We start from the raw sequence: 70,355 nt of genomic DNA, 5'->3' as shown, positions 1-70,355 counted from the left end.
GGGGGGCTTTGATATCTAATCACTTCAATGAATTCAATGTCATTTTCATCCAATTGACAACTTAGAAGATTATCTTTCATGATTCAATGAAGGGCATATTCTTATTAATCACCTTATCTGAGAGATGGGATACTTTCAAGATTGCCATTAGTAACTCCACACCTATAGGTGGTCTTATGAGTGCTAATGTTGAGAGAAGTTTTCTCATTGAGGAGGTGAATGGGTCAAAGAGCTCTAATGCACTTATGGTGAGCGAAATGTCAAATTCTAGGAGAAACTCTCGTGAGAGAGCAACTCATGTAGAAAAAAGGATGTAGAATGTACTTTTATAGTAATAAATTACAGATAAAAATGGATTGCTTCAAATGGAAGAACAAGAAAAAAAGGCAATAAGGAAAATGAGGATGACAGTAAAGAGAAAAGCAAGGTGAAGATTGAGAAAATTAATGCATGTGTAGTAGCAATGATAGTGATGTTTTGTTTGTATGCCATGGATAATGGCATGCCTCAGAACTAGCTTACGGATTCTAGAGCATCATTTCATGTTACTCCACACAAGGAGTAATTCTCTATTTATGATGTTGGAAATAGATGATACGTCCATCTCAGCAGAAACAACTATGTATGCAATATTATTGACATTGGGGACATAATTTTTCATTGCCAAATGGTTCTTCTTTTGTTTTGTAGAATGCATGGCATATTCCCAACTTGACAAAAAGTTTGATTGATAGAAGATAGCTTGATGATTGTAGTTAAAGAGTGATCATGTGTGGAAGCTTTATAAGGGATTGCTTGTTGGGTCCAAAGGTCCAAAGTCTAGTACTTTATATCCTTTGTATGTTTTTGGTGTTAAAGATCATGTTGTCACTATCACTGGATAGCCATCTTTTTCTTTATAACATCACCACTTGGGACATATGTTAGCCACTGGAATGAAATATTTGAACCATTTTAGCTATCTTCCTTATCTAAATTTTTTTTATATTGGCTTTTATGATCATTGTCTCTTTAGAAGCAAACAAAAATGTCACATAAGAGAGATAGTGGGAGTAGAAGATCTGAATGTCTTGATTTTGGTTCATAGTGCTTTGTGTGGGCCAATATTTATGATAAAATTGGGTGAAGCTTTGCACTTTGTCACCATTACAGATGATGCCACAAGGAAGGTTTAGGCTTATTCTATTCACAAGAAGAGTGATGTGTTAGATGCATTTTAAAAGTTCTTAGCATTTGTGGAGAATCAACTAGGAAAGAAGCTTAAGTGCTTGAGGATTAGTAATGGTGGAGAGTACACCTGGAACACCTTTACAAACCTTTGTGCAAGCCATGGTAACAAGAGAGAGTTGACAACTCCTATGAATCCTACTCAAAATGGTGAGACTGAGAAGATGAGTAGGATCATTCACGAAAGGGTGCATCATATGCTCTCTAATGCTAGTCTCATTAACAAATTTTGGGTTGAAACTGTGAATATAGTAGTACATTCGATCAATAGGTCTCTTAACAGGACATTGGTTGGATGGCAAGATACCATAGGAGTTATGGTTCAGTAATAAGAGACCTAGTTATGATCGCTTCCATGTTTTTATCTGTGATACATTTGTGCATATACATAGGGATAATCAAAATAAGCTTGATCCTAAGTCTAAGAAATACATTGTCCTTGGCTATGGAGAGTCACTGAAATAGACTAGTGCTTGTGGGATCCTAAATCAAAGAAGATAGTATGCAGCCATGATGTCGTTGTTAATGAGGATAAGATGTATAAATAGGCTATCAAATTTACTGAGGTCTGTACAGTGGTTTTTCATGAGGACTCATGGACAACTAGCACATGACTAGATTATATGACTTGTTTCACATTATGAAAATCTTGGATAGTCTACTAATGCTAAGGTGGAAGTGCCACAAGATGATGGACATTCTCATGTCTTACAAGATAAATAGGTAAGATAGCTAGAGACTCTTGTTGAGCCAATTTTATGTAGGCCTATGAAGGTTTCTAGACCACCAGATAGATACAATCCATCTCTAGACTATGTCATAGTTACAGATTGTGGAGAGCCTTCTTGTTATGTAGATGCTATGACTAGGGATGATATTCATAAGTAAAAGAGGGTTATGTAGTCAGAGATAGGTTGTTTGGAAAAGAATGTTACATGGGAGTTATTTCTTTTGCATGTAAGGGTAAACATGCACTACCATGCAAGTGGATCTACAAGTTGAACGTATCTCCATCTAATACATTACCTAAGTACAAGACAAGATTGGTGGCCAAAGGATTTAAGATCCTTGAGGGGGGTTGAGTGGAGTCCCCCTTGCAAGGTAGACTCAAGTAGTTCAAGATTATGAATGTCTGGTTATTCTAACAAGTTCTAGGTAGCAATAGTATTGATTATGCTTGATGGGCTACTAAATGCGTGCTATCAATGTTCATTTAGGTAGGTATATTGCACCTCATATCATAGCAAAAAATTAAACTTGATATGAATCTAGATATAGTTACAAACTATTGAAATTAAACAAAAGTCTACTAAGAATAAATTATTTATGAAACTAATGCTTAATGAATTTGGATCAAAGTGATGAAGCATGGCAAAGATTCTTAGTATTTCGGGCTATATTCACATCAATCATTCACTCTCTGAACTTCAACAAGAGAGATCAATTCATGATTATTTTGGATTAAATTTATAACCCATCTTCACTATACAATGGAAGAGACGAGTGTAAAAGACATTGGACATGTGAAGGCATATGCTACATCATCAATATTGATCGTCTTGCTTACATCCGAACAAATCTAAAGTGAATTCAGTGGTGGTTGGAGTCTTAAGGTTATTACTTGTTTAATTTTTGAAGAATATAAATCAAACCCTACCTCCTCCACATAAATGGTGCCAAATTCAACAACATTGATATGTCTATGTGCAAGTGATCCCGATTATTTCAACTAATAGAATCCTAGAATTTTTTGTTGAGCCTCCTTGCTATCATATTATTAATATGTCAAAATTCCATGGGTGAATCTTCATAGTAGAACCCCTAACATGATGTAATGCCTCTAGCTATACGGAAAAATAAATTGAATAAGAGATGGTCTTCTCTCTCCAACATGTATAAAACCTATAGTCCTTAAAGGAAAATTTAAGTTAAAAAGTGGATAAGACTTATGACATGTATTAAACTATCTATATATATATTGAAAAGTAGGATATCCCCTAACATGTATCAAACTGCAAGAGAAAAAATCTCTTCTCAAGCATATTAAACCTCCAAAATTCCATGGGAAAGGAAAGGACATGGAAACAAATGTGAAATCTTAAATTGAGTTTATGGAAGACTATTTCTGAGTTGTAGGGGTAGTATCCCTAACCAAGCCATGATGACCAAACTAAAACTAACATGTGAAGTGTGTCTTTAGTGAAAGTAATGATGTAGAAATATTGGAGTCTCAAAAATTGATGCTACATATGGTAGCTCATAGATGAAGCTATGTGTGGGAGGTATCTTTCACCTTCCTATTGCGCCTTGAAGATGAACGAGTTCTTCAAGCTTTGCCAACTAAGGTTGAGTCTATAAGCATATTACACCCAATTTGTAACCCTCCATAAGTATGCTCAAGCTATGGATATTTCCCAAATGGTGGCCAAGGTTTACCAAGGGTTAAATCCTCCCTTGGACACTCAATTGGAATCCATGCAACCCAAGGATCTTCAAGATGCTCTCCTTAGATCCAATGCTTTGATCGATTCAAATATATGGCACCATCTTGAGGACAACTATCTCCCTACGTCCAAGCAAGACCCTAATGATCCAAAGAGCAATAGGTAAGAGGTGCCACAAGCGTGGAGAGTTAGGACACGTCGATACCCTACCCATCGATGTCAAGCGAGCTAAGGCACATCTAAATTGACTACCCTGAACTAAATTGAGAAGCTGAGAAACCAACAAAGAAGTAAAGTCATACAAGTTCAGCATTTGGTATGCTACAAGAATCAAATAATGATGAAGACGTAGTGGCCATTATACCCTTTGAAGATGAGTAGAAGCCCTAGAAATATGCAACAAGCCTTACACTTGTAATGGCTCCTACTCTTCTAGTGAATTGAATCAATATGTTGTAAGAAACCTATCTTTGAATTCATAGTATCGCTTTGAATTTGAGTGCATGTAGCACAGTGAAGGCATGGTGGGTCCTAACCCATAGGTCCTACTATCATTAACCTACCAAAGAGAAACAATAACCCCAATTCTCTTAAGATGAGTACATCTCGATTCCTTTGGGGAGAGGATGTAATGACCTTAACACACGCGTTTTTAATGTTTTTTAAAAAAATGAGAAAAAAAGAAGGCCACCGCCTACAAAAATGCACCGTCGAACATCATTGCTATCATGCTCATTATTGATGTCATCAAGCATTTCTTCATCTCCATCCTCTTCCTTGTCATCACACTCACAAAGAATGCGCCATCTTGCAAAGCTACACAAGGATCAATTCGATGGAGGAAAGCTCGCATGTGGCCTCTAAGCAAAGGTTGCTAAGCAATGGGGTAGACCAAATGCTATATAAAGCCCTAAGCATAAGTGTGTGTGTGTGTGTGTGTGTGTGTGTGTGTGTGTGTGTGTGTGTGTGTGTGTGTGTGTGTGTGTGTGTGTGTGTGTGTGTGTGTGTGTGTGTGTGTGTGTGTGTGTGTGTGTGTGTGTGTGTGTGTGTGTGTGTGTGTGTGTGTGTGTGTGTGTGTGTGTGTGTGTGTGTGTGTGTGTGTGTGTGTGTGTGTGTGTGTGTGTGGAGAGAGAGAGAGATTGTATGAAGAGAGAAAGATAGTTAGAAGAAAGGGAATTAGAGAGAGATAGAGAGAAGAGAGATAGTGGAAAGAGAGGGGAATAAATCAAAAGATAATGATTGTTTTATCCTTTTCTTTTGACCTAGATACTTCATTGCTTTGCTAGACTCTAAAGTATCTTGTTTGCCTCACCAAGCTTTACCTCAAAGACATACAAGTTTGAAGGTACTACAAGGGTCCAAGAAGGGATAGAGCAAAGAATGTGTTAGAAAAAATTTCTTTGCTACAATAGTCCCAAAGCGGTGGAGAGTTGAAACGGGACAAGAAGTTGTAGGTGTGAATGAAGTCCCATCCGCCCCAAATCCTACTCAGGTACCTTGGATAGATTAAAAGGGATTTGGATTAAGTAAAATGATTGATTGATTGAATAATTAGTTTATACATAGTTACTACTCGCAACAACGAAGGGTAAATAATAGTTTTTGTCCATCCTTGACTATCCTTAAATATGAAGAGGGCTTGAGAAGTATTGTACCATAAATACCAGGGAGGCTATCATGTATCTCTATATATGATTACACTCTAAGGAGAAATAAGATGTGGATTGTACCTTCTCTTGTGAGATATTCAAAGGAAAATGTTTTAATCTCGATGAAATCTTTTAAGATATGCTTGTTGCTTGGAAAAGAGATTGTTTCCTAGTTAGAAATAGGCTAATTGTCTTGTTTGTAGATTTTAGAAAGAGATATTGTTCCCACATGGGCAATTCTTGGATATGCCCTAAGTCTCTCCCAAGGTTAGTGGTGGAGCCCTTTACTAAGGGACTAGAATTGCTTGCACCAAGTGCTAAGACCAGCCTTACATGCGAGAGGTCTCTCCATAGGGAGGACATTAAGCAAGGAGGTGATAAGGGTGCCAAGGGGGCTCTAGCTATAAATTCCTTGGGCATTGAGGACTAACCTAACCCATATGAGCTTGGGATGGTCTTCTCAAAAGGCCTTGATATTAGATAAGGGTGGATTGGTGGATTGGGCCCATCCATGGATATCTAGGTACTTTGGATATAGATCTCAACATAAGGGACAAAATGGTTGCATGGCATTGCACCTTGGAGAAGGTGCGGATGAATATACTTCTTGTGACTGCTTTCAAATTGTTTGAAATTGTATTTATATCCATGCCTAATTTACCTAAATGAACATTGTTTTAAAGAGTTAACTAATGAAGTTGATTTCTATATGTTTAATTGAAATGTGCTAGATTAATTAGAGAACTAAAGAATACCCTTTGAGGTAAGTGGGTGGTTATCCTCGACGGGTCATACGAATGGCCATGTGGTTTTCACTAGTTGAGAGGTTTCCATCACAGCTCAAACGTTAGATTAGGCAAGTTAAGGAAGGGCTAAACATTGACTATCCTATCATGTTGTCATTAGAGCCCACCAATGCCATTTTAGGGGGGCCAATGTTGAAACTTTACCCTATGGCTACAGGGATTGACGTGCATTGCTCCCATCATTTTTCACTCTCTTTGAACCAAGTGTGGCTATGGTTCACTTCACCTTGAGGGATGATAACAATGCAATCACCTCAGAAGTTGACAGTAGATGGCTAATAGGAGACTACAACATTTAAATTAGGTTGTCATTTTCAAGTCGGCCTCCTTATGGCACTGAAGCGAAGCTTCCCCTATGAGGTAGACTCAACTAGTTCAAGATTACGAATGTCAGGTTATTCTAATGAGTTTCTAGTAGGGCAATGGTCTTGATTACTTCTTGATGGGCTATGAAAATGTGTGCTATTGATATTCATTTAGGTAGGCACATTACATGTGTTCTATGGATGTAGAGGGAGTGCCTATGTATGCACTTGAGTTGTTCTAGTGGGAACATGGACTTAAGAAATTATTAATTTGCATTAAGATCATACTCATCTAGTTGGGAGAGTGAATGAGACAAGAAAAAGCTATTATTTTGTTTCTTTTCTTTTTTCAATGGATTAAATTATTACTCTTTCTACTAACTCAAACACGTGAATACATGCGAATAGTGCAAAGTAGTCTTCTTTAAAGTTTCAGTTATTTGAGTAGCCTTAAACTAGGAGATTAAATGGAAGTGCCCCTCGTCGTCGCGAACTTCCAACAACAAGGAAAGTCTTAAGCTATTGTAGTAGCAAGGGAAAGGTTTAAAGGGAGAAGGAATAGGATACATTTCAACAAAGAGAAACAAGCCAAGTGGCTAAAGCTTGGGAGTAATAATATGAAGAGCTTGAGCTCAAATCCCACTTGGAATATTGAAATTTTCTATACCACATTTGCTCATAATCCCATGCTCCCCCTTCACGCACCAACAATGCCACTTTTGATGTACGCTTAACAAGCACACCATGGGCCATTGCTCCTCCATTGTCAAAGGATTGCACCATGGAGCATATAAGGCTAAAAGATTTATGGAACTCTCTTCCATGTGATATTCATCCCATTACCCTTGATCACTGTAGTATACTTAGACTCTTGATAAAGATACACAGTGTTGTGAGGGCTCCTACTACTTGGCCATGTCAACATATTAGAACTAGGATTTCACCCATCTTCAAATGCCTGCACACAGTAAATCAAGATTGCTTTTACCTTATCGAGGCCTATTATTATGTAGGTTTGAGGCAATGGTGGGTGTCACCTAAAATAATAAACTACATCATTAAATCCTTGCGCCCTTCCTTAAATATTAAGATAGAAGAAGATATTGACAAATAACATGTCCCTAGGAAGAGACTATCTAAGCAAGAGTACCATGAGATCACAAAAGATGGTAATACTCTCAAAGAGCTAGATCAGTAGCTATAGTTTGAATAAATCTGGAAAGATATATAAAAATTCTCTTAATTCTAGTGTAATTTGGTTTTCAACTTTTGCAAGTGGCATATAAGAACTTCCTTTTGAGTTGTAATTTGGTTTGTGATTCTAGTGTTGTATATAGTTGGCATTGTCTATGGTACATCAACTAACTTAGAAATTATTTGTTGCATTATTAAGTGTCAAGAAAAAACATGTACAACATAGGATTGATATGTTGTGAAGTTATGATTACAAGGATACTTCCCACTTGGTATTGCACAATGGTGGTAGGTTAGTGTGCGCAAGCCTCATGTGGCTAACATTCTAGTTAGTAAGCAAGGTCCTCTTGATTTTGGCTTGCACTCTCATTATCTACTCCTATATTGTCTCTTGATCCTTACATTGGGACCCATCTGATCTCTAGCACCTGATAGCTTCTTTGTATGGCCAAGATACATGAATGTGTATCTGTCCTATTTGGCTTCTATATGCAATGGTCCAACTCCAAATATTTTCAGATTAGACTCTGTGTTGAGATAGCTTGATACGTGGATGTGCACCTATCATATTTGGCTTCTGTATGCAATGGCTTAACTCCAAATATTTTCAAATTAGCTCTATGTTGAGATAGCTTGATAAGTCTAGTCAAAGCATACACTAGCAAACTAACTAATATGAGTGGCCCAGACAAAGTCCTTACAAACTTCTTCTACCCCATGCGGCCACCATCTAATACCAACCATACTACTAGCATCATCTACAATCCATTCTCTAGATCTAGGGACAAGCACCCATCCCAAGGGGAGATCGTGAACAAAGCCACCAAGGCAATAAAGTCCAGCACCCATGTCAAAGAGCCAAGACAAAGGCTACTACTATGAACAAGTCCACACCATTATCATGTGCTTTTAAGGGCACTATAGCTACAATAGCAATGATTCATCAATGACTCATGAGGCTATCTGATATACACCTCCTTACTTTGTAAAAGTTAAAAAGTTACTCTTACCAAGTCTTAAGACAATAAATTTTCCAAAGACACATCGCCATATGAAAATTATATTGTGAGCTGCAAATAGGTCACTAATGGTCCTAACTTGATACTCTAGCATCAATGCATTTTGCTAATACATTATGGAAGCATAATTTGGCCAACCAACAAAGTTATAAAAGGTAGAAATATCCCCAACCCATTGTAAAGTTGAATGGTAATAATCTTAACCAATGTAATGCTTGTTCACAAGTAGACTTAGTTTGATCCACACCCTCAACTTCAATCCAAGTAAGTTACTTTTCATATTACAAAAAAAGCCACTAAGCTAATTATTTGTGTGTCACATCTTTAGCCTTGGTACTTGTGCTTACTCAAGCAAAATGAGAATATCCACACCGTCGAGAGAGAACAGGGCATGCTAATTTTACATATCTTTGTTTTCTTTGCTATTGCAGCATTCTTGTTCTCGTGCTTAGTGACTCTTCTGGTTTTTTATTTATTTACTTCATGTGTGCAGGTGAGTTTTTGTTCACCGCTCATCTTAAAGGCTGGTTTCATTGTAGAATCTGTCTAGGAGCCTTGGATTTTAAGTCATGCCTTCGTGGCTGCACCTTGGAACCCTCGGCCACCGATCAAACCATACCATTACCTTGAGATATCTATAACTTGGTTATAAGTTAAAATTTACTCTTACTTTATCATTACCATGAGATAACTATAACTCCAATGAAGTAATGGCCATTGCAAGATGAGGCTCCTTTCCAGTTGCTAAGACATCCTTCAAAGTCTTTCCTAATGTCTGCAGTATCTCTTCACTTTCCACTCATGAGCTTCCAGACATAATAGAAGCTTCACCTAAGCTACGAAAACAGCACTCTTGTAAAGCCTACAGGGTTAAAATTGGTCTGGAACTCTTACCCTATGTTCCATACGAGGCTAAATGCTTAATGTCAAGTGGCTTGTTATTAGGTGCCCAAAATGACCCAAATGGTTCAGACTTAAGACTAGCATTCATTTGGGTTGTGGCTTAATTTCATAGTAGATGGTACTTCCTAGTTCCAAGAGAAACCCGTCCCATTTCCAAAGATCCCCAAGCGGTGGGCCTGAGTTGTTGTGAACAGAACATAAAAGATCAACATACAGTGTCAACTGTTCAGACCATACATTATTTTGTGTATTTAAAGCAGAACAGAGGAAAGATACTGTACTTGGACAGATTTTTAAGTTTAAGATCTCAACAGACATCAAGGGAGCTCATCTTGGGTATCATCTTGGGCAAGAAAAGGCATTCTTAGGCTGAAAGAGGAACCTTCCCACCCAAGAGAACAAAAACATAAATGATCAATATATAATTGATCTTCTTGTGAAAAGAAGACTTCTTAGGCTGAAAGAATACATGTTGAACCAAAAAAAAGTAATATAACAAGTGGTTATTTGAAATAAGTAGGTGGGTACAGAACTTCCCAAATAATAATGGCAACACACCCTCTCAAGAATACTAATCTCAAAAACCCCACAACAGTCATAAATGCAGATAACAGACTGCCACGTAAAAAATTGTTCTATTGGCATCCAACCGATGCACTATCACATGGATCCTTGTACAAAACCTGTAGATCACCTCTGGCTTTCTGATAAAATTTTGGTTATTTACATTGACAGCTACAAGATGTAGCAAGCAGCCCCTTCTTTTAACCTCTCAGACAAAAGAATGTGTGCAACATAATATTACACTTACACCAAAAAGGCTGTGTCTGAATATTGGAAGCTAGCTTGACTGATCTTGGCCACATTTTTGTCAGGCCAACATTTCCATTTGAGTAATGGAAGCCAGGTTTTCAAGCCAATTTTACTGCTACTTGTTCAGATGTCACACCTGGCTTCTAGAATAGAGAAGCTTGGAGTCTCCCGCATTTTGAGAGGAGATTTTCATGTCATGTATCTAAATAAATAGTAAACATAAGAAAGGTTGGTAAAAATATCTCAAGTTTCAACAATGCCAAAATGCCAACCTCAAATCCTTACCTCCTTTTGTAGAAGCATGTCTGGTTTCATTGGCTGCTTTTTCAGCTGCAGACAACCGGTCTTTGAACATTTGCCATTCCAAATGGCAACGTTGCCTCACCTGCAAACATAGATTCCGGATGTCAGTGTATGCTGATAAAAGGAACAAACCAACTGAAACATGAACTGTAGCTTACCCCTTCCCATGGAGCCCTTCCATTCCTTGCCTCACCCTGAAACAGAGGAGAATAAAATGTCATTCCTTCTGAACACATTGTGCCATTCATACATCAACACAGCCTTTCTTGGCTTCCAATACAAGTACTTCCCCCAAGGGAGATTGAAATTATTCAGATTTAAATGGTAAGATGTTCCAATAGCATCTTTGGGATACCTGATTACCCAAAGATGGGACAACCTTGTGGACAATGTACTGTGAATCAACAACTCCAATTTTCTCGTGAGCAGGCTGCAAAAAGGATAACAGCATTACCTAATATTTTAAGCTACCTTGAATGTGTTCATTACAAAAAATAACTCTAGTCCTCTTGACCATTACCACTTATACACATACTGCAACACTATTTCTGAACAACAAGTAGGCATAAATATCAGTGGAAGACAAATATAACATTACCAAGAGGTACTATATGTTGCTGGATTATCTCATTGCATTTTTAGCTTGGGTTTTTGTTTTCACAGAATAATAAGAATGTCATGATTCTCTAAACAGAAAAACATAGCAGCCAAAACATTTGGCAACTGAATATCAGAAATCTCACCTCAACACATTTTCCAAGAGCAAAATCCAGACCCCAGCCATGGACAAGATCATTCTGCAGACAAAGACAATTTCAATGATCATCCAAATTTCTATAAAATCAAACTCAATAACAAACCATGAGAACATCTAGTCTGTTTAGACTTACAGACCTGAATCATATGCCACACACAACGCCAAGCATTCCTTGTGAAAACAGGTGCCATAATTTCCACAAACCTGCATTCAACTTTCGCATACTGGATAAGGAATAGAGTTCTACTGTCATTCCAATATACAAAGTAGCCAGCATGTACTCACTGGAAGTGTCTTCTTCCTTAGGAAACACAAAATCCAGACTCTTAAATAGGATTATGATTGAAGAACTATAGTCTTACCCAGCACAAGGTGGCTTAAAGCGATCATGACACCAACCAGGCCTTTCCTCTGCAGATCTGAGCAATATAGCTGTGTTATAGCAATCCCTGGAACAGCCACAAAATCCTAGGGCCGGCACAAAGTTTATCACAAAAGAAAGCATGCTTAGTTCATGAATCTTTACTTGTGGACTTCTGAATTGCCTAGACGTTTTGTCATTTGCCAAGTTAGACCCTTGTTGGGTTCCAAGCCAGGTTGAGAAATCTCCAGCCCATGCTTTTTCACCAATCTTATGTACCTAACACAAGTCAAAACCATATCTCCTTGATCAGTACCCAAAAGACATAAGCAAAAATAACTTTCAGATTTTCGAGACGTGCATCAAACAGCCATGTTAACATTGTAACGTTAAACAAACACTAAAACGATTTGAGTTTCAACATCTACTGGATCTGGACAAGTACTGTTCAACAAGCCCCTTCACTTACAAGGTCTCACACAAGTACAAAGAGGCCGCCACAGAGGGTGCAAGAGCCAGAAATCAAATAATCTGTGTTTTAAAGAGTCATGTCCTTGGATAGCCCGAGCACTTGGTACCTCCTTTAAGTAATGGTCATTCTGATCAACAAAAACTAGCCTTCCATATCTGGAATGTTTAACTGCTGGCTTCTAACAAACAGTCCAAACCCTTTGTATCAAATGAAGCCTCAACCATGGCCAATATGTACACTGGACAGTCCTTTAACTAATGGCCTTCTAATCAACAAAAACTAGCCTTCCATACCTGTAATATTACAATAAATCATATGGTAACAATTTGGAAGAAGATATTGTCATACATTGCTATAATTTCAGTACTTACTCCTCAGCATTGAAGTGCTGCACATCCAAATCTTCATCCCAGATAAACACATATTCATAGGGTGCTACAACATCAGGATGCAGAAAACGCTTCGCAAACCACCTAGAATCATCAACAATCAAGCATCAGTGTTTGCAAAAGCAAATAAATAATGTAAAGAAGGCAAGATGGTCAAGGAAGCTAGGACTTTTATGATGTTGAAAGAGCAAAAGCAGTTCATGACTAATGTATCAACAGAGATGCCTTGCACACCACTCAATTTTTATAAGGTATAAACTTTGCAAGATTATTTGAGCGTTTTTCTCTCACACAAGCAGACATATTAAACAGAATGGCCATACATGTTAAATAGCTATTAGAGTTCACAGCAAAAGAACACACGTATACAATTAGAAGCAAGTGAATATCATTGGTGGAAAAAAGCCACAGTTCAGAGATTTGAAGTAGGTGGCTTTTTCATTAATCATTCTTTACAGGGCCTCTGTAACATAAATAAGTGAGGATGTTTTGGAACTATCTATTTTATCTATTCAAGAACACAATCATCATTGTCTAGCTAATGAAAAGAAGTATTTTACTTACTCTGACATTTTCTATCAGGAACAAACATCATAATTTGCAACCACAGATTGCATAGAATGATCCTCGTTCAAATGATGATTGAATCAATTTCAGTAACTAATCAGACCGACTCAAAAGATTGGAAACTTCACAAAGATATTACTGACTGCCATGCCCTTTGTTTGCTGTGTTGTTTTACCACCATTACTCAGATCAGTAACCTAAGGCACTCTAGACATGTCCAGACTAAGCACTGAACTTTCTCTCCTACAACATGTGGACTGCTACACTCTAGACATGTCCAGACTAAGCACTGATCTTTCTCTCCTACAATATGTGGACTGCTACACCCATTTTGTGGAGTCACATAATGCTTAAACACATGGATATCCTTTACCCTAACAGCATGTTCTTTGACTACGCATATCTGAGGCAATCCCATGTTCGATGAGCTAATCACTAAGTTCATGGAGAGCCAAACTTCATCATCTATGCCTAAAGACAAGACCAAGATTAAGGTCTAACAAGAAGAAGAACAAGGAAGAGAAAAAGGAGGATGAGGAAGACAAAAAAAAGAGAATAGAAAGGGAAGATACAGGTGATGGCAGCAGCAGCAACAGCAGTGGAGGAGGAGGAGGAGGAGGAGGAGGAGGAGGAGGAGATATTGTGTTTGAAGACAAAGGGGAAACGCAGAGTGACATTGTCCTAAAAGTGTGTGTTCAATGTTTCCAAAAGTGGAAGATTAGAGTCTGAACAGAACACCTCAATCCCAAGATTATAGGTCTGGGGTTGCTCTCAAAACTGACATCTTCAGCCCCGTTAAAAAACTGTTGTGCACAAAGAGTGTTGTAAAACGCTGAAAACCCTTGAAAACGCCTAAAAAGTTAGAACCATCAAGAGCTCCAAGATCCATCCAAAGGTCAGAATCTCCTTGTTTTCCTGAATTAGCCGTCCTCTGCCAAAGAGCCTAGGTCCTCTTCTCCAAACCTGAATGAGTTTACTTGGTACCATCACTAGCATCCGAGACTTTCTGCACTGCTTTAATTCTCTAGGCAGAGCTGCAGACTGATTTTTTCCCTTGGATAGGCTGATTCAGTCTTTATTTTCATTAGGCAAGGCTGATCCACACATTGTTGCAAGGCTATCCCAAGCTTCAATTACAGATGAGGCCAATTTGATCCAATTGCAGCCATTCTAGGCTGATTGTTTGCAACAGACTGGCCAGCATTGTCCAAATGCTGAGATATGCGTTCTCAAGCTCTAGAAATATATTCTAAAACTCCTTGCAAGGAACAGGGAATCTCACAAGTGTCTTACAATGGCAACATAGAGATAGACCTGACCAAAGGAGCTTGGTGCCCCTTTTAGTATTTATCTAGATTACTAATGTATGTTCAAAGTTGGTTGCAAATGGTTGTACTTAGCGATTTCTCGTGGCACAATTGATCCACACGTGCACAATGATCCTGTCACCTTCAATGTTGACCTCCAACCAATTGTACAGTGTTCAAAAGTGCAAATCAACACTTCAGTCTACTAAATCCTAAGAGTGACAGCCAACATTTGAACCCAATTTTATAGAGCATGTGTCTAGACAGCTATCCTACATAGTTCCCACGCAATCCCACATTGCTCCTCTCACAAACAAAGGGATTTTTCACAATGAAATTCTCAAAATGAAACTATGAGAACGTCAATTTCTCCGCAACAAAGTTGCTCAGAAAGTGCACTAAGCTTGAGATCTTAGTTCCCACAAAGTTACCCAAAAAGTGTACTAGACCTGAGATATCAAGGGAGAAGAGAGATCTCAGCCCATAGTGCTGTAATAACTTGTTTTTCTGATATTTACTTTAAAAATAGCAACATGCCTTACAATAAATGGAGTTACAAAACTGCCCAATGGATCCCCCATACCGAGATAAAAATATTGGTTGTTTTCCACACTCCATTCATGCTATCAGCTCATATTCCATGGCTGAAACTTACAATTTTTGTATCAAAGGAAAGAACAACACCATCTCCAAACTCGGGCTACTCAAATGAGCGAGAAGAACCCCAAATAGCCAAGATCACATTTCCAAATGAGTAGCCAATTGCTCCTTTATCAAATCTCTTTTTTAATGAGGGCTAATTAATGAGTTAATCATTTATCATAAGTGAGCTACTCATTGCACTAAACTTAAGCTCAAGGCGTGCTTTATAACTCAAGTACCCTAAGTGAGGTGCTTACTAGGCAAAACTTTCAAAAACTTTCAGTATGTTGAAAGTTTCACATTGCATCTTGTTACTTTTGCCTTGTATTTGCTATATACATCTACACTACATGCCCAATGTCAAATCCTTCACTGTCTGTGTAATCATCACCATGCAAACTAAAGCTCGTTCTAATTAGAAATATTCATAAAGTTAAATTAAATTATTAAGTTCATTTCTCATTATGGTGACATTGGATCAATAACCCCCAAGCCTCCCTCTAAGGGATGCCGGATGATGGTCTGCCAAGTCATCCTTGGATCCATCCACCACAAGAAATTTCATATTAAGCAACATGTGATAGCAAGAAGCACCAAGATCAATCTATATACTAGGCCATTGCTAAGAGGACCTACTTGAACACTAGAGCTCTACCTACAAGAGAAAAGCAGGTTTCTCCAATAGATCAGTTTTTTGCCAAGATGGTGTCCAAACTCTAGATGGAGTCCAACTCTAGTACAAATTGTTAGACTACCACAATGTCAAGTCCTGCATGGAACTTGAGGTAACTGACTGTATGTGCCTTGCTCGCCCACCCAATCATTGTTGGAGTTGGGATCTATAAGCAAACTAACCAACTTACATCAGTTGATTTCACACCTGCTACTCTACAAGAACACCTCAAGTGTTAGTATCACTCTTTCCAGTATCAGTTCACCATCCTCAAGATAAAGGGCCAAGTAATCTGCATACGTTAATCTAGTAGTTCTACCTCCATCGCACTAGCAACCTGAGGCCCCTCAGGCCATTGCCTCTCACTCAAAGAAAGTAGGACATTGCCCCAGCCAAGAGAGAGGAGAGAAAGGGAGAAAGTGGGCAAACCTATCTCACTGATTGCTCCAAATGAAACTCTGCACATTTCCTCCCTTGTACATCATTGAACCTCTACTTGACTGGACTATCTAGGACCATCTGGTCACCCACTGCAGCCCTATTATTGTGATTATTCCACCTCCAAACCTTTTTTTGCACATGGCACTCGGCTAGTACAAACACTGCATCATCTTGCATATTGGACCATCTCACATCTTCACCTATTGTATATTTTGACCTCAGCATCCAAAGCTTTGAGAGATTGTAGAAGCATTACTTCCACAAGAGAAGACAGTAGCCACAAGGAAGAACAATCATAGTGATACAAGTCACCAAATGTGAGGGCATACTTCACTAGAGGTGATCATGCTTGGGTTGGCCACGTATCAAATGATGTGTTTCAACATATTCGTGAGGCTTCTAAGCTTGAACTTGTGCGTGAAAACTTAGGATGATTTCAAGAAGTCGAGAAATGTGTGCCTGTGCATGTATGCATTGATGACCTCGAGTCTGGCCTTGGCATAAAAATGGAAGCCAGCTCAGTGGAAGTAAGTCATTGGCACAAGTGCCAAAAGATGATCTCATAGCTGATTTCAACTGGTGGGTGAGTGTAACTACATGTCTAAAATAAACTTTCAAATCTTACCTGAAGATGAATGAGAAGACACCAAACAAGTGTTAAGGCCAATACCTTTCCCAAAAAGCAGGACGAGGAAGGCATCACTCTCAGTAAGTGAGGAACAAGCTGAATGTTGGTTCTTTAATCATGACAACCACTGAACAGGCCATGGATTTTGTGGAGATCAGTCCCCCAGGGATCCAATATATGTTAATACTGCATTGAGAGCTTCTCAGTCCTCAGCAGTTTGTCAGCAACCTATGGGTAACTGCAACCTCCAGCACCACGTCCAGAGTTTCTTAAGTTGGAAATTTCTCAGATCATAGTATATAACTTCGTACTAGTCCAAATGTAACTTCCATTAGTAGCAAATTTGTTGCATTTGGCCAGCCAACAGCACAGTCCCAGTTTGCAATTGTATAAAGTTTGTGCAGTCATGTCATTTGTAGTGCACTAGCAGCAAGTAATCCAGTACATCCACACATGTTGGTAATTACACTTTTTAAATCTTTGTTCAGATTATGCAAGACATGCATAAATGAAACAAAGACAACAAATACAATCAGCTGCTAGATCCAAGATTTGTCACATTAGATACCTTAATAGTAGTTGAATAAGCGTCAGAGATTCTGTACTGGACAAATACAGAGAGCAGCAAATGTACAAGAGGCCTTCAAAGTTGTAGGGGATTAGAACCTACTCTGAGAACTCAATAATCCACCTTAAAGTGGCCAATTTTATACCCCATTAAGTTAGAATAGTTTGTCTCCATGTCTAGTTAGTGAATCGTTCTAGCCTCAACTTTGAATCATTTATGGCCTTTGTATCTCAGTATTTCAGCAGTCAATTGCCCATCCCAAATGCCATCAATACGTCATCCTACACTATCCAGTATCATAAGACTGTCCAGCGACCTTGATGTGAATTTGTTCACATAACACTAAGTTTCAATTACTAGCAGAAGGAATGTAAATATGTCTGATATTTACCACTTGGTTTGTTTTCTAGCACTGACATGGATCACTTCCTTAGACCACTCAAATTGGTCCCATTCGCTGGTCCGTCCATCATAATGGAATAATACAATCGTCCAATTCTTGGAAAACTTCAAAATCATATGAGTCAAACAATGAAAAATTAGGGATTGAAGCAGCCTAGATAAAGGATAGAAATCTGCAGAGTAAAAAATTTGTGCTTGAAAATACGAAGCAAGCTGCAGGATACCTTGGAAATAGCCGCATTGACAATATCTCTTTGTTCGAAACCTACTGTGAATGTTACTAGATATTTCTGCCTGAATGGAAGGTCCTGCAGAAGACAACCAGGCAGCTCATAACAAGTAATTCAGAAACTGAACACAACAGTCCTATTATGAATTTATATATCTTGCTATATGAGATCTTGTGTTTTCTTGCTCTATGACATCTTATATTTTCCTTCTACAGAGCTACTTTTCCCCCCTGCATTACAACCTCAGTACAAGTCAAAAGGTTGTAGCTTCACAGTTGGGGAAAAAAAGAGTTCCTCTGGTAAGAACAGTTCACTTTTATCTTGAAATAACTAGATACTAAAAGTTCTTAATAAAATGCTGTGAAGTTGTCAATCGTATGATACACTGAGAAGAGCAAAGTAACACAATGCTGCATACCTCATATGGATTACCCCAAAGCCTTCGCTGGTATAAATCAGTTGTTGGCTCAACAATACCGGGAGGTAGAGCTTCTGCACCATGATAAGGACTCCCATAGTTGACCTGGGAACCATGATAAAAGCTTTCACCTGTGACCTGCAAAATTAAGCAACACTTTACAGAGGAAGTCCTTATAATACCAGCTGCATAGTGAACTTTCAACCAAGCAAACCTGTCACCACTAAAATGATTCCACTTGGTTGCAGGTAGTTATGATTATCCTTGTGGGTGGCTTACTGCTCACTTAAAGGGTCTAAATGTCACAGGACTTGGAGGTGAGTAGACTAAATACACCAGAAATCAATCATCAATTAGACTTGGCTCCTTGAGACATGTACAAGATTTTCCCCATCCAAGCATTTTCTTTGCTGCTTGTTCCATTCATTTTTTAATAAAACTAGAATTATCAGTGGTACTCAGGTGCATTTATGGACAGCAAGGTGTTATTGGATGCCACTGATATTTCAGTCATGGTTTATGCTCAGTTTATTTCAGCCAAAGCTTTACTATGTTGTTTGGCCAGAACACTTTTGGTTTAGAAATAATGGATGCATCCAATGTGTTCACGACAGCAGTTATGATTCCTTTTTGGTCAGTTATGACTTAGTTATGTTGGCTAGAAATTTCAGCATATGCTTGACAGTAACATAGTATAAACAGCAATGGCTGATGTTTGTTGACTATGATACCTATGCTTTTTTCAGTTCAATGTTCATTTGCTTTTGTCACATTGCAGTGCAATCAAGAACAATTGCAAGGATGTCAAGGGGGAGGTCGTAAAGTGCAAGTCAATTAAGTCACAGTGATGGTCTTAAGTAACACTACTGAATAGTGGGTGACATTAACAAAAGTTGTACAAACTTATGTTGGCCACATTTTGAAGGGTACCTTTGATGGCAACTCTAATGGTGCCAATTGCTTCAAAAGGGGGTAAAATTCAATGCAATTGACAAGCCTCCTCTTCTATCACTACCTCTCACTAAGGCAGAGAAGGAAACCTACTGCCCCTATCCTGTCATGCTACGCAATTGGCTGTTGCTTCTCTCAAAGCTCATCCGATGGTGGCTCCTTCCTCCCTTAGCATCTAAATGCTGGAATGACCTTCAGCTAGCCCCCAACCAACCTTCTCTGAGCATGCATGGGTAATTTTGACAAAATGGCAGCCTCTTTTGGCACTTGGGAGCCTTCTAATTGTAATTTCCATCTTTAATTAATTAATTTTCAGAATTTAAATTTTGAAAATTAATTAATTATCCATTTGACCCTACCCAAGAACCAACTATGCCCATTCACAATTAATGTGCTAACCCCCATGAGACATTTAATGGTCCCAACATTAATTGGCCTTGGACTAACATTAATCTATTAATCAATGCCTAGTCACACAATGCCACCCCTGGACATTTAATGGCCTAGACCCCAAACTAACACCAAGTACCCTTTTAGTTGATTCTCTCTCTCATCCTTTGACATTTCCTCAACAATTCTCAACATATTCCATCCATTGGTGAAGAACAAGTAAAGAAATTGCCGCTGAAACCCTAATTTGCAGCAGCCATTAGGGTTTCCACAATCACCTTCAAATCCATGCTCAATTATTAAAGACCCAAGTACTTAGAGTAGTAGTGAAAGGCATTAATTTGCAGCTAATTAGAGGGGTAGCCCATTCTCCAATTACTATGGCCCGCATGCAAGAGATTGAAGAACCAAACTGAACCCGGTTTGTTGTACAATCAAGGGGCAAATTGTGCCCAAGCAGTGCTAGGCATTTATAACAGGCATTTGTACTGAAGATTAAAGGAGATCAGCCTGTATCTCAATGTACATCAACCTTATTTCCCACATGCCCAAAACGGTTTTTTTTTTAATGGGTAGCTTAAACATTAATGTCTGACATTTTTTGTTTTGTGTTTTTAGTGTTTCAAATCAATCATTTTAAATGTTATCGTTTCTACCCTTTGAATGTCTCATTTTAATCATTTGAATGTTATCATTTTTATTATTTTAATGTTATCATTTTTATTCTTTTAATGTTATCATTTTGAATGTTTCGCTTTTACTCTTTGAGTCGACAAAGCTTCATGGCATGAACCAATACACAGGTGCATGATCTATTTTAACATCTAGAAGATCGTGGCAAATTGTGATCATTTCTCTCTACTACCATAGTTGCTAGGAGTTTCGGAAATGGTGAAGTGAAACAAAAATGCGCTTTGAATCACAAAACAGAGTTTTCGAAATAGCAAAAAAAGGAAAACAGTTCTCAAATATATAAGATTAGAACTTAGAAGAGAATCGAGATTTGACAAGTTTAAAGTATACACGAATCATGATTCAATTTAAGACAATAAACTGTAACTTGTCAAAGAGAGTACTCGTGAGTCGTAACTCAATAAATAGTGCATGAAAAAGAAATACAACTATGATGTATGGTGTATCACAGTATCTCATGAGTCGTGAGTAATCCAAATGCCACTGAACCATAAGCATAAATCTACATAATCAACTAATAGCAAGTCTACAAAGTACAAGTCTATGAATCATCATATCATGATTTGTCATCTAATCACTCATGAGAGTCACTCAACATCATCCAAAGCCATCTCTATCTCGGCCTCCTTAGGGCTACTAGCAAGAGCACCAATACTACTACTAGAGGAAGAGGAGGTATCATCATCATCATCTGCTACTAGAGTTGTAGAGGTAGAAGCAACTCCACATCGAAGTCAAGATCCTCTCGCTCTACCTGATGTACGCCTCAACCGTGTCCAATGCGCAAGTAAAGACATCTCCTCATGTAGCATATTGTAGATGTCTATCTCCTCCTCTGGAATGATAGGAATGTCCCTCACCTTCTCTATGTCAATCTTATTTATATTTACCTGCTTTGGCTCAACTATGTAACTTAAATTCTCAATCAAGCGCAACTTACAATGGCAAAAAACCAATCTCTCAAGCTGAGCAATCTTCAACTTATTTCTCTTTTTGGGTTGAAACAATACCCACGTGCTCCAATTTCTCTCAATAGGACTACTATCACAATCCTACGAGAGAACATGGATAGCCATCCTTTTTTGCCAAATTCCAATAAAAGAATAAGAAGAAAATTAGCACACTTATTTACATTATAACATGTATGACGTATCATGTCACATGCTTACTGTTTAAACTTGTTACTTTACTCACCAATGTCGGAGCACAATTTCCGTACTTCTCCCACTAAGACACAGACTAGAGCTTTGTCTCACGTAACTCTGTTGTGGGGCATGCAAATGAGAGAGTGTGATTACAAAACTTGAGAAGACCATCCTCAAGTCGCGCAATGATGGAAACATCTCCATCAGCCCACTTACTAAAATAATATTGCAGCCCCTCTTCAAGCTCCTCACTTACATCCATCACACAAAATAGTGCAACCATACTTCTACCAAGCAGTCTTCAAATGCTGCATCTCTAGCTCTACAGCTTGTTTCTCTCTAACAAGCTCACGTGTGCGCAAAGCCTCATAGGAGGGGCCCTCCCACTGACATCCAATCTGACTGATGGCCCTAATGGTCCTTTTCCACCTATTTGTACGTGCAACATGAAAAGGAATGGCGCACTATATAAATAATCTCATGATCTCACGAGTAGCCTCTACCTTTGCTTGCTTTTGAAGGGTGGTTGTAATACTTGCCCTTTCTAATTATCCTCTTGTAGCTCTTGCTGCCCCAATGGTAGGTGCAACTGTTGACGAGCTACTACCACCTTGCACATTCCCAAGATGTGGCAAAGGGATCCATGAAGCAACTGGGCCCTCAATAGAAGCACATACACTTGCCTGAGTGGCCTCTGCATCTATATCCATAGAGACGTTGGCACTAGCAAAAGCATTGCCACCAACATCCACGCATACTCTACCCTTGTTTGGGGCGCTACCACCTATAGGAGGAGGTGGAACCATAGGGCGTACACTTCGCCATAAAGTATCATCCTCATGTGGTGCACTAACCACAAGGTGTTGCCACCTCCAATGCTCTAAACTAGCATACACATCATTAGGCACATCAAGGCAATTATCAATATCCTTGCCACTAACACGAGCAAGATGATCCTTCACTCATGTAACACTCCCCATGCGTATGACATGGCAGTAATTGCATTCCCACCGCTTCGAGCCACCACTACCTCCATAGTCGCTAACGATGCACGTGTGGCTCCAAAATGTGTCCTTCACCATGGCTATACCTTGCTAGAAACAAGGAAAACAACAGCAAAAGTGGAAAAAACTTGCTCAAATCAGGGTGGACAGCGAAGGAAAAAGAGAGGGGAGAGATTGTTCATTGGAAACAAGAAAATCAGCACTAAATCTAAGGAAAAACAGCTAGAAATAGTATGTACATGAAAGGAAAGGGATTGGACATGAAAGAAATGTAGAGTTTCAGGGCTGGGACGTGGAGCAGGCAGCAGGTAGGGGAGGGTGATCAGCTGAGAAAGAGGGTGGACAGCAAGGGAAAGAAGGCGGAATGCTCACGCAAGAAGGCGGAATGCAGTCTGCAACTTGAAATTGGTTAAAAACCCCTACAGGTCAAAACGCCTGTTTCGGGACCGAAACGTTTCGGGCCCAAAACATCTCTCTCTCTCTCTCTCTCTCTCTCTCTCTCTCTCTCTCATATCTATACCAAAAGTCCACTTGCCAACAAACTTCGGTTATTAGCATAAAAGCAGACCTAGGACTGCCGCACACACACACACACACTCTCTCTCTCTCTCTCTCTCTCTCTCTCTCTCAACTTAGAGATTAGAAAGCTTGGATTTTAAGTATGAAATTATATTCTAAGTTCTAACTTCTAAGCACCAAGGTTCTAAGCTCACCCCCTCCACCCCTTTATGGCATAGTGTTTCCGTTTCCCCCTCATTGAAACTTGCCGTTTCCATTTTTGTTTCCCCATTTCCCTCAACTATGCCACCCTTGCCAAGAAGGAAGGCTAGTTTCACCTATGCATAGTTAAATTTCTAGGGCATGGCCAAGCACACTATGCTGTGGAACAATAACCAAAATTGATCTATATAGTGATTTATTATGAGACTAATATGCTCAACCAAATTGGCCCTATCAGCAACACAACAAAAAACCACCTAGGTAGATGTGGGTAGTGGCTAATGTGACTATATTTACTGGATTTTACTTTTAGTGGTTATAAGTATGAATTCAAACTTCCACTCAAACTAGCCACCAAAGATGAGCAATTCTCTCTAGCTCGTTCTATACCTTGTGAGTTGTGCAAGTGGCAAGTGTACTTTGCTGCTATGATTCTATCATCATAACTGCAAATTTGTTCCCACCTATTCAAGGCAAGTCAGATTTCAAAGGCACAAGCCTTTTTCAATCTCGATCTAAATTCAAAACAATGTCATCTCCTATGTAATTTCAATAGTCTTGAAGTGTTTGCAGCAGACCATCAAACTGCTGCCAAAAAAAAAAAAAAGATCAGATGTGGAACAGCAGAAGTGCAATATCTCTGAGCAAAACCCCTTGAATTTTGCAACCATTTTTCTGCCTCCAAATTATAATCAAAGCTTGAAATATCATTGAGCTTGCCAATTGACCCCAATTCCAAGCATGACCAAAAAGGTCAGCCCAATAACTTATGGTGTTTGCAAGATTTAGCCAACAATTTGAAAAACATGCCTCAATCTTAAGAACCTAAACTATTAATCTAACCATATGCGATCCGAAACTTAGGAGCCTAACCTAATTGTCTTGCCAACAACATGTGTCAACAAGACGATATAAAAAAAAGGAGTTGTGTGTGTTCAAAAATGGTTGAAATTGTGCAACCTACAACTTTAAGCGGTCATATCCAACATGTGCTATGCTTAAAATCCAACACAAATTAAAAACAGCTTAGGTGCAGTTTTAAGCAACCAACTTTAAAATGCACTTTGATTGAAATTCCACAGGAATTAGTGACAGCTTAAGTGCAACTACATCAATGCGACAAAAATACAGGGAAAATAAGTGAGAGTTTTTAAAAACCCCCACTCTTTTGTAACACAAAGAAATACAATCTTTAAAGCATTATTGAGTGGAGAATATTATTACCTCAGATGCAGCTTGCCGACCTTGATTCTTAATGAATTGTCTCTGCAAATATGTAAAGCCAAATGTTACTCAACTCATCCTTGCTTTTCAAGATTCAACATCATTAAAAAGTTGTCAGGGACAAGTTATACCTCGGCAAAAATCTGTAAAGCTTGATTATCAGCTATTTGAATCAAAGGGATTCTGACAAACAACCCATACTGCATTCACAAAATTGATACAAATCAGCTATGAATCAAAGGGATTCTGACAAAAAACCCATACTGCATTTACAAAATTGATACAAGTGGCAAGAAGCTGAAGAACCTAACAAGTTCCTAAATGCACGTGAATGAACGTGTAATTTGAAAAACCTTAGCTCATCTTCTAGGAATTATTAAATTCAGTCTCTGCGGACACCTATTGACTTATTCTTAAGCTTTATCTCATATCTTTGGCTAATTTAATTGGCTCTTGTACAGCCCCAAGAGACATTTTTAATTGAACCAAATTAAGTACAAAGCTTGAGATTCTTCTGTAGAAAAATGGCTCAAAAGGTTCTGTAAGAGGGAGTCAGTGTCTAATCACTTTTTCCATCCTTGTTTCAACATCATCATTCCCCATCTGCTAGTGGTTTGCCATCAGCCATCATTGCCATCATCACCCAGCTGCCCAGCCAACCACCTCTCAGCTGCATCCTCTCTTGCCTGGCAATTGCACTTGCTGCTGATATCAGCTCCAGCTAGGCAACATCATCAACCTATTGTTTGTGCACTGCTGCTGCTGTGTTTTCAGTGTGTGAACATGCTGCTCAAGCCCAATACCTTCATGACAGCCCCTGACAGCTGCATTTTGCTGTCCACACCTTGTGCTGCTGATGGACATGCATGCATTCAAATGGCTTCCTCTACTGTTTCAGCCCTCAATCATCCAAAGGACTGCTGTGTTTTGCTGATTTCTGCACTCTCTCAGCCTCAGGGACATCATCCTCAGATTTGACATCTAGTGACAGTGGTCTGCTATATTCAAGAACTGTTCCAAAGGATTGACTTTTTTCCAGTATCCCAAAACCCAGTCCCAGAGATACTGGCTGTTGGACAGCCTTCCACTCCTTCAGCACTTTGATTGTATTGCATACCTCTGTAACATCCATTTGTTCAGTGAGTTTTCTTCTTCATTTTTCATTTGGTCTCTACCCTATTCTCTGCTTCATTTCTTGGTTGTGTTGTCGTACGATCTATGTCTGCTCTACAAACCTTGGTAGTTCCTCAATTGGAATTGGAGCTAGGTGCCTGACAAACTTGACTCACCATGGGTGCTAGTCTTTGCAAGGACAAACATGCACTGATCTGCAATGTCTCGACCCGACTCACCAAAAGAGTCACCAATAGAGCAGTTCACTCATGGCTCTTCGAGAGTGATATATTTCATCCTCCACACCAACACCCGCTCCTTATCATATTCTTTCACTATCCTTCCTAGCGTTTCAGATGATTATTTATCCCAAGGCCTTTTGAAGGTGCATCATAGTCAAAGTGACCAGTTGTCAAGAATCTAAAACTCACAACCAAAAGAGACCCCATCAACATGGAAACCACATATTGCATCACAGCCCAAAATGGGCCAGGTTCATATATTTTATCAAGTGTGTATGATCCTCCTCTCTATATTGCTCTCACTGATATGCAAGTAACAAAAATTAGTTATTATGGAGACTTGGATCTCTGCCAACATATAAACATAAGCAAGAGGAATGGAAGATCAAAATTGGGTGCTTCTTGCCACTTACATTCTACTTCCGATAAGTTGCCTTTTGTCTTATTCCCACAATTCCACTACTCCCTCCCACCAATCCTTTCTCAACTCCTATTCTTTCAGAATTGTTAAAGGATTTAGAAATTGCCATGGATTTATCACATTTTTGCATTTTTTGGCTCTCCAAACAATCCCAAACTGAATTATATCATTGAGTCCCAAAATAGTTCCAAAATGAATTATATCATCCAATACTGGTTTTTAGAACTTTGGTGGACAATTGGCTCAAAAAGTTCTATAAAAGGGAATCATTGTCATTGCCACTTTCATCCCTGTCCATTCCCATTCAGTACCAGCTCTCCTACCACTCCCTGTTCCCAATCTCATAAGCATCATAATTGACTTTCTCTCCCATCACCATTATAATCATCATCACCATCATCGTCTCTCTCATCACTTAGCTATCATCTTCCTCATTACAGCCATCATTTTGAGTCCAATGCTTCCACTTGCTGGTCTTTGCCCTTTCTTAGCCATCACTAACAGCTATCACCACACATTGGACTGCTATGTTTTCATCTCAGCCTGCTGCCTACACCGATGAGAGCATCCAACTGCACCATTTGAGCCTCTCCCACCTTCTCCTCTGCTGATTGTCAACAAGGGTGGCTGCATTACTGTGCTGGTGCCCTACACTAAGTCAGTAACAGACATTAGGAGCTCTGTGCGTGTCTATCCTAGAGGATTTGAGCACTATCCTGAGGATATTAGGTCAATCTTACATATTATGGGCCTCACTCATCTGTCGATCAACACTCGCTCAATCATTGACTTCTTGTCTTCCACCTTCTCTCCTCCAATGCCCTCACTGCAGCTACATCTATAGGACATGCAAGGGGTAAGCATGGTCTCAGCTTCTTCTCATTATTCAGCTGTGTTTCTCAAATTTCTCATTCTTGCTTTTGGTGTTTCTCTTTCAAACTGCTACAACTCTCACATGGTATTATCGCGATCTCTCTTCAAAAGATGGCTGCTCAACACCTTTTCCAGCCTATCGCCCCTCAAGCCAGCTTTGTGTTTCTTGTCATAGGCTGCATTTTGCTGCAACAGACAATCCTCAGCCATTTCCTCCTATCATGCTGCTATGCCAAAGCTTGACAGCCTGAATCTGCACTATCAAACCCTTGTCTCAGCTTGATAACAGTGTTTCCAGCATCGCAACTGCTTCTGCTTGCTGTTCATGACTTGGGCAACTCTTTCTCTGGTGATTTTGGCACTTATCGGCTTGTCACAGGCTTTTCCAACCTATCACCTTCTGTTCACAGCTGCATTTTGGTGGCAGACTCCTGCTGGTGCTGCATTTTCACCTTATTGGGACTGCTGATGCTGTGTTTCCTTCATCTGGGAGTGCTAGTGGCTCTGGTTTCTGCATAACAGCAGCCTTCAACCTTGCGAGCTTAAGTGGGCATCCCCTTCGGCCAGCCTGAAGCTCTTGCATTTGGTGGACATCCCCTTCCAATTTCAGGTGTCTGGTGTTTGTGCAACACCAAGGTATTTCTTTGAATTTCTTAAACATAGATATCTTTGGTGCATCATCTTGTTCTACCACCTCCCCCTAGTCAATACCTTATGCCTTATTTGACTAGTTTGGCTATCATCGTCCTTTAGGCCAGATTCTTAGGATTCCTAGGTCTCCATAGGATCCTAAGACTAGAATCCCATAGGGTTAGATCTTTAGGTTACTCTAGTCAAGCCCATAGGCTACATAGGCTAACCACACTTAGGCCTCTTTAGGCTACAATAGACTAAGCCCTTCTATTATATCCCTATAGACATCCGGGACATGTCCCTGTTGAGAAACCCTTCACCCGCAGTTTGCATTTTTGCGTTTAGGATTTGCAGCCCCAAAAAGGGGCACCACCCTAGACTAACTGTGCCTATTTATAGGCCACTCTCTCACTCATTCTATACGGCTGATTCATTCAATCCGTCACCTCTTCTCTCCAGCCTCTCCAGTACCCTCACACCACTTCAGAAGGACATTGCAGTTCGTGGTTCGTGGCTGTCTTCACCATCTTCCTTGTGCTAAGGCACCCTTGTTCCCTTGTATCACATTCACTCAATGATTTAGATCTTCATCATTCCATTCATCAGAGTTTCTTCTCTCTTCTCAGTGTTTGCCAAGTTCCCTCCATGTTCCTCCCCACAAACCCTACTATCTCGTTGGTACGTCGTCTTTTGACATGGTATCAAAGTTGGATCTGCTCAAGCAGCGGCAAAGATCCTCCACTCCAATGAAGCCAAAGACCGGTGGTGGGTTCGGCATCCACTTCTCTTCTTCTTCCGCTGCATCAACACCTTACCTGGCGGCTGTTCTCTACTGCTAGCGGTTCCACTCTGCTGCTGGCGGCTGTTTTCTGATGATGCTGACGACTCCTCCCTGCTACTGGTGACTGTTCTTTGCAGCCTTGCTATAGATTTTCTCTCTCCTCAACTTGTCGCAATAGATTCTCTCTCGTCCCTGCTAACGTTGTTGTTTTTCTCTCTCAGTCTGTCACTACAACCTGCATTTTTACTCTCTCTCTCTCTCTCTCTCTTCACCTACGTTTTTCTACTGGTTGCAACCTCTTACTACTGGTCACATCCTCCTCCCACTGGGAGCTCACTTCCAGCCCTTCCACTGCCCTCCTAGCCCTTGAGGCAGACATTGCAGTTCATGGTTCATGGCTAACCTCTTCCTTCTTCAGCAAGGCACACTGGTACACATGGCTTCTTTATCAACAGATGACCAAACCACTAGGTGCTCCTACTATGGCATCACCGGACACACCACAAATGCTTGCCGACTTCAACCTGTGAGAGTGCGCAGCGAAAGAAGAACACGAACACAGAGGAGAGGAGAGAGGAAGCAGAGAATGAAGGAAGAAAGTCTGCACTGACTGAGATGAATGCTGAATACACTGGAATGGACAGAACAGTCCCTGCACGCAGCCCGGAGCGTCAGTGAGGGAACCAGGACAGACTGGAAGCAGAGGCAGCACCAATGCCGGAGACGGAGACGGAGGGAGCAGTGCTGTACCTGCAGAGAGTGTATACTGGACTGACTGGGGGGGCTGCTATAAATAGCCCCCAGCCAGCAAACTGGCCGACCTGGCCAGATTTGGCCGACCAGCCAGATCTGGTCCGACTATGGCCAGATCTGGCCGACTGCCCAAAATAATGGGCAGTCAGCCCAGAAACAGCCCAGTTTGGGCTGTAAAATGCCCAAGGCTGCATGCTGACTAAAGCAGCCATAAAAACACACTGACAGAGCTCCTCTGTCTCCTGTCAGACTCTGACAGGAGCTCACAACCAGGAGATGACAGACTGAGACTGACTGAAGAGCAGGCTAACACCCCCTCTCAACTCCTGGGAGTGTCTGAAGACCCAAGAACCGCATGTGATGAAGCAAAGAAGCCTGAGGCAACGGCTTCGTAAAGAGATCAGCTGCATTGGCCGCCGTAGGACAATAGACCACCACCAGCTCCGAATCCACGATCCGCTCTCGAACATAGTGATACTGAACCTCAATGTGCTTCGTACGAGCATGAAACACCGGGTTCTTGGCCAGAGCAAGAGCACTCTGGTTATCCACGCGCAGCTCCGTAGGTCCGGTCTGGGAAAAGCCAATCTCCGCGAGTAAGCGACGGAGCCAAACTGCCTCCATAGCGGTCGAACATAGGGCCCGATACTCAGCCTCTGTAGAAGAAAGTGCCACAGTAGGCTGCTTCTTGCTGCTCCAAGAGACAGCACCAGATCCAAGGGTGAAAGCATAACCTGTAGTGGATCGTCGCGAATCCACATCACCTGCCCAATCAGAATCACTCCATCCAGAAAGGGTAATCCCATCTCCATACATGATCCCAAAGGATCGAGTCCCCTGCAAATAGCAAAGAACCCGCAAGGCCGCCTGCCAGTGATCCTGGGTAGGAGTCTGCATAAAGGAAGACAATAAAGCCACCACAAAAGAGATATCCGGCCGAGTGTGAAGCAGCCAGATAAGAGAGCCGACAAGGCACCTGTAACGGGTGGGATCGGTAAGAGGAACTCCAGCGGTCAAAAGCTTGGACTCAGGGTCCATAGGGCATGAGATAGGCCGACACTCAGCCATATCAAACTCCGAAAGAAGCTCGGAGATGTACCTGTGCTGCGAGATAAAAATGCCCTGTGCCATCTGATAGATCTCCAGACCTAGAAAGAAGTGAAGGATCCCTAGATCTGTCATGTCAAACTCCTGCTGAAGAATGGACCGTGTATGCTCCACCTGCTGAGTGTCGCTCCCTGTAATGATAAGATCATCCACATACAAGATGAGGAACACCGAAAGAGAATCCACAACCCGTAAGTAGAGGTTGGGATCATAAGCGGAGCGCGCAAAGCCACTCTGTAGAAAGAAGCGGTCAATCCGCTGGTACCAAGCACGAGGAGCCTACTTTAGGCCATAAAGGGCCTTCCGCAGCCTGTAGACATGATCCTCCTTCCCCTGCACAAGAAAACCAGGAGGCTGTGAAACATAAATCTCCTCCTCAAGAACGCCATTCAGAAAAGCAGACTTGACGTCCATCTGAAAGACAGGCCAACGGTGGTGAGCAGCAAGAACCAAAAGCACTCGGATGGTGGACATCCTAGCTGTAGGAGCAAAAGTCTCAAAGTAATCCAACCCTGCACGCTGGGCAAAACCCTTGGCAACAAGCCTAGCTTTATGCTTGTCCAAAGAGCCATCTGCAAGATATTTGGTCTTAAAGACCCATTTCACACCAATCACCTTCCGTTTCGCGGGACGCGGTACAAGCTTCCACGTATGGTTTCGCTCGATGGAGTCGAGCTCGGCCTGCATAGCCTGTCTCCAAATATCCTGTGCAAGAGCCTCCTCCACAGTGGAAGGCTCGGAATCCTGAAGAATCTGTGACATAAGAGCATAGTTCACACATAGTGAACTGTCCTGCTGGGCCTGTAAACGGGCTGATCGACATGGACCTGTAGAAGAAGCAGGAAAGTGAGTAACACCTGAATCTTGCATGAGCCGGCGATACCATAAAGGAATCCTGTGAGACTCCTGCTGCTGTGAGGGAGACCGGGGGGTCTCCGGAACCTGTAAAGCACCCAAATCGGAGAGGGACTCCCCCTCACCGAGTGAAGGTAGATCCTCCGCATCTGAAGAAGGCTGTATATCCCGTGAAGATCCCGAAGTGGCGGTAGAAGAGCTCGTAGAAGACGAAGGCACATCCACCAAAGGGGAAAGGGAAGCCGAAGGAGGAGGAATAGGGGGGGGGGGGGGGGGGGGGGGGGGGTCCCGTCGATGATGAAGAAACATCTGAGATAGAACCATCAATCGGATCCTCAGAGGCCGAAGCCTCATCAAAGATCACATCCCTGCTTACCTCAACCTGCCGCGTCGTCGGGTCGACGAGCCAATATCCCTTCGTGGTCGTACTATAACCAACGAAGATAAGCTTTCTCGACTTAGAGTCGAACTTCGTCCTCCTCTTCTTCTTGTCCACATGGACAAAAGCATCGCACCCAAAGATGCGAAAATGGGACACGGAAGGCTTCTTCCCAAAGAAAGCCTCATATGGAGTCATGTCCTGTAATGCCGAAGTCGGAGAGCGGTTGCGTATATGCACCGCTGTAGCCACCGCCTCACCCCAAAGGAAATGAGGAAGACTCCGATGCTCCAGCATAGATCGGGCCATCTCAATCATGGTCCGATTCGCACGCTCCACCACACCATTCTCTGATGGTGTGTTCGGATGGGAATACTCCACCCAAATACCATGATCCCTGCAAAACTGAGAGAAAATGTGAGAAGTGAACTCTCCACCATGATCAGCTCGAACACCACGGACCTTGAAAGTTGTTTGGGTCTCCACAAACACCTGCCACTCACAGAAACGGGAGTACGCCTCGCTCTTGTACTCCAAGAAATAAGGCCACACATAACGACTAAAGTCGTCCACAATCAGCATCAAATACTTGGCCTTCCCAAGGAAGGCCGTGCCCATAGGTCCGCAAAGGTCGGTATGAACCAACTCAAGCGGAGAAGTAGCCCTCCTAGAAGCAACCTGCGGGTGAGGCTGCCGGTGCTGCTTGCCCCTCAAGCAACTAGGGCACAAAGTGTGAAGAGGAGGGAAATCAGGAAGTCCCTCCACCATCTTCCTCCTAGAAGCCCGGCGAAGAGAATCGAGGTTCAAATGACCATACCGAGCATGCCAGAGCAGCCCAAGCTCATGGGAAGTCCGCGCAGCCAAGGCTGTGAGCGTATAAAGCCCACCCTCCTGTGTACCTGTCCAAAGAGCATCACCTGTAGAAGCATCCTCCACTGTGACTGCATCCTGTGTAAAAATAACTCGGGTACCTAACTGAGTAAGACCATGCACAGATAAGAGGTTAAAACCCAAATCAGGCACATAGAGAACTTTGGCGGAGGAAGACCGCCTGTCAAAAAACATAGGTAAAGTCCCCACTCCTCGAACAGGAACTGTAGAATTGTCACCAATGGTGACTGTACCCCCTCTGGAACAAAGATCCTGAAGCCAATCCTGACGGAAGGTCATGTGTGAAGATGCGCCACTGTCGACGAGCCAAGGCTTCTCCTGTGTGGTAGAAGCTAGGGCAGTGTCTTCCTCAACAAAGAGATGCACAAACGCAGATTCTGTTGTGGCGGGGGCCGCCTTCGAGTCCTTCTCCTTAGGCTTCAAATGGGGATACTTCTGCCAACACTTCTCCTCGGGATGAGTGCCCTTCCCACAATGGGGACACTTGGGCTTCTTCTCCTTCGCATCCTTCTTGTCCTCCTCCTTCTTGTCCTTGGCCTTCTCCTTCTTTTGTTTCTTCTTCTTGCCACCACCTGTGCCAGCCGTAAATGCCTTGGTGGAGCCACTGGCTCCCACCTCTTTGAGTCGCTCATCATGCTCCAAGACAAGCGGGGAAAGCTCCTCCCATAGGAGAGTCTCACGGGTCCTCGAAGTGATGAGGCTGGTGTAGAAGACATCATAACGGGGTGATGGCAGCTGAGTCAACAGAATCATCGCCATATCCTCAAACGATATCAGACGACCAAGAGAGGCTAGCTCGCCTCGCATATCCTCCATCTTCGTGATGTGCTCCTTCATGGAAGAAGAACCATCAAGACTGAGCATCCGCAACTTCTTCTCCAGGGAAATCTTGTGGGCAAATGTCTTGTGCTGATACAAAGACGCAAGCTTTGTCCATACTTCCGCCGCGGTCTTTAACCTGTGAACATGTACAAGAACAGAATCATGGAGACTCATAAAAAGAAAGGAACGGGCTCGAGAGTTGAGCCTATCCCATAAGGCTGCACGGTCCATAGAGGTGCCATCGGACGAATCCACGGGGGGTCGGTCGATGGGTGAAGAAACAAGCTCCCACAGATCAAAGGTATCAAGGATGCAAGCCACCTTGCATGACCATAGGGAGTAGTTGGAACCATCCAACTTGTCTTCCTTCGGAAAGGAAGGGAGAATCGGCACCTGGATAGAGGGAATCAAGGAAGGCATCCGCACATCTGATGCAGTCTTCACTGAAGAAACCTTCGCAGTAGATGGAACCCTCTGAGATGCATGGACTGAAGAAGGACGAGTGCGAGGAGGGTCTTCCCGATGTCGAACTTCACGATAGTCCCGCCTCCGCTCAGAGGAATGATGAGAAAGAAGCTCATCCTCTGAGTCTTCAAAGCCTGAAAACTGGTAAGACATCTTCCAATCTGCAAAATACCAAAGAAAGTTGTGCCGCTGACGAAATAGGACCAGCAATGTGGTCACCAACCACCAAGACGCAGGCAGAGAGTGCCTACAAACACCTGGATCTGCAAAACGCAAAGAGATCTGATGTCCAACACCAGAAAAGAGACCACCAGCACCAGGAAACAGCCCGGACAGAGGTCGCCAGCAGGAAAGGAGCAGCCTGGGTTGGAAGCGACCTGCAAAGCAGCAAAACGCAGCCTGTAGGGAGGTTGCCCTGCAGCAGAAGAGGTCGCCTGGCAGCAAACGCAGGGTTGCTGCGTCACTGGATGACGTGGCAGCCCCTGTGTACAGCAAACGCAGGCTGTACAGCCTCCTGATGCAGTCACCTGGCTGGGATGGACCTGTTGGCAGCCGCCGGAAGCAATCGCCTAGCTGTTGTGGATCTGTTGGCAGCAGCAGTAAGGTATTTCTCTCTTGAAGGTCGTCCTCCGTGCTCTCAATCAGGCTCTGATACCATGTGAGAGTGCGCAGCGAAAGAAGAACACGAACACAGAGGAGAGGAGAGAGGAAGCAGAGAATGAAGGAAGAAAGTCTGCACTGACTGAGATGAATGCTGAATACACTGGAATGGACAGAACAGTCCCTGCACGCAGCCCGGAGCGTCAGTGAGGGAACCAGGACAGACTGGAAGCAGAGGCAGCACCAATGCCGAAGACGGAGACGGAGGGAGCAGTGCTGTACCTGCAGAGAGTGTATACTGGACTGACTGGGGGGGCTGCTATAAATAGCCCCCAGCCAGCAAACTGGCCGACCAGCCAAACTGGCCGACCTGGCCAGATTTGGCCGACCAGCCAGATCTGGTCCGACTATGGCCAGATCTGGCCGACTGCTCAAAATAATGGGCAGTCAGCCCAGAAACAGCCCAGTTTGGGCTGTAAAATGCCCAAGGCTGCATGCTGACTAAAGCAGCCATAAAAACACACTGACAGAGCTCCTCTGTCTCCTGTCAGACTCTGACAGGAGCTCACAACCAGGAGATGACAGACTGAGACTGACTGAAGAGCAGGCTAACACAACCTTTGCTCCCTACCCTCCCCCACGGGAGTATATGCGTCTTCCACCAAGCACTCCTTGTGCCACCTCTCCTTTCTAGGCCACAAAGATCGTTCTACATCAGCTATCAGAGTACTATGCTCAAGGCAATAAAACGCATCCGATGCGCACTAAGTCCTTTCGAGTACATGAAGGATCGATTGGCGCTACAACCTCCTAGAGATTGTCGCAATGCCAACAGCAGTCTTCACCCACCTATTTTCAGGTGCAGTGGCTACCATGGCCCGCAGTTCTACAGTTCCCTCCATGAGAGACAATGATTGTTTGATGCTGTCTCCTCGTCAGTCTGCTTCGAGAAAGAGAGTGGCTGCTCGACTCCTTCCTCTTCTTCAGCTTCCCAGTCCGCTCCATTGAGAAGCAATGACTATTGCCCACTCATTGCTCAACCTAAGCCCCACCCTTCACCCTCGCCTACTCAGGTTCGAGAGGCCATCTCTGGGAGTTCTTCACCACGCCAATTACCTTCTTCGGCATAACCGACCGCACTTCCTTCATCCTCAAACATTTCAGAGTCCGTGATCCATGAGTTTTTGGATTCCCTATCTACCTCAAAGGGGGATTCAGAGGATGATGATCTTTCTCTGACTCCGAGGAGGCATCTACATCTACTGTAACTTCAAAGAGAACTGCTATTCCTCCAGTTTCAAAGGGGGTCCCCAACCCCCGCTCAATCCTTCGCACACCCTCATGGAGGCCTTTTACCTTCTTCTTCTACCCTTGGATTGGGTGGCTTGCTTCCAACGGTCATCTCACCTATTGATACCCAAGATCTCAAGGATCTACCTAGATCGGGGCCTTGGAGGTTCAACCGTGACTTGGTAATGAGACCTTCGTATTCCTTCTTGCATGGATGTACGGCGCTAAAGGCTTCTCTCCCGAGGTTGAGTTTCGGGTTCTCTAGTTCACTCTATCTACTATTCTTTACAACAGGTTACCTTTCAAGTGGAAATACTTGGATCTTAGGAATCCTCTACGTCTTCTTCCTCCTCTTCTTCTTGCCTTGGTCACTTGGTCAACATGGAGCCAGCTCCCGAGATCAAGTACGGGCATATCCTTATGGTTCTCGGCACCACACAAAGTCCAACATTCCTCCTCTACATTGCATGTTTTCATCATCTTTGTACTAGGGCGCTTGGGCAAGTGAGCAATTTCCCCACGAGGGACACTGTCCAAGTGGCACCTGCTATATGAGCATTCTTCAACATGTAGCATTGCATCTCCACCTCACTCTTCTCTTGTTCCCCTTTTTGGGCCTGAGAGGGGGTGTTGAGAAACCCTTCACCCGCAGTTTTTGTTTTTGTGATTTTGCGTTTAGGGTTTGCAACCTCAAAAAGGGGCACCACCCTAGACTGACTATGCCTATTTATAGGCCACTCTCTCACTCATTCTATACGGCTAATTCATTCAATCCGTCACCTCTTCTCTCTAGCCTCTCCACTACCCTTACCCCCCTTCAGGAGGACATCGCAGCGTGGTTCGTGGTTGTCTTCATCATCTTCCTTGTGCTACAGCACCCTTGTTCCCTTTTATCACATTCACTCCATGACTCAGATCTTCATCATTCCATTCATCAGAGTTTCTTCTCTCCTCTCTTCTCTTATCAGTGTCTACCCGTGTTCCTTCCCGCAAACCCTTCTGTCTTGCTGGTACGTCGTCTTTTGACAGTCCCTACACCAGGATGGTGTGGACTGGTGGCATAGGATACTAGTCCTTGAGACGTGATCGTGTCCCAAAGTGCTACTAGCTTCCAAGCTTGGGGGTAAGCATGTTTGACTCTATGGTTGGGAGGTAAGTCTGATGTCCAATCTCTTATATCCGTCGTATCTCGTGTGTAGGTTGGATCAAGATCCGATGAGGACATTTCATTAGGCATAATCGTGCTTTTTCCAAAAAGCAAACTTTTTAAGTTAACTCACTCTTTATGTTAAGCTTATAGGTTAACTCACTCTTTATATATCTCTTTCCACAAAAGATGCTTCTCTCTTTAAATATTTAAATATAAATAGATTATTATAATTATTCAAATATCTACTTACCATAAATAGAGTAAGAAAAGAGTGGAATATTACATTCAAACTTTCAGCCTTTTGACAATTAGAAGTACTATCTAATATGCCACAATAACTCTCTACACCTAGTAATCCGAGCTTCAATGATTAATCAAAACTTTTGCCAAATTTTGCAGCAATAATAACAAGGATCTCTAGAACCCTCCTGGGGCCCTTATCATATCAATACAGGCCAAAAACAATATTGCCCCCTCCCCACAATGAGTCACCATGATGACCACGTGGACTCGCTGAGCAGAGCCTCATAAGGCTTACCAACATGTTGTCGCCCACACCCAAACCAACTAGAAGATAAGTAGCGTGTCCTACAAGCTAGATTTACCTTCCGAAATTTGAGTTCACCCTATATTCCACATTAGTCATTTGCAAGAACGATCGGTGTACAAGGTGAATTGATTGTTTGAATTGAGAAGGTCCCACAACTTGAAGATACTACTCGATATATTCCACTCGAACCCAAATTGGTTCTCGACCTTTGGACTAAATGATCTTGTCAAACTGTTTATCCCGAGTATTTGGTCTAGTGGCAAAATTGCCGAAGGTAAAGGCTACTTGGGAGTCAGTACATTTGTTGAAGAGTCATTTTCCCACTTCATCCTTGAGAATATTGTTGAGGACAATAGTATCCATGCATCTAACAAGCAAACGTCTTTCTTTGCAAACTATGGCCAGCATCCAAGGATGGATGTACATCTCTCCAATCAAGTAAAAAACCCTGTAGCCTAACATAAAGTGCAACACCTAGCAAATATACACCAAGAACTCAAGCAACAAATCCAAAAGGCTCAGAATCAGTACAAGCACAATGCGGACTAGCATCATCTCCAACATCCAATATACAAAGTCAGTGATAAAGTATGGTTACTCAATCGTAACCTCCAAACAATCCATATGAATCCACACTCCATGCAAATGCACCCTTAACCGGACAATCCTCGAGCCAACTATACAAACCTACCCTTGCCATGTCATCATAAAACCTTCTAGAAGATATGCCGTGTCGTTGCAAGCATCATCGATGATGTCATCATGAAACATTCTAGAAGATCTTTAGCCGCCCTCCAACATCTATAAGAGGAGGGGCTCGCCATAGAGCTCCTCAACCTTGCCAATGACAATCTTGGGAGCTCAAGGAGTCAAAACCCCCAAGTAAGTAACTTCAAGTTCCAGTTTTAGTTATTGTCTAGTCATGGTATCTAGTATTGTCTAGTCTTCCATTATACTCCTGTTCTCTTATCACCTTGTAATCTCAAAGTACGAAATCTTATCTAGTATTGTCTTGTATCTTGTCCATCCCCGTCAAGGAAGAAGGTAAAAGAGATCACCACTCAAAATGTTATCGCAAGATTAGAGCATCTCAAAATTTCACGTCCCTGTAACAATTGTGCACATTCATTGTGTGATCACCACTCTTGGACTCTAGGCATGTTGGCCAACGTGTCTATATGCCGGAATGGTGTAGACTAGTGGTATGGGATGCTAGTGCTTGAGATGTGGTCATAACCCAAAGTGCTACTAGCTCCCATTCTCAAGGGTGAGCCCATTTGGCTCTATGGCTAGGAGGTGAGTCTGATGTCCAATCCCTTACATTTGCGAATGTGGCTTGTGTCGTATCTCGTGTGTAAGTTGGATCCAAAGGGGACATTTTACCTTCTTTAGATCATTTCATCCTTCTTCCCCTGCATGCTACTACTTTTACTTTTCCTTTACTTTTGTTGAACACACACTTAGATCCATTAAACTTTAGCCAAGTACCAAAAGCAAATGAATAAGAAAGATCTAGTATGCCAATCTAATTTCTCTTTTGGTACTTACGTGCTTGGTTTTAAATTTCAATTAAGAACTAACGTTGCATGAATCTAATAATCCTAAAAGGGCTAAAGCCATAGATTTTCAGTCCTTGGTGAGCATACCTCCATATCCTTAATCAATAAGATTGTGTCTTCTCTTTTATACCCTTAAGGACTCAAAGATTGTGCCTTCCCTACCAAGACTAAGTTTTAAGCATCATTCAACTTACCAAAGCAATTTCTCCTCCTTACTCTTCTAGTTGATGTGCTTTGTCATTCTACTTCAATTACCACTCCATTAGGCTCTTCTTTTTCCTATTGTGGTGGATTACTACCTTGGTGGTCGTGCCTCTGCATTCTTGACTAGCATTCAAAGCCCTCCCTCAAGGACAAGTTTCAATCACACCTACAACATTTCGCCAACATTTTTATTTTAGTTAAAGACTAACACTACAAGAATCTACCAATCCTAACTAGGCTAAAGTCGTAGATTTTCAATCCTTGCATTGTGAGCATGCCTCTGCATTCTTGATTGAACTCACAGATTGTATCTTTCCTCCTAAGACTAAGTTTTGAGCATCATTCCATTTACCACAACAATTGTCTTTCCTTCTTGCTTTTCCAACTCAGGTGCTTTGTCATTCTACTTCAGTGACCAATCCATTAAGTTCTTCTTCCTAGCATGGTGGACCGCTAACTTCATAGTTGTGTGTTCACATTCTTGACTGGCATATGGAGCCCTCTTCCAAGTTCCAAGGTCAAGTTTTGGGTATACTTGGAACATTTGGCAGGCACAAGAGCCATCTCCGAAGACGACGGCAGTCATATCCGGACTACCCTGGTGGTTGATTCTTCTTCCAGCTCTCCAAACTGGAGGACTAGGAGCCAACATTAGCTCCTCCACTTTGGCATCGACATCCATGATCTCAGGGGATTGCTTTTCCACATGGTACACAAGTTCCAACTTGCCTTCTTTGATACCAACATCCCTTCCCTATTGTATCTACCTTTGCATTGCATTTCATCATTTTTTAAACATTGTAAAAGGGCATTTGGGGCACTTTCCCTTATGCATTACCCCTTTGCATTTGCATTGTGCATATATGTTGGGTGTTTCATGCGGATGAAAGCCTATGAGTGTAGACATCCCTCCAAAATGAAAACCTGTGCTTTGTAGCATGCTTCCCTTTTACCTCATCAAGCAAAGCCTCCATGAGTACTTCTTCATTGCTCACCCAGGATCTTGACACCTACCATACTCCATCTATGATTTTACCTCTTTATACTTTTCCACATGACCATTCTTTGTGGGGGTTTCTATAATTTTAGCAGAGCAAAACAAGCAGCAGAATAATGAAAGACACAAGATGGATCAAAGAGAAAACACACAAGATGAAACCAGGAATAGAAATCTACTGCAATAATCAAGAGTACAATTGTTGAGGGCCATCTCACACATTCCACAAGCTCTCTCTCTCTCCATACTAAGAATTTGCAATACACATGTATTAATGACTGTGGCCACACTCGACCCTTCTATAAATCCTCGTAGGGCACCTTTTTGGGCCTAAGAGGGGGTGTTCAGCAACCAAAGTCATTATGTGCATTGTGTTACATCAATTTCTATTTTGGTGTTCATTTACAACCCCAAAAAGGCTTATTTGCATCATCGTTTATTAGTGACTAGGCCCCACTCGAGACAGCTAGGGTGCAAGCCTAGACAATTTAGTGACTCATATGCTTATAAATAAGGCATGGCCATGCATCCATCTCTAATCTATCATCACTCCTCACATTCACTTTTCATCAGTTCCTTCGCCTCTCAGCACTCTCCACTACTATCCACACCCTGACACAAAGGACATCTCAGTCCGTGGAGGCTTCTCATGTGCTGCCCAGCTTGGTGCCCTGTTCTCTTCACATCATGGCTGCATTTTTGTCTCAGATCTGCCTGCCCAGTACTATCTCTTCTGCTCTAGATTGGCAGACATCACCCACATGCTGGTAACTCATTTTCAGACCAAGGTGACCTGCTGTCATTCTGCCCTGATTTGTGTTTTGCTGTGTCAGGGTTTTCTATACCAGCTGACATCATTTTCAGCCTCCTCCATGCTACATTTCAGAGCCTGACCTGGCTGTCCAGCAATATTCTCTAGCCTGCTACTGATTGAAGCTCAAGTTCAGTTGTCTCACCTGAATTTTGCTGTGCTGGAGACTCTCTGACTGCTGGCAACATGCTACTTCAAATTGTGACCAGTCATCGTCCCTCCCTCTGCTGCATTTTTGGTGGACAGACACCTGGGCAGCAGACATGATCGGAGCAGCTCTCCTTTGTCACTGACAGTTCCAAGGACTGCATTTCATTCCCTCTGCTGCCGTCCATCTTCCAGTGTATACTCTGACATTCTACTGGCAGAGAACTGCATTTCACTCCCTCATAGAGCAACTCATTTTCTCATCATCAACCACTCTACTCAAAGGATTGCACTCCATTAAGTGGAAGAAAAGCTTCAAAAAGAGGTGTTGTAATGAATTTACATGTCTACTGACTTGTAAAACAGCAATGAGAAGGAAATTTGAGAGATTTGATAATGAAGAGTGGAAGATGATAGTGAAGATGGCTGGGACCAACTTTGGGGCTATCTTCCATACATGAGTTTACAACAACGACGACCTGGACCTCTTTGTATAGAAGAAAGAGAGACTTAGTGCAAAAAGGGGAAGAAGAGTAGCACAAGACAAGTGTCCAGCCACTTGTTATTAAGTGGGACAAGTGGTGGAACACTTGGAAGCTTTGTGTTACAAGAGTGTCTCTTTTGTATGGTCTTTCTTTTGGGCTGAGAATTGTCAACAAATAGAAACAACTAAATTTAGTATGCATTGTCAAAACAAAGACGTACTATTTTTAGAATATCATCCCTCTTTTTTTAGGATTAGCATTCTTAGGCCATTCCAAGACTCACTCTATCCAAACAGGTTTTGTCCAAGAGTGCAGCATCTTGAACAATATTTCCATTTTCTAGGAGTCCATGGCTTTGGCTCGATCCAAGAACTATTGTGCTCCTCCTTGACTTTGAGAAGACATAAGACCACATGATCTAGGAGTTCTTACGGAGCACGATGCTGAGAATTGGATTTCCAAAGCAAAGGATCAAGGGAATAGCGCCTCTTTACTCCTCAACACATAGCCAGGTTATGACTAGTGGGGCGACTTCATGACATGGCAAAGACCATGGTGGCAACCTAGGGGCTATAGTATGGATCACAAAGAGAGGCCCAACATGTGGCTATGAGGATGTTCAAGGGAGCTCTTCTTTTATCATCATTGGACAACATTTGAGCACGATCTCCACTTTAGATTACTTGCAAGTACAATGGGCCCAAGGACACTGCCATAGATGGGGGGTGATTGCCAGTATCATAGCTTGGTATATAAGGACTGCGAGATGCAATCATGCTCTTGACTTTCAGGATGCATCCATAGCGAAGACTAATGTAACTATCTATTTTGGTGCTTGGCCATACTTCAAGGCATTAATCCCTCTATGTGCAAGTTAAATGCCAATGTGCTTGAGTTCCAATCACAAGCACCCAATTGGGTCATATAGATGAAAGTGTGTACTATCTTTCTTCTAATCCATTGTGTGGGACCACCCTAACTTATGACTGCCCATCAATGGCCAAGTCTAATGCACTTTTCTAGATATCTTTTAATTATTAAAAAAACAAATTCGATAAACATTTGACTATGTAAATACAAGTTCTTTTATGTTGTGTTGTGACATCAAATTTTCAATCCATCATCACTGATTTGCTACACTTGAGATTTGTCCTCAAAGAACAGCACTCTCCCTATGGTCCACTCCTACAACAGGTAGTGTGACTATTGAAGAGTCCCCACTACTTGAGCTCCTACACCTATATCACATTTTATTCATTCATTCATACATTTAGTAGCATGCTTTCGTTCATAAGTTTCTTCTTTTCCTTTGTGTTCATATTCTGAGTTCATTATGTGTTAGTTGTGTTCATACACTCTTAAGTGTTTTCTTTGCAAAGCCTAGCATATCTTCACATGAAGTGGCACTCCACATCATAACAGCCCAAAAGTTTGTGCATGTGTTGGATTCTATCCGGTAGAAGTTGACCCATTGAAGATCGGCTCATCTCTCCTAGCCAACTAAGTGTAAGAGTGCGCAACGGAAGAAGGAACACGAACATAGAGGAGAAAGAGAGAGAAAGCAGAAAATGAAGGAAGAAATACTGCACTGACTGAAGATGAATGCTGAACACAATGATGAGGACTGATCAGTCCCTGCACGCAGCCCAAGGCGTCAGTGAGGGCACCAAATCAGGCTGAGATGATGGAAACACAATGTTAGAGAGTGTCTGCAGGACAGAGTGTGCTGAATCTGCAAAAGAAAGAGTGATCAGCCAAGTGTGGGCTGTGGCTATAAATAGCCAAACTCCTCCAAAACTGGCCGACTGCTAAAAAGGCCTCTAAATCTGGCCAACCTGCTAAAATAGGTGATATGACTGCAATAAATTCAGTCCAACTGCACCTAAAAAATGGAAAAATGATGACAAAATGTCCCAGGTAGTCCTATAGCAAGTAGGCATTGTCAAGGGGTGGAATCCAATTGATAGACAAAAGGAAATGCACAAGAAATGTGTCAAAAATAGAGGAAATGCATAAAAATGCACACTAAACTATCAAAGCTCCAATGTCTCCGTCAAACTCTAACAAGAGCTCACAACCAGGAGATGACTAAATAGGGCAAGCTAACACCCCCTCTCAGATCCTGAGAGAGTCTGAAGACCCAACAATCTCATATGATGAAGCATAGAAGCCTTGGGCAAAGGCGTCATGAAGAGATCCGCCGCATTTGTCCTTCATGGGACAGTAGACCACCGCTAGCTCAAGAGTCAAAAGCCACAATCCGCTCACGAACATAGTGATATTGAACCTCAGCGGGTTTCGTGAGGGCATGAAACACCAAGTTCTTCACCAGAGCAAGAGCACTCTAGTTGTCCACGTGCAACTCCGTAGGTCCTGTCTGTGGAAAGCCAATCTCCCCCAACATACAAAGCCAAACTACCTCCATAGCCAATGAACAGAGGGCACAGTACTTAGTCTCTATAGAAGAAAGGGCCACAACAGGCTACTTCTTATTGCTCCAAGAGATAGCTCTCGATCCAAGCGAGAAGGCATAACCTGTAGTGGACCGTCTCGAATCCACATCACCTACTCGGTCAGAGTCACTCCATCCAGAAAGAGTAACCCCCTCTCCATACATGATCCCACAGGATCGAGTCCCCTATAAATACCAAAGAACGCGCAAGGCTGCCCTCCAATGATCCTATGTAGGAGTCTTCATAAAAGAAGACAACAGAGCCACCACAAAAGAAATATCCAGCCGAGTGTGGATGAGCCAAATAAGGGAGCCAACAAGGCACCTATAGCGGGTAGCATCCAAAAGGGGATCTCCTGCTACCACAAGCTTGGACTCAAGGTCCATGGGGCAAGAAATAGCCCGTTCGACCATACCAAACTCCGAAAGTAAATCAGAGATATACCTGGGATGCAAGATAACAATTCCCTGAGCCATCTGATAAATCTCCAAACCAAGGAAGAAGTGTAGTATTCCAAGATCTATTATCTCAAGATCATCCACATATAAGATAATCAAAACACACACCTCACCCTCAACCCTAGTAAAGGTTAGGGTCATGAGAAAATCTCTAGAAGCCACTGTCACGAAAGAAGTGATCAATCCGCTGGTACCAATACCCAAACTCCGAAAGTAACTCAAAGATATACCTGGGATGCAAGATAACAATTCCCTGAGCCATCTGATAAATCTCCAAGCCAAGGAAGAAGTGTAGTATTCCAAGATCTATTATCTCAAACTCCTATCTCAAAATATCTCGAGTCCGATCAACCTCCATAGAATTGCTCCCTGAGATGATAAGATCATCCACATATAAGATAATCAAAACACACCTCTCACCCTCAACCCTAGTAAAGGTTAGGGTCATGAGAAAATCTCTAGAAGCCACTGTCACGAAAGAAGTGATCAATCCGCTGGTATCAATACCCAAACTCCGAAAGTAACTCAGAGATATACCTGGGATGCAAGATAACAATTCCTTGAGCCATCTGATAAATCTCAAAACCAAGGAAGAAGTGTAGTATTTCAAGATCTATTATCTCAAACTTCTATCTCAGAATATCTCGAGTCCGATCAACCTCCATAGAATTGCTCTCTGAGATGATAAGATCATCCACATATAAGATAATCAAAACACACCTCTCACCCTCAACCCTAGTAAAGGTTAGGGTCATGAAATCTCTAGAAGCCATTGTCACGAAAGAAGTGATCAATCCGCTGGTACCAAGCTCTTAGAGCTTGCTTCAGGCCATAGAGGGCCTTCCACAATCGATAAACATAGTCCTACTTTCCCTGCACAAGAAGACCTGGAGGTTGGGAGACAGAAATCTCCTCATTAAGGCTGCCATTCAAGAAGACAGACTTAAAGTCCATCTGATAAACAAGCCAATGGTGATGGGCTGCAAGAGCCAAAATAGCTCGAATGGTAGACATTCGAACTGTGGGTGCGAAGGTCTCAAAATAATCCAAACCGGCCCTCTGTGCAAAGCCCTTGGCAACAAGCCTAGCCTATGCTTGGTCCAAGGAACCATCTACAAGATACTTGGTCTTATAGACCCACTTCACATGAATCACCTCCCGCTGTCGAAGACGTAGAATCAACTCCCATGTTCGTTTGTGCTTTATAGAATCAAGCTCATCCTGCATAGCCTGTCTCCAAACATCCTATGCAAGAGCCTCATCAATTGAAGTAGGCCCACTATCATGGAGAATCTAGGTCATAAGAGCATAGTTCACAAAAAGTGAACTATCCCACAGGGCCTATAAACGAGTTGATTTGCGTGGACCTATAGGAGTAGCAGGAAAATGGGTAAGACTTGCAACCTCCATGAGCCGTTGATACCATCAAGGAACAGTGGTAAGTTGTCACAAGACTGTGACAACTAGTACCTTTTTGTTGATTTCTTTATTACATATTTTATTTGGTTTTTCTTTTTGGAAGGATCTCTCTTGAAATCTAAACGCCTGAGTTGCATGACCAGTATGTGAAACGGACAGGAATGTCTAGTGAGTCAAGACTGGACAGTTAAGGTCCAGTACAAGTCTGGAAGAGACTGATGGCACTGTAGATTGACAAGCCTGGAAGAGACTTGTGAAAGTGTATATGTATTATGGACAAGCGTGTTGAAGAACTAGCCTGGAAGAGACTAGTTCAAAGTGAAGATGGACAAATCTTCAAGAGATTAGTCCATGTGGGATCATCAGTGGAAATTCACTTTCAGTTGAGCTACATTACAAATTTGAATGTAGCTATAGTCTGCAAAGATGGTCAGAAGACTAGTGGGATGCAATGGAAGTAATTCCTAAAATTTAGGGAGTTACTATTTTTGGATCCCAGAATCTGTTTGCGTCATTATCTTTGTTTTTGCTCGAGGATTAATGTACCAGGAACAGTGTTTGGGGGTACACAGGGTTTTATGCCAAACCCCATGTATGGCAATATAGGTATGCAGCTTGGATTTCAAGGAGTTCAAGGTAGTTTTGGCATGCCACAGGGCACTTTTGGTATGGCTGGTTATCAAAACCAGCAAGCAAGTATTGTGTCTACAAGCCCTATAGTCAGTGGTCAAGCAACTCCTATGCCACCTGTTAGTGTTCCTATGTTACAGGCATATCCTACGGACCCTTTAATGGCTCACGAGAAGCCAAAGCCATACAAGGAAGGTGGTGCAGCCGTGCAGTTTGACATCTTTCGAGGATTTGAATATAGGACTAAGGCTCTCTCTTTCTTACAGCAGTTTGATGCCGCATTTGCAGGAGGGAACTTTACAGAGCCTTCTAAGGTTCGGAAAGCTACCACTTTTCTTAAGGATAATGCTAGTCAGTGGTGGAGTACACTGTTGATGCAAGGACAAGCTCCTGCCACTTGGACTTATTTTAAGCAAGTATTTGCTTCTACTTGGTTGACCAATGAATTTGAGATTGATGTTATGTCAGCTTGGCACAATTTGGATGCATCTAAATGCAAGGATCTGGAAGACTATAACAAGAAATTTTGGGAGGCTTTACTTCCAGTCACTTCTTACAGGGTTGTGCCATTGACCGAGCAGATGGAGAAATATTGATGTGGGCTGCCCAAGGAACTCCGGAATTATTGTACAAAGACAAAGGTCACCACTTTGACTCAGTTAATTGAGAATGCCACCACAGGAAATGCATTATTGTTGGGACAGTCAAGTGGTTTTGGGGGCAGCATTAAACAGGACAAATCTGAGAAATTTTCAGCAAAGAAGCCATTTGGTAAACAGGTTTCTCAGATTTCTCAGAGCACAGGGAAACCTTGGCAGTTCAAGAAGAAACCAGACAAGTTTTTTAGACAGCAGTCAAAGGACCAGAAGAAACCTTTTGTGCGCAAGTCTCTTGAAGAGAGAAAGTCTTTAATGGCTGAGAGGAAATGCTTTATCTGTGAGCAGACTGGTCATATTGCCTCTAACTGTCCGGACAAGAATAAGAGAACAACTGATGATGATAAAGAGGACAGGAAAGGAAAGAAGCCCAAACCTTCAGCAGGTTTAGTGCCAGATATGCTGGGAGACAAGCCACACTCGGATGCTAATGAGCTTTGCAGAGCTTGGGGTAAAGTTAGGGATCAACATGTACTTATTTTCTTTGATCCTGGAGCTAAGGCAAACTTTATTTCACCAGAGTTGGCTTCTACCTTGGGCATCAGAGCAAATGAGATGGGTTACACAGCAGAGGCAGGGTTGGCATGTCCTGGCCATTCAAAGTCTGTGACACCCATTCTTGGAAAGCTGCGTCTTCATGTACAGTCTTATGTTGATGCAAAAGAATTTTATATCATGCCACTTGAAGGCTGTGATGTCTTGTTGGGAATGCCATGGATGTTCAGAAAGCATGGTGTGTTGGATGCCTTTAACAAGACACTGACTTTGGAACATAGGGAAAAGACTCATGTGCTTGATGTGAAGCTTAAAGGAGAGTCTGTACCTGTTGTATCGGCTTCTGCCATTACATCTGTAATAAAGAATCATCTTTCTGCGTACTTGATTTTTGCACGTGATGTCAAGGATAATGATGAGTCAAATTTCTCTATGTTAAATAGAGACAGGTCTGCTTTTTTGTCTCAGTTCAGTGATTGTTTTTCTGACTCATTACCATCACAGTTGCCACCAAAGAGGTCTGAGGATCATGCAATAGATTTGGTGCCAGGCAGTAGCCCACCAAATAGACCTCCGTATAGGGTTATGCAGCCCAACAGAAAGAGATATTAAGCCAGGTGAATGAGTTGTTGGAAAAAGGGCTGATTCAGCCAAGCTCATCTCCCTTTTGCTCACCAGTGCTCCTAGTGCAAAAGAAGGATGGCTCTTGGCGCATGTGCATAGATTATCGAGCGTTGAACAAGAGTACCATCAAGAACAGGTTCCCCATTCCAAGAATTGACGACATCCTTGACCGTTTGGAAGGAGCGTCAATTTTCAGCAGGATAGATTTGAAGAGCGGATACCATCAGATCAGGATTAAGCGAGAGGATGTGCATAAGACTGCATTTAGGACCACGTTTGGTCTCTATGAGTTCTTGGTAATGCCATTTGGACTTACTAATGCTCCTGCAACATTTAATCGAATGATGGACAGGATTTTTCATCCATACAGGCAGTTTGTTGGTACATTCTTTGATGACATGATTGTCTTTTCAAAGAATGAACAGGAGCATAGAGAACACTTGAAAGCAGTCTTTGATGAGCTTTGCAGTAATAGGTTGCTTATCAATGGCAAGAAGAGTGAGTTCTTCTTGGAAGAAATCCAGTTCCTGGGGCACATAGTGTCAAAGGATAGTGTCCGAATGGATCCTGCTAAGGTTGAAGCAATTAGAACATGGCCAAATTTGAAGACTGTCCATGATGTTAGAAGCTTCTTGGGTTTGTGTTCTTACTACAGGAGGTTCATTCGCAATTTTGCAGAGATTGCTTCACCTTTACATGCTTTACAGAAGAAAGGAATCTCTTTCCAGTGGACACAGAAAGAGATTTCAGCTTTTAATATTCTTAAAGAAAAGATGACTTCTAGTCCAGTGATCATTCTGCCAGATCTTAGGAAGTCATTTGTTGTCCAATGTGATGCCTGTGGAAATAGCATTGGTGCAGTGTTAATGCAAGATGGTCGGGTAGTGGCTTATGAAAGCAGAATCTTGCGAGGGCCAGAGAATACTATGTAGGTCTATGAGAAAGAATTGTTGGCTGTGATTCATGCGCTTACTTGTTGGAAACACTACCTACTTGGGGCAGATTTTGTTGTCCAGACAGATCATCAGACATTGCGTTATTTCTTAACTCAGACTAAGCTGTCAGAAAAGCATATGCGTTGGGCAAACTTTTTGTCAATGTTCCATTTTCAGATTGTGCATGTGGAAGGCAAAAAGAATGTTGTGGCTGATGCTTTGTCAAGGAAGCCACAAATTTCAGCTGTGTCAATTCCTTATCATCATGAGCTTGATGATATGAAGGAGCAGTATGCTGATGATGAAGATTTTGCAAGGATCTTTGATCAGCTTGTTAATGGACAACATCATGAGCATTATCTTCTCAAGGATGGTTTCATGTTGATGCATGGTAGACTATGTGTGACTATGCCATTGAGACGGAAAGTTATGACAGAGAGTCATTCTCCACCATATGCAGGGCATCGTGGTATTGATGCAACAGTCAAAGCAGTAGAGACATTCTTTTATTGGCCTACTTTGAGAAGAGACGTGGATGCTTTTGTGCAGCAGTGTTTAATTTGCCAAAAGGTCAAAAAGCACCAAGGCTTTTACAGCCATTGCCTATTCCAGATAAACCATGGGAAAGCATAGCTATGGATTTTATCTTTGATCTTCCAAGGACACAGATAGGAAATGATGGGATATGGACTATTATTTGCAGGTTTAGCAAACAAGCTCATTTCATTCCTGTCAGGAAGAAGATAAAACCAGATCAGATGGCACGTTTGTTTATGTGCAATGTCTTCAAGTACCATGGTATGCCACAGTCTATTGTCAGTGACCGTGATCCACGGATGACGAGTCTATTCTGGAGAGGCATATTTGAGAACATGGGCACAACGCTTAAGTTCTCATCGTCATTTCATCCACAGACTGATGGACAATCAGAAGAGGCAAATTCTACTGTCTTGGATCTGCTTAAGTGCTATGTGTCAGAGCACAAGTCAAAGTGGGAGCAGTATTTGCCTTTGGTCGAGTATGCATACAATAATGCTGTGCATTCGTCAACAGGCAAAGCCCCTTTTGAAATTGTTGAAGGTGGTAAAAAGGTTCCTCCCATTTTGCATACAAAGGATAAGATCTTTCAGGCAGATCAGTATGTGCAAAGTATGGGTGAAATGTATCAGAAAGTTAAGCATGCCCTTGAAAGGACTCAGGCAAAGCAAAAGAAAGCTGTTGATCATCACCGTCATGAATTGATATTTTCACTTGGTGATTGGGTACTGTTGCGGTTTGAAAAGGCACGCTTAAAGAAGCGGAAAGGCAAGGAAAGTCTTTTCACTAAGCTTAGTATGCGATACTATGGGCCTTTTCAAGTAACAAAGAATATTAGTGCTGTCAGCTATAGGCTGAAATTGCCTGACAATTGGAAGATTCATAATGCTTTCCATGTAAGCCTTCTTAGACCCTATGTGGGTGATGTGCAAGAAGATATGCCAGTTGAGGAACAGCCCGAAGTTGAGGAACTTGATGAAATTCTTGTTCCAGAACAGGTATTGGCACACAAGGAAAGGAAAGTGAAAGGCAAAGTTGCTAGAAGGTATTTGGTTAAGTTCAAGAATTATCCAGCTATAGATGCTAAGTGGATGGACGAAGGTGAACTTGCAGAGTCACCTAATGTGTTGGAACTTTACCTTGAAGCATTTCGCTTGCAACCTACCTTGACCCCTTGTATCTCTAAGCTGAAATAGATTGTCAAAGTGACAATTGCTCAAGAAAGAAATTATGTACAGAAACAGATTTTGTACAGGTTAACACTTATTGTGTCCATATGGTTTTCTCAGTGCTAAAGAAGTAAGTATTGCTTGCAAGAATACAATTTTTACTTCTATTGAATTGAATACATGTTGTAACAATGGTTACTCGATCGGGCATGTATTCCGTGAATTGACTCAGTGGGGATATCATTTTGATGTACCGGCCACTAGATCTCTAGTCAGGGTGATGTGGAGTCATCAAATGAGAATCTGCAACTATGGGGATATCATTGTGGTGTACCGGCCACTATATCTGGAAACAGTGATGTGGAGTCACATGATGATAGTCTGCCATGTTTCACAGTTAGAACATACATGTGTTAACAGTGTGTTCAGTACACAATGTTGATTGATAGCATGTATGTGTTGTACATGTGCTGCCAGGTGTAAGTTCACTGGGTTCGTTGGAAGCATGTATAACATTCATGCAAACGAGGACGTTTGCGATTTCGAGAGGGAGGTATGTCACAAGACTGTGACAACTAGTACCTTTTTGTTGATTTCTTTATTACATATTTTATTTGGTTTTTCTTTTTGGAAGGATCTCTCTTGAAATCTAAACGCCTGAGTTGCATAACCAGTATGTGAAACGGACAGGAATGTCTAGTGAGTCAAGACTGGACAGTTAAGGTCCAGTACAAGTCTGGAAGAGACTGATGGCACTGTAGATTGACAAGCCTGGAAGAGGCTTGTGAAAGTGTATGTGGACAAGTGTGTTGAAGAACTAGCTTGGAAGAGACTAGTTCAAAGTGAAGATGGACAAATCTTCAAGAGATTAGTCCATGTGGGGTCATCAGTGGAAATTCACTTTCAGTTGAGCTACATTACAAATTTGGATGTAGCTATAGTCTGCAAAGATGGTCAGAAGACTAGTGGGATACAATGGAAGTAATTCCTACAATTTAGGGAGTTCCTATTTTTTGATCCCAGAATCTGTTCGCGTCATTATCTTCGTTTTTGCTCGAGGATTAATCCTCTGGTCTGTGCCGAGGTCAAATTTTGATCAGAGGATGGAGAATTTTAGACCGGAAGGTTCGAACGGGAAATATCTTCCAGTGCTGCCATTTGGCACAAGTTGATGCACTTACCTCTTAAAAGAGGGCTGGCGTGCAGTTTTTTGGGTCATTGGGGCTCATTTGTGAAAGGGAGATGGATTGCTGTAGATGGAGAGCTCTTGAGAGCTGGTCTACCTTGTCTATGATGCACAGAGGGCTGAGCTTGCTTCCTACTCTCTCTCTTTCTCTCCCTGACAGTATGGTTATGCTGTAGAATCAAGGGCCTTTCTTCTGATTCAGGTACAGCTGTGTGGAATATGCTGTTTTTGCATGAGGCAAGAGCCTCTTTTCTCCAGGAATAGGAGCAGTTGTTTGCAGTTCCCAGCAGGGACAGGTGAGGGTGGTAACCTCACCAACCAAGTGTCTGAAACAGCATTAAATCAGTACTGATTCTGGACTGTTCAAAGGTTATTTCAGAGCCCAATTGATGTCATAATCAAGGGGCACTTGGCACAGATGATGCAGAACAGTGCAGGGAACAATAAGAGCTGAAAACAGGTTTCAGAACAGGTCTGAACCAATAATTATAGTGGGTTGAACAGAACAGGGAACAGTATGAGTTGAAAACAGGTTTCAGAACAGGTCTGAACCAATAATTACAGCAGACTGAAATGGTCAATTCTGCACTCCAACCAGAAGATTCAGACTTGGGCAGAGTTTCCCCTCCTGGTCAACTTGATTTGGGTCAGTAATTGTACTATTATGCTGTCAAATTTCACCCAGAATAGGTGAAAGACAGCCCATTGTACTTTCTCTTTTTAAAAATAAAGAAATACCGCAAGGGGCCCCTAACTTAGGGGCCAACAGGGTGTATGTGTTGCAACAGGAGCATTCTAGCTTCCTGTATGTGCCCCCTCTAGAACTCAAGTCCTGAAGCCAATCCTACCGAAAGGTCATGTGAGAAGAAGCTCCACTATCCACGAGCCACGGCTTCTCCTAAGTGGAAGAAGCAAGGGTTGTATCCTCCTCGGCAAAGAAATGCACAAAAACAGACTCTGTCATGGCGTGTACGGCCTTCGAATCCTTCAAATCTTTCTCCTTTGGCTTCAAATGGGGGTACTTATGCTAGCACTTCTCCTCGGGGTGAGTGCCCTTCCCACAATGTGTGCACTTGGGCTTCTTCTCCTTCTTCTTGACCTTCTTGTCCTTGGCCTTCTCCTTCTTCTTCTTCTTCTCGCCACTCGTACCTACAATAAAAGCCTTGGAGGAGCCAGAACCATTGGCCCCTACCTCTTTGAGTCGCTCGCCATACTCCAAGACAAGTGGGAAAAGGTCCTCCCAAAAGAGTCTCTCACGGGTCCTCGAGTTGATGAGACTCATGTAGAAGACATCAAACCTAGGAGATGGCAACAACAGCGTCAACATGATCATAGCCATATCCTTGGAGGATATCTTCCATCCAAGAGAGGCAAGCTCACTTCTCATGTCCTCCATCTTTGTGATGTGCTCCTTCGTGGAAGGAGAGTCATCAAGACTGAGCATTCGCAACTTCATCTCAAGGGGAATCTTGTAGATAAACGTCTTGTGCTAATACAAAGACGAAAGCTTGTGCCACACCTCTGTTGCAATCTTCAACCTGCAAACATGAACTAGGACAGAGTCCTGAACACTCATAAATAGAAAGGATTGGGCTCGAGAGTTGAGCCAATCCCACAAGGCAGCACGCTCCAACGAGGTACCATTAGTTGGATCCTCCTGTGGGCAAGAAATAGACTCAGAAACGAGTTCCCAAAGATCAAAGGTGTTGAGGATGCACTCCACCTTGCAAGACCACAATCAGTAGTTGGTACCGTCAAGTTTATCTTCTTTGGGTAAAGAAGGAAAAACAGAAACCTGAATAGAGGGTATCAAAGAAGGCATCTTCACATCAGATGGAGCCTTCATTTCAAATGGGGCCTGCTGTGAAAGATGCGCATAAGAGAAATGGGTCCTAGGAGACTCCACCCGTTGAAACTCCCTGTAATCACATCTCCACTCAAAAGAGTGGTGAGACAAAAGCTCCTCCTTTGAGTCATCAAAGCCTGCAAACTAGTAAGACATCTTCCAAATCTGCAATCACCCAGAAATGCTACATTTTGATGGAAACAGTGGGAATGTCATAAGGCAATCAGCTACACGAGATGTAGATGGTCCATCTGCACAAGAAAAGATTGTTGCTTGCAAGCCAGAGAGGTGTCACTGCCTCCAGAAGAGAAATATCAGCTGCAACTGCTGATGTGGCAGCAATAAATGCTGCCGCGCCTGGGGGATAAAAGCTGCTGCCTGCACCAACTACCTGACAATTCAGCACTAGGGAGTGTCACCTCCACCAAAAACCTCCAAAAATGGCTGCATTTGCAGCAAATGCAAGGTGTTGGGCCTGCGTTTCGTGACTGGGTATGCTCCTCTGCAAAGAAATCTGCACTTCGTGCTCTCACTTAGGCAATGATACTATGTGAGAGTGTGCAACAGAAGAAGGAACACGAACACATAGAGAGAAAGAGAGAGAGAAAGCAGAAAATGAAGGAAGAAATACTGCACTGACTGAAGATGAATGCTGAACACAATGATGAGGATTGATCAGTCCCTGCACACAGCCCAACGCGTCAGCAAGGGCACCAAATCAGGCTGAGATGATGGCAGCACCAATGTCCAAGAGTGTCTAAGAGACGAAGTGTGCTGAATCTGCAAAAGAAAGAGTGATCGGCTGTGGCTATAAATCGCCAAACTCCCCCAAAACTGGCTGATTGCTAAAAAGGCCTCTAAATCTGGCCAACCTGCTAAAATAGGTGATATGACTGCAATAAATGCAGTCCAACTGCACATAAAAAATGAGAAAATAATGACAAAATATCCCAGGCAGTTGTGGAGCAAGTAGGCACTATCAGGGGATGGAATCCAATTGACAAACACAAGAAATGCACAAGAAATGTGCCTAAAATAGAGGAAATGCATAGAAATGCACGCTAAACTCTTAGAGCTCCAATGTCTCCATCAGACTCTAACAGGAGCTCACAACCAGGAGATGACAGGCTGACATGACTAAACAGGGTAGGCTAACACTAAGCTCTCTAGTGGTCAACCAAGCCCTATTGGCAATAACCTAGTATATAGCTTCATGCTATTCTTTCTCACCATCTCAAATTTCTTAGCTATGTCACTTAGTTTGGAACTTCTTGTGATCCAATTTGGATGGATCCATGGAGCCCAAGTGGCCTGGCAAAACTATCATCAAATACTACTGAGAGAGAGGTTTGAGATTATTGACCTAGAGTACTACAACTAGGCCCTTCTAGGCAAGCTAATGGTCCAAGAGCTACACCAAGCAAACAAACTTGGAAGCTTCTCCTTTGGCAAGGCTTCCAAGAATGTCACCCCCATCTTGGAGGAGATTAGAGACCATCTTTGGGATGGATCTTCACCATAGTACTGATCACCCCCCCAAATTTTTCTTCATAATTTATTAGGAGTCTAGCAAAGCTACAAAAGGTGTTACAGCAAAAGTCCCCATGTTGTCAAGAGGAGCTTGATAAACCACCACTCGCATGGAATGACAGGGTGTTACACTTTCTTCACCATATAAGAGGGTGTCAAGTTAGCATGAGAGAGAATGATAGGGCTTAGCTTTTTCCAACCTCCTTTAGAGGAGGATCCAAGTCATAAGACTCCAAGGGAAGTCGTGGCAACTTGACTCATACATTGTTTGGTTAGATATCTACGAGTGGCAACTATGGATTTCAGAAGACCAACCTTTGGATGAGTTGAACTAGAATCTAGGAGAGTGGAGCTAGCCTACCTCAAGTTTCACATAAGGCAATGAGTTTCTCCAACTACACAGCATGGATTAGCAAGCATATTTTGATGCAGGATGATATGGATTGGGCCCCCACACATGACATACGCTAGGTAGAACATAGCATTATGGAACCCTTCAGATGTACTTTCTAGGGACACCTATGGATAGCTGCCACTGAGGAGAGTCCCCTACTTACTATTTCTAAGTTCAAGGTGACTCGACATCAATGAGAGCTTCTATAGCAGTTTCTTCACACTTGAAGTTGCCATAGCCTGTTTTTGACCTTAAGGGATGACAAACCCCAATGATGTTATACTCCTTCGCCATGGCTTCTTTCTTGGATCTCCCCATATTTTCTTCTAGATAATATAATTAGCCACACGTTACACCCACCCAAAAAAAACAAGTTCATTTATTAGTTGTGTGTTATCGTACACTCTTCTTCGCAAACCCTAGTGTTTCCTCACACTTGCATTGTGTTTTTGCATATTAGGCATTCTTTATTAGTCATGTGTTATCGTACACTCATCTTCGCAAACCCTAGTGTTTCCTCACACTTGTGTGTTAGTCGTGTATTATCGTACACTCTTCTTTGCCAACCCTAGTGTTTCCTCGCACTTGCATTGTGTTTTTGCATATTAGGCATTCTTTCAGCACTACTTCAATGTTGTAGGAAACAGCAACACTTTCCACTCATTAACAAATGGATTAGATATTGAGCTACATCATTACCTTTGTAGAGGTTACACCGAAAAAAAAACCAATCAGCACACCGATAACTGTAGCAACAATCAGTCTCCTCATCTCTGATAGCTTTCTAGGTACACCACTGCATGATATAGAGGACAAAAATTAAAGTTCAAATTACATGAATAGAATCATCGAAACCAATATGCACAATAGCACATAGAGATAATCTTTTACATTTCTCAAAAGGACAGAACACCAAAGTCCAAATTGTGTAGACATAATATGTGAAGCAATGTGGAGATAGAATCAAACTAATCAATGCAAACTTTTTAGTGAATGGAAAACTGTCGATCAAATAGCCCCCATTAACACCAAAACAAGCTCTGTTCATGCATAAGATTGCGATGCTGCAAAAGACCAATTCCACACAGAATTATGCAATCAAAAGATCATGATCAAAACCAGAGATAATAGAATAAAGAAAAGTAGAATTCAGCCACATAAAGGGCTCTGTCTCCAATCATTGGTGGAGGAGGGTGAAATTGGTGCAATTCTGTGGTAAGAAAATGTAGTGATGTAATTCTTCAAATATGGGTTAAAGCTGTTGAGAGTGGAAGATAAAGCTTCCAATCCAGAAATCAACTATACATAGAAAGCATATGATTAATTATGATGCCCCTTTTCTTAGCATTTTCTTACAAGTCCAACTCAATTTTGGGCCTGCCCATCCCCCTGTGATACAATTTTGGCCAAAAAAGTTTCTAAAAACAACAAGGCATAAAAGAAATTTTCTAAATATAACAAGGCATGGAAGACATCCTTCTAAATATAACAGGGCATAAAAACAATGTACAGGGTGTATGTCAAAATTGTCCTAAACAAAGAAATGAGCGATACCAATTAATTCAATGTTTGAAGATCATCGTAGCAATCTATTGGGGAAAACATATATATATATAATTAAGAGCATTTTCGAGAATATACTGCTGTAAAAAATGCAATTTTTTAGACAATCTATTGGAAAGAACAGCTATGATTAAGGAAATTTTTCAAGAGATTAGGCAATCTAGTGAATAATAATAATAATTTACAATTCAGGGGAAAAAAAATAGTGGCAAGAGCTTACGCAGGGAGTCGGAGTAGCATCGAGGCGAGCGGGAGGCGCTGAGGGAAGGGGGTAAAAGGCTGAGAAAAGACGAGGAATCGACCCTGGGAGGGCGGGAGAGAGAGAGAGAGAGAGAGAGAGAGAGAGAATCGTAACGCAGCTTCTGATTCGACCCACTGACCTCGAACCCAGAAAACGAAGAAGAAGTTTAGGAAGGCTCAGAGATTTGGATCCATGGCCCCCCTGAAGTCGCAGCACAGGCACTCCTGAGCCCGACGACGATCCATCAAATGTGCTTCACATGTCGGAATAATATTCAAAACTCACACTCCCCTAATCATTTTGGAGGAGGCTCCTTGTCCCCATCCCACATATATACATAGAGAGAGATCCATACAGGCACCACGGACGCTTTTATGTCCTTTTTTTGTTGTTGTTGTTGTTTTTGCCCTCAAAAGAGTCGGCACCTAAGTTTATCAAAGCTTTTACTATTACGCCCCTGCTCCACCAAACTAGATACTAGTATCTATTCCCCCAATTCAAAGAGACTTTGGCACCCGGTGCCCACTCATGGATGTGTGTGTGTGTGTAAGAGAGGAAGTATCTGCTTCCCCAATTCAACGAGTCTTTGGCACTCATGGATGTGTGTGTGTGTGTGATATGATGTATCTATTCCCCCATTTCAAAGAGACTCTAGCACCCATCGATGAGAGAGAGAGAGAGAGAGAGAGAGAGAGAGAGAGATGATGATGATGATGATGATGATGGTGTATCAATTAAAGAGAGTATAGAGAGAAAGAGGGATGATATGTATTGATTAAAAAGAGTGTAAGTGTGTGGAAGAGTTAGGAGAAGAGAAGAAGAAGAGGGCTACTTAGATCACACAAGAGGACTTAGGTTTACTTGTGTTTGTTAGCATTGCTCATTAAGGCATATGTGCTATTACAACGGTACAATAATAAGGTGTTTCTTCTTTCAGAAATTACCCCGAGTTAGCTTGAGTTAAGTGGCCTACTTTAAGGAAAGAATGCTAATAATAAAAGGACATTATATGCATGCATCCATGCATTCATGCATGCATGTGTGTGTGCGCACACGCATGCATACATACATTACTATAGTTTTTTTTAAAAAAAATCTTGTGACGTATCTAAGGACCATTATCACCGTTTCTTCACTAATGCAATGTTTTTCAATATTGTCTCTACTTATATTTAATAAGCATATTTTTATCATGTATGTCATTTATATTATTACTTTTTAAAGCAAGCCTTTTGTGATTAAAAATCTCTACTCTTTTGCCAATCTATAAAGGAGAAAAGATTTAGAAAGGAGTAGAAGCCTTCTTAAAGGCGTGGTTTGTGCTACCTTTCAAAATCCTTAACCGTCATCATGATACTTGACATTGAAATTGACATTGAAGTAATTGAATTCGAATAACACCCCTTAGGTTTTTCAATTCTAAATACAACAACATGACTTTCTTTTGCCTAGAAAATTTATTGGTTTTGCTCTTTAGGTTGATTTTGGTATTCATTTTGTCAATTGGGTGTCTTTTAAGGATTTTCGTTCATTGTAGTCAAAGTACACATTTGGAGAACCCTAGGCTTTTAGGCTCTTAATGTGAAAGGTTGTCTTCTCTTCACCAAGGTTTTGGACTTTGCTCTCTTGGGTGGTTGTTGCATTTGTTTACTTCAATTGAGTGGTGTAGTTGATTACAATTTGAATTGAAGTTGGCTTACACCTTTGGAAGACCTTTAGGCTTTCGGTGATAACATGACAACTTAGTTTCTTCAAAAAAGTTTTTGCCCTCATCTAGGTTGGTTTTAGTATGTGTTTCTTCAAACACATAATTTAATATGTTTTAGCTTATTATTGCCTAAAAGGACAAGCCTTAGTGCTTTTGAACACTTGGTCTAAGTAGAGCTAATTTCCCCCACAATCAACATAACTTGAAATGTTTGAAAAGATGGAGCATGTAATGCTCTTACATTTGACATGCTCTTACATTTGAACATGAGGAAAAGAAACATACTGATAAGTATGTAACACTCTTATAAGTCAAGAATAGCATGATTTTGTTTAACTAAAGCATAGTCTCTCTTTTCAATTGTAGCCCTTTGCAAATGTTGGGCATACGACCACATAAGATACGGACACTAGTTGTCCTTTTACACAATTTATGAACACCTTATGTATCATTTCTCAACAAAACAAGAAAGCACTCTCAACTAGAGTCTCTTCCAAGTGAATTCAAGGGATACGTTTTGAGTTTCTTACTTTAGGACTTGTCTTTGTGGTGCGAGATCATAGATGATTTCATATAAATTTCTATAGGCACAAAAACAAGACTCAAAGCGCACACACAAGCACAAAAGCACTTATCACTAACAGAGAATCAAACTAATTGGACATAAAAATGTATTACGATTGAATCTATTCACAAATTAAAGAGGAAATACGAAATTAGAGAGAATAGGATGTTGAGTGCTGAGGATATTGTGGGACGTATACATGTATTTTAGGTAAGCAGGCGTGGATAATGTTCTATTCCTTTGGGGGAGGGCAAGTGGGTGGGTGCATGTATGTGTATACATGTACGTGCATGCATGTCTAGTTTGCACATGAGTATGACTAAGCAAAGAGTGTGTGAACATGGGATGGCCAACAACACCAATTAAATTGTTTGAAAATAATGATGTAGAGATGGGACTAGGGCCATTTTCTTGAAACATGTCAGGGATTCACTTTTTCCACGATAGCAGGCTATTCATGCAAAAGAGATCAATGCAATGAAACACAAAATAGCGCATAAATACAATTTGAGTCAATTAGGCATGTGGGAGTTAAGGTTTGGAGTGGGTTATCTATTTGAATAGATAAGTACAAAGTACTTCCACTTTGTCCTTTGTATCTCACATTAGATGTGTTCTAACTGGATGTAAGGGAAAAGGTTAGGAAAGATGGAGGCCCTCAAGGATAGCAAAGTTCCCAAGTTGTAGAAAGCTAATGATGATGGATACTTGAGTTAAAAACGTGTGCAATGCCAAATCTAAGGGTTTTGATGTGCAAGCAATATTCCAAACAATGGCTGCAAATTATTTGTAGCAAAGTGAGAGCACTCCCATGTAGCTCTGAAAGCATTCGCAAGGCTTGTTTGATTCTACCTATAGAATCTTTATGTAATGGATATTATGATTTCTCTATTTTAGGTTTTTGGTCTCTACTTGGTGGGATATGTTTCAAGTATAGTAGATTTTTATCTATCAATTATGTAATGGGTATTATGATTTCTCTATTTTAGGTAATTTTCCTCTACTTGGTGGGATATGTTTCGAGTATAGTAGATTTTTATCTATCAATTATTGGTCCAATTTTAGGTTGGTACACTAAAGTTTATTGGCAAATGCTTCTTCCAAATTCTTATTGGGTCATCAATGTATTGTTATTGGATCCTCTCATGCTCAAACAACTTTAGAAGTAGCTTTATTCATGTTCTCTCGTGTATCATTGGTTTTCTTTCAAGTGTTTTTCTTCAATATGATTGTCATGTGTGTGCCCTTCCCCAATCTACATACTCTATTTGAGGCAAATATGCATACTCTAGCCCCACTCTAGCTAATGCAATGGCCAAGGTCATTTACATCCCCACTCTCCATGCTAACCCTAAGGGTAAGAGAGATGTGTGCATTTTGTGAGACCATAAGGTTAAGCCCCCTATGTTCATCAAGATTTTAAGTAGGAAAGTTTTGGAGGTCATCTATGGTGTTAAAGTTTGCACCATCCCTAAAGGCATGTTATCTTTGCCAAGAACCATGACACATTCCATAACAATATTCTAAGAAACTATAGAAGGATGAAAAACACAAAGTATAGGCTATTGCCCTTGAGATTTGTCCCAATTGGAAGTTGAATAAAGAAGTTATTATGCTAAGAAGTCTCCACCTACTAGAAAGGGAATGTCCCTCTTAATTTCGTATCAAAGGATAAACATATGGGCAAAACTTTGGCACACAAATATTCTAAAAAGCTAGGGATGTACACAAGTTTTAAAAACTATCTCCAATGTTTGTTTCAACCTACACACAAACTGTTGGATTGGACATCTAATTGTGTGATGGCTTTTATATCCATCATTGACTAGGGATATAAATTGCAATTTGAAGTTGGATTTGCATTTGCATCTTTGTAGTAGATGTTGACTCTATGGTTTGCCGATACTCTTTGCTATGATACAATACACCTTGGGAGTATGAGTTGTACATTAGTTTTGAAGATATGCTATTTTTTGAAATAACATTATGAGTGTTTGGAACATTGCATTGGTCATCTAATAGTATCATTGCTTTTTACATGGATCATCAACTTGGGATTTACATCAATTGGCTCATAGGTCACTCAGTATATCCCTGAGGCAATCATTGGGTAGCAAGATAAAGTGTTATCTATTGGCCTCATTATAATGCTTCATCTTGGGTCATTTGGCTTGCTAATTACAAGGATTTTTTGCATAGGCTTGGATACATCAATTTAGATGTATGGGTGAAGATGAATATCAATTGAAGGTCTTTCTCAAAATACTAGCATGAACACATAATGGATTTCCAATCTCTATGCACATTCAAAAGCCCTTGATTGAAATGTTCAATATCTTGTGCTAGATGGACAAATCTTCAGGGAAAATAACCATCAATGCTTGGAAAATCTATTGTTTCTACTCAAAGTAAGCGTACTTAAGCATTCCATCATAGCTAACAATGGCACCGACCATGTTGCATTAATTTAGATTGTCTTTGATGGCGATAGCATCGATACATTCTTAGTCCATTCACCTAAGTCTTTCAATAAGTGCAAAAGGAAGTGGGAATGGTTGAACATAGTAAATGAGAGGTCTATCCTTGTAGGGGACTAGACTATAACAAAGAATCAAAGTGATAGATCTCATGGCTTGGGAAACATGATTTTGGAAGTGAATAATGCATGGGAAGCTCCTTACATGCCCCATGATCTTACTAATTTCCTAATTAGAAGACCAAAAGGGCACCTCTACTTGGCATAACAAGCACCCAAATCACATGTGGAGAGTTGCATGGCTTGGTCATTGCTATGGGTGTGGGGGTGGATGGTAAACTACACTAATTTGAAGTACAATACTCATTATTCTCCTCCTTTCTAGGATCATACACCAATTATGATTACCTTCATGGTAATTTATGCCAGGCAAACTTTCAAGGATCCCCAATTTAAATATAAACATCCTTCCTATAGGATGGGAAATATATTGCTCATGTTAAAATTTGTTGGTTGGAGAATTCAAACAATAATGTTCATTCTATTGTCAATTATAAACATTGCATGAAGGAGGAGACTCCTTTAATGAACAATTGTGAGGCATCATAAGGCTTCAAATGAGTGGCAACAACATGCTTGTGCTTCACAATGTTGAATCCATCTTCTTAATACTCTTATACTCAATTCTAGGGGCTTAGATCTACTCCAACGAAGCAAGACATTGAAATTTCCTTGAAGGATTGAGAGTTTCATCGATCTTCAAGCATTGAATTCAATTAGGTGCTATGATGAGTCACCTAAATAGTTCTTCTTCACATTTCAAATCCTAGAAAGAAGATAAAAATTGTATCTATGATGGGAGATATTGAAGGCTAGGTTTACTAGAAAACATTAATATTTCTATGTCGTTTTGCAACCAACTAGTGTTGACTATGGGATCTAAGGGTGAATATCATCATTCAAAGTTGCAAGGATGTCTTAAAGTGCCATGTCAACCTATTGAGCGATGTTTCTTATCCATATGTTGTTTAGCATTGAGGATGTTGAATATGCTTTGAAGAGAATGAGAAGGGAAAGGCTCTTGGTCCAAATAGGTTTCGTGCTGCTAAGTATTATGATGAAATGCGGTAGATGTGTCGTGTTTCTTTGTGCAAGGTGCTAACCCAATTCAGATATGATGAGGGAATTTTTAAATTGGAGTGCTATTATGCTAGTACAAAAAGCATGGGAGAGAAATAGGATGAACCATTGGAAACCCCACAACAATGATGAGCAACTCTTGTAAGCTTATATCCAAAGTACTTGCATAAAGAATCTAGATTATTATTTCCAAGATTGTTCACCCAAGATGTATGGTTTTAGCCACAAAATTCATGATGTTATCAAATGTCTCAAGAATGAGGGCCATGACATGATCATCAATTAACAAAGCAAATGGCCTAGTTAGTTGGTCATTTATATTTAGTATACTAGAATGCTTTGACTTTTGTGACAACTCTCTAGGTATGGGCATGACTCGTTTTTGTAATGTTTCATTTGAGATTTGCATTAATTGACATCACACCACTAGCTTTGATTTTAGAAGGTCATTTCGGTAAGGGTGCCCTCCTGCTCCTTACTGGTGTATGATGGGTTTGCAGAGGTATTTGGCCCTCTAGTAAGCATGTGTAAGACAAAATTATTATTTTTTGAGCCAAAAGGCACTCCTAATTGGATCAAACCTTTAGGCTTTAAAGAGACTAACACATGAACTATATTTAGGTAGCTTGGATGCCCCTTATACCTAAAAGAGACTATGAAACAAAGGCTTTGGCACTTTTTTCATAAAACTTAAAAGTGAATTTTGCAAGTGGGTGGCTTCTCACATGGCTTAGTAGGCAAGTTGGTGACAACCAAGAGTACTCTTAGCCCTATGATGATTTTTGTTGGTGCCATCCTCCTCTTCCCTAAGTCTTGTTGGCTACAATTGGCATCACTAATTAAGATTTAGTGACTCTTTTTGTCAGAGCCATCCTCCTCTTCTCTAGGTCTTATTGGCTACAATTGGAGTCACTAAATCAAGAATTAGAGAGAAGCATAGGTGGCATGTTCATCCTTTGAGGTGTATGTGCACATTTACATGGCTAAAAACCTTGAGCTAAAATCCCAAAGTTTATCATTTTTCATTTCCCTTAGGTTACAAATTTCTCTATTTTGTAAAAAGAGTATAAATATAGATATAAGTTGATATGTAATATCATGACCTTGTTGCTTTTTTATATGGTAAAATTTTGAGAAAACATTATTAATATGGATACAATATTCATGACTTGGAATAGCTTGATATATATTAGTATTTTCAATCAAAGTACTTGGGACAACATATAAAAAGGGACATAACTTTCATATCTAAGGTCTAAACATAGTCATTCAACCACTCAATGACCAAAGGGAAAATGCAATGTGAGAATGTTTCTTTTGTTAAATTTTACATCAAACATGGCATAGTACATCAAAATCAAAGTATGTATTTTCATATTGCATAAGGTTGACTTTAAAAACTTCAATTGTGTTTTTTCTTGGTAAAAATATTGAGGCTATTCTTTTAAGTAGGACCATGGCATGCCTTTCATATAAATTCCTAATTTCTTTGAGGAAAATTCCTATATAAATTCTTTTAAAGTATTGTGAGATTTGTCTTTTAAGTTTTCCAGGACCATGGCTATGACTATTTGAATCCCTGAGGAAATTCCCATAAGACATCTCATATAAAAGTATGAATTTTGCTAAGTATGTCCAAATATCTATGATCTTGTTCTCATTTATAGATCCTACCATTTGACTATTCTTACATAAAGATTGGGAATGATGTTCATATAAAGGGATTTCTTAGATAAATGTGTTTGAACATATGTAGATATTAACTACTTTGATCATATAAAGGGATTTCTCAAATAAATGTGTTTGAACATATGCACATATTATCTACTTTGAGCTTATAGTTTGATCCTTAATTGATCATGTCATGGGCTTTAGGTTGGAAAAAGAAATATCCTCTTAGGATTAATTAAGTAGATTTAAGTGTAATAGAGGAGCTACATTGGAGAGACTATACTAGAAATCCAAGAGATTGTCTTTGGGATTGCTTAAGAAATTTAAGTCTAATCAGCCTTAGGTAGAGCTTATGTGCAGGTGGATTGCCCCTTTTGGGCTTCCTCGTGGGACCTATAGTGCGCCCAATTGATTTGACATTTTGTTCAAGGAAGCTAAAGCTCATATCAAATCATCTCAGGCTACTTAGTACCTATCTATGCCTTGGAAGGATGTAGTGAATGCATGTTATTGAATCAAAAAATGAATAGCAAGGGAGATGTCTCTGTCTTATGTCAAGTTGGCTTTAAAGTGAAGCCTTTAACAATGTATTTACTCCAAATTTTATTAAGGCCAAGGTTTCAGTAGCTCTTTTCCATAAAAGGGTCCATAGATGGTTGGGCATCTAAGACTTGGAAAGGGAGAAACAAGAGTGCTAATCTTCTTCACGTTGTCCGACTGTCACAATTTAAAAAAAAAGATTACATCTTGAGGCAAACCCCTTGAACAGTTAAAGTAAATGGGCTAGGATAGAGAAGTAGGACATACGTGGGTTTTAAAAACCAACAAAGGTTGGGCTAAGCATGACCCTAGAGATAGTGTTGAAACTTTGAAAAAAAAGTTTGCAAAGTGCTTAGAAGGTGTCTCCTTCACATCAACTTAGTGTGCCTTCATTGAGATTGACAACCAATAAAGTGCCAACCAAAGATCATATATGCATGTTTTGTCATATCTTCCTAATGTGCCCATTTTGTGGAAGCAAAGAGGAATATGTAAAAAATCCCTTTGGAAAAGTATTTGGAACAAATACATGAAAATGATGGAGGAGGCTTCATGCATAGATAATGAATTGGACGGGATGTTAATTGGGTGTAAGGGAAAATTTTCACTAATGAATCTAATGGGTTATAGACATTCTCAAACTTTGGACCTTGAGGAAAATTTGGTTTTCTCATATAGTGAGCTTGTTTTTGGGAGACCTAAAGAGTCCCAGTTTTATCTTGGAAAATTTTCCCTAAGATTATGGTGGAAGCTTGGGCTCTTATGCCAATTTTTATAGAAAGAACATCCCCTTTAGAAATTTTATAAAGCTTCTAAGAAGTTGATTTCACAGCACAAGTACTGTTTTTAGAACCTAATTAATGAGATAAATATAAGAAAAGATGTTGTGTCCATTAAATGCAACTAACATTGTCACACGAGCAGTGAATGAAGAAAACATTCTCACACAACTTGAAGACATGAGAGAAAAGGAGTGCTAAAAAATTGAATCACTTTGTCAAAGTGTAGAACTCAACAAAATAAATTGAGCTAACATGAGCAAAACAATAGCACCAAAGCTTCTTGCAATCTCCAAAATACGAACACAATGTAAACATGCTCTTTCATTAAAACAAATACTAAAGGTCATGAGTTCAATGAAAAAATTATCTACAAATACCTCTTTCAACAAGAACCAAACTCTGCAACCACTATGTTCGTCGAACGATATAATTCCACTTCACAATGACCTTAGGTTTCTAGTCTTCGATTTTTTTTTACATATGATCCTCCTCTCTTCTCACATAAGAGGCAAATTTCTTTCAAATGAGAAGGGCCCCTCACTTCTTACATCTTGAAGTTTATATATGTTTTCCCCTATATGGCATGCGTTTTAGAAGAGCTTTTTGCTTTTCCTATGTGTTTTGCTTATTGAGAGGTTTTTGTAAACAGTTTTGCAAAAAGCAAGTGATACCTGCATTTGAAGGCAAGGGCATATTTTCTAATATGGCACCTGCTTCACTTATACGCCCTACACAGTCACCTATGTTGATGAAAGAGGCATAAAACCTATGATGTTGGCACAATTTTGTAGACGGTCCATATGGCTTTGAACTGTTGCAAGACTTCATCCACCACACCTACCTGAGAGCATGCAGCAAGTGGATTAACAAATGTTTTTTAAAATTTTTACATTTATCCTCAAGAATATTGCACGTATGACCCTCTCTCAAATCTTTTCCCAAACAATGCAAGATCTTTTTGCTCCTTAGTGTTAAATGATGCCTTTATTTCATCAAGCAAGATCAAATGAAACCAATAGTCCTTGACATTACTAGAACACCAAACACTCTATAGCCATTCTAGCTGAAAACTTTTCCATTGATGTTGGTGATTCACACCTCAAAATGTTTTCCCAAGTTTCTACAAAAGCATCTTCGAATGGCACCCTCCAAATATCTCAAGCTAGTAAAATTTTCCTTTATAATTCTCCACAAGTACTCTCCCATGAATCCCATTATGGTGTATACACCCCTTGAGCCTTCAAAAAATTGTTATTTTCTTCAGACATGCTTACCTTTGTTTAGCAATGTGTCCTAACAAAAACATGCTATGAAAATTAATTAAACTTCATGCTCAACCACATACGATTTGAAAAGAATTGCAAAGTCGAAATCCATGCCATGCAATCACACAATCGATGCAATACATGCAAGAAATGAATGTACTGAAGGAATAGTGCCTAGCCTATCTACAAGTGCCCATGTGTCATGCAAGATGCAAACATAGTTCCTTGATTACATTACAATCCGTAAGCTCACCTCTCATAACTTAATGAAAGATAGAATTGTTGCACTTCGCTCCACCCACCCAAATTTCACAATCACTTAGGTAAATAGTGGTCCCCATGATATTGACCAAGTAGATAACCCATCTCACAACTAAAGGAGTCCTTCACCACCCTCAAATTAACCAAACCACCTTCCCCACTTAGCTTGAGATTCCTAATTTAGTGATGAATATCCCAACTCTTGTCCGTGCAAAGAACAATGCGTGCACAATAAAAGGTGCTCTCTCAAGTGCATGTGCATCTAAGTTTTACTACATATAGCTACAATGATGGGCACCATGCTATGCTAGTGCTCAAACAATGGTGCAAAGAGTGCATTAACCCACAACCCATGGCATGGAAGTAATTGAAGAAAATTTAGGAGACTACCCTTAAGTGCAGTGTATTTGACACCATGTAATGTGAAGTGCTCGTGAACCTTAATCCATGTGATGTGCAAAAATATCAACAAAAAATTATATGTGATTTAGAATGTCAAGCAGCTACAATCAAAATCTAACTCCAAGCTATCCTAAACAACACTAGTCTTGACCAAGAAAATCAAGTTCTCAAACACAACAAATCCAAAAAATGACCAAAAACAATTCCTAGTTTAATCAAACACAAAAAATCTAACTAAACACAACAAGATAAATAATTAAACACAACAAAAAACCTACCTACTTGATATTTTAATAAAGGTTTTTAGTTTACATGACAATGTCACTCCCTCTTGCAGGTAGATTTGAGAATGACCGAGATTTGCCAGTGAGCTCTCATTGTAGGAGATACTATAATAGTCCTACAACATACATTAGAGGAGAAATGTGATTGTCCTTAGTTGATCCTCATTAGCAATGTGCATAAGAAAATAAAATTTTGACCAAAATCTTGCACACATATTCACTTGATTTAGAATTGGAAGAATTTCCTCTACTATAACTTTTTGTCTCTTTTGTGTAATACTTGTCAAAAGCCTAAAAAAATGAATGGCCCTAATAATTAGCTAGTTGAAATAATATCATGACAAACACTATGTAGTACACCTGTGGCAATGTATATAAAATCAAATAAAAAGTAGATATTACATTGAGACACTCATGATTTTGTCTTTTGATAGATACTTTATGGCTAACAAAATTGCCTAGAGCTATAATTTAAGAATGGTGACAATGGACAAATAGATCAGCCTTATTGAATCTTGGAATGAAAGAAAATACAATATATTTTTGGAATAGTTTATATATCCAAGGTTTTCTTTGCATCTTCTTTTTCTTGTTCCTTATCTATGACATAATATATTGTGTAAATAGCAAGAATGCTTGATAGATTAGAAATTAGATTGATAAGCACTCCAAGAAGCAAAACAACCTTAAATTATAAAGGTAGATTCTCTAAATTCCATGCTTCATAGCTTTACAAAGCTTTATAAAGATGTAGGACTTAAACCATGAGTCTCTAATTGGGGTATGCTTTGTTTGTTTATTCAACAAGGGATGGGGCCTTTGGAAAGGGGTAAGTGCATCTATGTGTGCTTTGAGGGCATAGTATATATAAAACTTTACTATCATGTGTGTTCATTGTCTAATTTAAAAACCCATTATTTAATCATTTTTCATGAATAAAACATCCCCTTTTTCTAGTCAACATGTTAATCATCCTTGTATTGGCCTATTCTATCGTAGCACAAACAAGAATAATAGCCATTACAAAACACTACTTGAATACATAGAAAGATCACCCTTGTAGCCTACATATTTGTTGAACAAAGAATCGTCAATAGAAAACAAAACTCAATCTTCAAGAAAGATACATAAAAATTTGTTGCATCATAGATATCCAAGGAAAGACCTTGAATATCTTCACAATCAAAGATCCAAAAGGCATGATCCATGATTGGTTACATCCAGAAACATGCATTTCCTAAGATGATCTATTTGTTATAGCTAGATACTTTACTAAAATTTAAAATTTTGAGCATAATCTTCCACCAACATATTTTTCTGACCCATATCCTTAATTTTCTTCAAGATATCCC

The 70,355-nt window shown here is 41.0% G+C and overlaps 1 protein-coding gene across 1 annotated transcript; it reads right to left on the bottom strand.

Moving 5' to 3' along the window:
• Nucleotides 1-9,986: 9,986 nt before the first annotated feature.
• Nucleotides 9,987-58,254, bottom strand: LOC148017529 (uncharacterized). The gene is made up of 16 exons (XM_087663506.1): nt 57,889-58,254; nt 56,805-56,901; nt 24,777-24,845; nt 24,646-24,687; nt 18,519-18,656; nt 18,095-18,178; nt 17,860-17,975; nt 12,625-12,726; nt 11,947-12,060; nt 11,783-11,839; nt 11,558-11,624; nt 11,407-11,460; nt 11,019-11,093; nt 10,822-10,857; nt 10,646-10,745; nt 9,987-10,562 (listed from the first exon to the last, which is right to left on the bottom strand). Exons 1-16 carry the CDS (start codon nt 57,906-57,908, stop codon nt 10,555-10,557), a joined length of 1,179 nt encoding a protein of 392 aa, XP_087519632.1. The 5' UTR covers nt 57,909-58,254; the 3' UTR covers nt 9,987-10,554.
• Nucleotides 58,255-70,355: the final 12,101 nt, after the last annotated feature.

The sequence above is a fragment of the Lygodium microphyllum genome, chromosome 22 (assembly GCF_053477565.2).
Source record: "Lygodium microphyllum isolate KBCC chromosome 22, Lygodium_microphyllum_v1.1.10, whole genome shotgun sequence".
In the NCBI taxonomy this organism is placed as follows: Eukaryota; Viridiplantae; Streptophyta; class Polypodiopsida; order Schizaeales; family Lygodiaceae; genus Lygodium; species Lygodium microphyllum.
Note: the sequence above shows the minus strand (reverse complement) of the source record. Positions and strands in the feature narration are given on the sequence as shown.

Bases quoted from the DNA above. Each gene is read 5' to 3' on its own strand.
- LOC148017529 (XM_087663506.1), bottom strand. From the start codon at position 57,908: ATGCTACTCCGACTCCCTGC. The intron at 56,902-57,888 runs GTAAGCTCTTGC...TATATCATGCAG, and splicing joins ATGCTACTCCGACTCCCTGC to TGGTGTACCTAGAAAGCTAT. The intron at 11,625-11,782 runs GTAAGACTATAG...AGTTGAATGCAG, and splicing joins TTTAAGCCACCTTGTGCTGG to GTTTGTGGAAATTATGGCAC.